The following is a 59,594-nucleotide window of genomic DNA, read 5'->3' as shown; positions in this document are numbered from 1 at the left end:
GCGGGGCATGAAAGGGAGCAGGGCTGCCCTTCCCCATGGCCCCGTTCCCAGATCTTTGATTTGTTCACCCCTGTGTGAACAGTCTCCCTGTATGGGCACAGGCTGCGGGGAAAGCTCAGAGCACCCCACAGTTCTGCTGTCCTGACCCTACTGCCCCCCACCTCCATCACCTGAGCCCCCACTGCTGTTCTCCGGGAACCAAAGCCATTTTCTGGTGGCACAMATTGAAAATCTRAAGCTGGCCCGTGGCAGAAGGGCACAGCCCTGGTTTAGGTGCCTCCTCCTCACCCCAATCCCAAAATCCAGGCAGTGCCTTGCATCTTTACAGAAGCCTGCACCAGGACACCAGGCCAGCTCCTCTCTGGGGTGCTGGGYACAGCAGACTCAGCAGTGTGATTTCCTCCCCTCACACGGTGGCATCTGTTTTTAAAGCTCACACCACAGAGAGCCTCTCAGTGGCAGAGATGGGCACGGAGCCCATTCCCCTMCTGCTCTGCCCTTCACACCCAGCCGGGGCAGTCTTGTCTCAGCCTCCAGAGCACCAAACACTAAAATCCACTCCATTCCACAAGACTCTCCCATTTCCTTCACTCCAGCCCTACTGAGGAATGGAGAGGCTGAAGTGTGATTTGGGAATATGCCAAGCTTTAGTGTCTCCAGCCAGGCCAAGCTGACTTCCCAGCAGGCTCAGGGTATGGTCACTGACACCGAGAACCCAAAACACAGCTAAAGTGCCAGAAAAAAAAACCCCTATAGGTCACCCAGAGCTTCACCTGGAGCAGAACAAGGGCTCAGAGTATGTGAGCTTTGTGAGGAGGAAAAAGCCACTTGAAGGTGGGACTGGCATCAGTGTGGAGGTGTTAATTTTGTYCTCATGGGCACAGGTTGGACACTCCAGTATTCCATCTACAAAGGTGGAGGTTTGCTCTWACAGACACTCAGGGATTGCTTCATCCTCATGACCACAGCAGTCACCTCTACAGCATGTTCCCTCTGAACTTTTACCTTGGAAGAGGCAGAAAAATCATCCAAAGACATCCTTATTTTCCCTATTTTTGTATGTCATGTTTAATTTAAAAAAAAAAAAAGGGGGGGGGGGGGGGGGGGAGGGGCGGTGACAGCCATCCCAATTTGTTTCTGAGTTGGGATCTTTACCCCTGCAGGATTTCAGTCTGATGTTGTCTCCAAGGTGGAGCACAAGCAACGCCAAAAATGCACCTTGTGCATGGCTTCTCTACATCCAGCACTACAGACAAGCAATATTCAAGCATTGCTTCAAATACTTTAGTTTAAAAATGATGACAGTAAAAAAGGACAAAAAWTTAGGTCTTTTATTCTTAGAGAAAGCACAGTATTGTGATATTCAAAGAGTGATTATACAGAAATATTGACAAGGCAATTTATAGTTGACAGCACTACATCAACAACACACTGCCCCCTCTTTTTACTTTTTTAAACCCCAAAACTGAGATATTTCTACCAGCATTCTGATCAGTGCCACACAAGTTACCTGAGTTTATGTTTTTTTTACTTTATTCTACACTGTCACAAAATCAGAGCCTGGATTACACAGTGATTATGAACAGAAATTATATATCAAAAGCAGAGGTAATAACATTTGTATTATAAAGTTTTTAGTTTGTTTTTCTCCCTCCTTATCACCAGAGACATGAAAAGCCTTCTAAATAAAGAAAAAGGTTACCTCCTCCACCAATCTGGTAGGAACACACAGGTTGAAAACTCAAGATTAACACACCAAAAATATTAACAGTGACAGACAGACATTGCACCTTATTTTCCCTCCTCCCTTATCTGCTGGGTTTCAGAGGCAGCATCACAGAAYACATTCTGCTCAGGCTGGCATAAGCCAGGATGACAAACACAGCCTGACAAATAGGGAGCAGCACACGGCTCGGGGTATTATCCAAAGGTCACCTTAGTGCTGATGCAGGSAAAATGAGTTGGGAGTCCCAGCAGTTCCTCTGGGGTGAGGGATCTGCACAGGGTTCGGGTTCCTCCACCAGCAGCCTTCCATGGCAGCTCCTGGCTGGCTGCAGAGCCCAGTGTGCACAGGGGGACCCCATGGAGCCTGAGTTGGGGCTCTTTCACCAGCCAGGGATCATCCCTGCGCTTCTACCCACACCCAGCTCGGTTCAAAACAGAGCTTGACCGACTTTAGCAGGGCAGGGAAGTCTCACAGCACCAATATCAAAGCTTCTCTGCAGCTTTGCCACCCTGGCACAGGGTGCCCAGAGAAGCTGTGGCTGCCCCTGGATCCCTGGCAGTGCCCAAGGCCAGGCTGGACGGGGCTGGGAGCAGCCTGGGACAGTGGAAGGTGTCCCTGCCATGGCAGGGGTGGGATGGTTTTTAAGGTCCATTCCAAACAGAACTACTCCATGATTTTATGATAAATGCCCTAAACAGGGACGTTTCTGTGGTAATTGCACAGACACAGGGATGGTGGCCAGGACAAATCCCACTGTCACACTACAGACAGGTTCCCACCTTGCAGCAGCCTCCTCGAGCCCTTCTCTGCAGCACTGACAGAACAAACACAGGTTTTCCTTTCAGAAATATCCTCCCCTGCACTGCCAGCATCAAACAYAGCACAGAAAACCTTCTCTGACCCAAATGTCAGGCAGCTGTGTAATTCTCAYCTTTGTTAAATAATGTAATTGTCCCGGAAAGCRTTCTCCAGCCAGCYCCAGAGCCAGCCCCAGCACACAAGCTGTCCTCCAAAGGGAAGGGAAGCACAGTGGGTATGCCAGGGCAGCAGGCAGCGGCAGTAAATAACCCTGAGCCTGCTTTGTTCCTTCATAAAATAAATGATTCATAGCCCAGGATAGTCAGGCTGCTTGAAAWGCTCAGGCTTGCTGAAAACTTTTGATCAGTTTGATTCATTAACCTTTAAAACTGCCTCTAAGAGAGGCTGRGAATCTGAGTAAGAAGCATCATTTTAAGCATTTTGATTTTATCCAGYGATTCTAACTTTTGACAAACTGAGCTAAGACTGAGACACTCTGCTCCTCTTTAGAGGCACTCAGCATCAGTCAGGTGTCAAGGAAGAAATAACAAGGAAAAATAAAGTTGTAGACAAACAACCCCATGTTCATCTTAAAATTCAAAACCAGTCGGGGCTGGRGGGRGAACATGGCCCTTCTTTGTGATTCTTAAGCACTTGGCCGACTCGCAGGTGGCTTCCCAACTGTCTCTTTATTTCTTTTGCTTTTAATGCTAATAAAAAAGGAACCCAAACAGGGCACTCAATTCCCCACACAATGCCCTGGGGGAGGGCAGGGGGTGTCACTTACATCTCCCAAAAGTCTGACTCAGACAAATTACTTCTAGTTCACTTCCCTACTACACGCCTGCATTGTTCCAACACCTTGGCAGCAGAAGGGGCTCATCCCCGGCTATCTGGTCCCAGGAACAGCCAGTGGGGTTGATGTCATTAAGGAACTGTCCCAATTACTTCCCTGGGGAAAGCAGTGACTTGCAGCTTGTGCTGGCCCAGCACAGCAGGAAAACCAACGGTCAGGCAGCTCCCAAAGGCTGCGCTCCCGGGAGGAGCTGCGGCTTCCAGGGATGGCAGCTGCCTCCTGCAGCTCGGGTGCAGATGGAAGGAACAGTTTGCTTAGAAAGTGGGAGATTCCCAAGAGAAAAAGGGGGTTTTGAACCGAGGACAAGTCATGTCACTGCTGKCAGGCTGATTCYGGGCATTGGGATTTGTTTTCTAGAGAGSACARGATATTCTACAGCARTGAGAAGATCAGCAAAGGCCACTTGTCCTTCTYGTGGTGCTTCACCAGCAGTCACAGCAGCCACAGACACACACTCCCTACYTGATGTCAATATATTTATATTTTATAAAWATATTAAGCTTTTAAAAACAAACCCCAAAGCCATACTCATAGGGAAAACAATGCCTCTTGAAAAAGACTGCAACAAGTTTCAGTGGGGTGCTGCTTGCTCTAAAATGAGCCAAAAGACTGATCAGAACATTTTGGCCTGGAGACAAGTGCCAACTCCACTTGACAGATGTTAATTTTAAAAAATTCTCAGCAGAGGAAAATTATTCCACCTCTACGGGCATCACAAGCCTCTCTCAGAGAAAGAAATACCAGCTACAAATTAAACAGATCAAAACCTTCTCAAAGACACCCAGCTCACAGAACCAGCCTACAGCATCTTCTACTGCAATAATTACACATGGTCAAGGATTTGGGAGTTTAATAGTTTTAGGGAGAAATTCCCAAGCCACAGCTGTCAGCTTGTGGAAGGGTTTTCTGAAATCCCATCAAAGCTTKTAGGAATTCAGCAATATTAGCAGAATACCAATGCCCTTATTTGGAACAATATTGAGGCTTCTGACAGAAAAATTGYGATGCTTTAAACACCCAGCAGTGGTGGAAATAAAGATGTTTATAAAGAATCTCACCTGTAGCTACAGCAATTTTTCTATAYTGAATCTTTATGCTTATCTACACAGAGAAAAATATTTAACCAAAACAAACAAACCCAATTCCTAATTTTGCAGCTTTCCTGSGGTCTGATTAAATACTGGGGGATGTTCCAATCCAAATGCTCAGTCCAGACTGTAATAGCAGGTGAAATTAGAAATTAAAGGGATCATAGACAGTTATTATGACAAAGAAGTASCCTGGTTTTGGGCACCATGTACATCATGGATTTGMAYGACAYGAGTTCAAAGAAAAGTGGAAAAATAAAGAGCAARGTGGAAAAATCAAAAGCAAAGCATTCTGAATATGTGCGACAGTCATAAAGGAGTTTAGGAGGACAAGGAAAAATTACTTTTAAGAAGAAATTGAGAACTTTTTTCTACTCAGAAGCACACAGAAGTTAAATGTACTGTTTCAGGTGTACATTTAATATAGCATTGAATAGGAGAAATAGCCATAGCCTGGAGGRTAGAGTTCAAAAGATGATGCAGACAGCATCAGCAGGATTATGCAATGACATGGGCAGGTCAGGAAAAAGCAGGTGGATACAGGGAAAGTGAACAAAACAGTCCCAACTGAGCCAAAAAGGAACAGGGAATTCAGTGATTCTCTTGGAAATGTCATCACATCAAACCAGTGTCAGGAATTAGTGTTATGTGGCAGTGTGAGTGCCTCGCATTATTGAGTGTGAATTTATTAATTTATTAATTTAATAATTTATTAATGRAAGTAGTTTTTGTGCTTTCTCAGCTATCTAGTCAGTCTCCTGCCACAGCCCAGGGCATGCTGCCCTATCCTGGGGCTCAGCAGTGTGTTTTGGACAGGAAGATGATTAATAAATTAATTAATGGCCTCAGCCTGGCTCAGCAATGAGCCTGCACAAACTACAAAATCAGATTCAAAACTGGTTACAGCCAACACGTGCCACTGCTGTGCAGGGCAGATTGTGGACCTCAGGCAAACCCTTTTCATGCTGCACCAAAATAAAAAGTGCTCGTTAAACGTTGCTCCCTTGGACACACAAAGTCCTCAGGACAAAATCTGAGGCCTGGCTGTAGAGGAGCCCAAGTTGTGTAACTGTTTTTGGTATTTAGTTCAAGCTTTTAAGAGCTTTACAAATAAGTTTAAAATAATTACAGGATATTCACTGATGCACTTTGCAGAGGCACAGATTCGGCCCAAGTGCATGAAAGAAACCAAGCACAAATAATCTTTCCAAGCCTGATTTACAGGCTGGCACAAGACAACCTTAACTGTTTCATTCTCACATATTTTGTTCTCCCTGAGGGAAAACTCCAGAGGAACTCTCTCAAGGAGCACACAACTGTCCTTGTAATAGCTTATACAGGACTTCCAGCAAAACAAGAAATGATGGTTGTGCTTTCAGAGCTCAGCAGATCCCCCACTCCCTTCACCCCTGCATCACACCACAGTGAGCACAGCAGCACAGAAAAAACTGCTTGTAAACATTCAGATCAGCTCTAGAACACGTTTTCGTACTCTCCATTTAGTGTCAGGCTGTCATTTTATAAAAAATATTAAGTTTTTAAAAACAAACCCCAAAGCCATACTMGTAGGGAAAATAAGGCCTCTTCAAAAAGACTGCAACAAGTTTCAGTGGGGCATCTGCTTGCTCTAAAAGGAGCCAAAAGACTGATCAGAACATTTTGGCCTGCAGATAAGAGCCAACTCTGCTTGATAGATGTWAATTTWAAAAAATCACAAGGTCAAGAGCAACAGAATAGCCTTTTCCCTCAGCTGCTGGGAGGTCCCATCCCATTCCGAGGCGTTAGACAAGAAGCACCTACTTGCTGTCTGTCCTTTTGTTGTAAATGAGGAAATCAGACAGGTCGTGCCACACCTCGCTGTCCTCGTACAGGTAGGTCATGGAGGACTGCAGGGAGGGCTGCAGGGTCTCCTTGTGGTACTCAAAGAGCCACAGCACTGTCCCCCACACCAGGGCAGCCACGAGAGGGAAGGGATCCTGCTTGGGCTGGGGGATGTAGCCCTTGTCCACTGCCAGCCGAGCCAGGCCAAACAGGATCCGGGACAGCAGGTACATGATGATCTGAGGGGAAAAAWYCMRRRRRSMRGGGGTGAACACTGAGCACAGCCAGYTCTGSGATTCCAAACTCACACCCCAGACCAGAGGAGTGGGAACAACCCACCCACTTCAAAGCAAACAGGCTGCAATTTCCCCCATCAGCAGTCTGCAAAACCACCGTGTTTGTGTCTTGCCCACGTCCTGCCAGTCCTGCTGCTCTGATTTAGCAATCAGCGAGCTGCACTTCGTGCAACACATCTGGGCAGTTGCACAATTCCTGTCTTTTCTCAGTTCATGCCACCTCAGAGGGTGCTGATGAAACAGCCCCAGAGCAGTTCTGCCAAGCAGGTGTGAGCTCAGGAGTCTGGACACAGCCTRRCWCCAAGGCCTGGCTTAAGTCAAGCACTTTGGATTAATCTGCACCTCTGTGTTCTACTCAATAGTTTGTGACTATGTGTGAACAACCAACTTTAAATCAAACAGTCCCTGAACAGCTTTTGTCAGTTTAACTGGTTTAGTTGTCACTTTAACCGGTTTAGTTGTCAGTTTAACCAGTTTAATCAGTTTAGTTGCCACTTAAACAAGCTTGTCACTTTAACCAGCTTAGTCATCACTTTAACCAGTTTAGTCATTACTTTAACCAGTTTGTCACTTTAATCAATTTAGTTGTCACTTTAACCAGCTTAGTCGCCACTTTAACTAGTTTAATCATCACTTGAAACAGTTTAGTCACCACTTTAACCAGTTTGCCACTTTAACCAGTTTAGTTGTTACTTTAACTAGCTTAGTCACCACTTTAACCAGTTTAGTTGCCACTTTAACCAGTTTGTCACTTTAACCAGTTTAGCCGCCACTTTAACCAGTTTAGTCATCACTTTAACCAGTTTGTGTTCTATGCTCACGACACTCAAGGTGAAGGGTTTAACCCTTTGGTGGCCAGACCAGGAGCCCACAGGCAGTGACCACAGCTCAGGTGAGGGGTGGGATGACCCCACAGTTTGGGATCACTTGGCTCCCTTCCCAGGGATTCAATGGAGGCAAACCTGAGCCTCCAGCACTCCAGCTGCCCACACTGCTCAGGGARACACACAGGCACCTCTGCAATTTTAGTGCAGAGCATCAAAACAGCAATTTGTGGACAGAATCTAATAAAAGATCAATGCTGTGYGGTCAAAACCACCAGAAACAGGCTCCACCAGCCTCTTCCTGSCACACCTGTTGTTCTTCTGGCCAAAGAAACTTCCAGCAAGGGCCTTTACCTGGCTGTTGATGGGATTGTTGTCACCGAACACCAGCCAGCCCCCAATGCAGGCTGCAAGGAAAGAATGGAATGGGATTTTTTTCCCCTGCAGCTGGGACTGCGCTGCCAGGAGCCCCTTGTAGGTGAACACGAAATAGGCCAAGTTCCGGGAATGAGCGTACGTAGCCTGGGCAATGGATTTCAGTTTGTCCCTTAAACTGAAGGAAAGAAACACACAGTTAGGAGAGGGAAAAGGCTGGAACCCTGCAYTCATTCAGCCTGGTCACTACACTGACCCCCACTGATGTCCTGTGCATCCCAGGAATGTCTGGGGAGGGAGGAGAAATCCCCTCACCTGTGGCTCACCCCTGAGAGCACAGCCCTACTCAGACCATGGACTGTGCCTCTGACTAATTCTATGCCTATTAAAACAGCCCTTTTAAGTGGGTTTTTTGTGTTCTTTTTTTGCTAAATGCAAACCTCAGGCATTCAGGGAATGGCACAACATGCTCTGCTACAGCCTGGGTTTCCGTATTTCAACACAGAACAGGATGTTGCTGGTTCTCATCAACCATTCCATGAGTGATTAACCCTCTCAAATATACCCAGTGTGTGCCTCACTATCATCAGAACAAGGCTCAACCACGGTTCACATATCCTTCTGCTTTTTAAACCCTCTGGAAACATGAAACATGGACAGCTGGAATGAAAACGTTCTAAGCAGAAACACAGAAATGCARAATTAGGGCTCATACCTTCCACTCTTGAACAGGAAAGTCATCACCAGGGCGTGTGGGGCACGGATTTTGGCTCCATAACTGCAGAAGTGGACAGGTAAGTCATAGATTTTGTTTTATACTATGAAATTACTGTATTCCTATTCTGACAGCCGAAAAACGAGGCGTAGACAAGTATCTGTTACTTTTAAACCAGCCCAGCACTMCAGCAAACGGGGAGGAGCCCAGCCAGAGGGAGAAGAGCACACACACCACAGMGAGCCAGGCCCGAAGGGGACCCCAAACCCAGTTCAAACCACCCCAACTGCAGGTGAGGCAGGCGGAATCGCCTCACCCGCACACCCGCCACAGCATCCCCGGCCTCCCCACCGACCGGGGGACCGAGACCCCGCCGCCCCGGGCCCGACACTCACACGGCACCATTGCGGAAGCCCTTGAGGACGGCGAGCGCGGCGTGGTAGCGGCGCTGCTGCAGGAACAGGTTGACGGCRCGGAGAAGAGCTCGAAGGCGCTCAGCACCGCCCGCCATGGCCCCGCCGGCCACGGCACCCTGCCGCACGCTGCTTCCGGGGGCGGCGCCCCGCCCGCCGCGCCCATAGGCTACCGCTCCTGTCAATCAGAACTCTCGACCAATAGGCAGTAACACGTGTACCTCTCATTGGTGCGGAGTGCTTACCATTCAGCCAATGGGAATCGAGCGAGGCGTCCCACCCCTCCCGCTCCGTGAGGGCGGCGGGCGCCGCTGCGAGCCCGGCCCGGGCAGCCCSGTCATGGGCCGGGGGCTGTGGCCGCACCGAGAGCCCGAGCGGGGCAGGGGCGGCCGCCGGGCGGTCCCTGCCCGGTCCCCGCGGGCTGTCACAGTGCCGCTCCGCCGTGCCCTGAGTTGAACACGACCCGCCCCCGGGGCCTCCCCCGCCCTTCCCGCGCTGTGGGTCCGTAGCGGGCGGCGAGCGCCCCCTGGTGGCGCCGCTGCCGCCGCCGCTCCAAGATGGCGCAGGCGATCTTCGAGGCGCTGGAAGGTAACGGGGCCAGACCGGGGCCGCGCCGGGACCGCCCGGGCCGCGGCGACAGCCGGGGTGCGCGACTCCYGCTCCTCCGAGCTTCCCCTGCCCRGCGCCGGCGCCGCGCGGGACGCGGRGCCATGGCGGGGCTGCCCGTGAGGCCCGGCCCGGTGCGGCGTGGGGCGCTCCCGGTAGCCCCGGGCTGTCTCCCGCGCTGYTCCTCCGCTCCCCGCACCGCGGACGCAGCTGCGGTTCCGCCGGCAGCTCCCGCCGCAGCCGGGGYTCGCCACGCCGTCCCTGGCTCCCTGCGGCACCACTGTCACCTCCGGTCCCCCGGCCCCGGGTCACCTCCTGCCTGCGCGCCGCGGCATCCCCGTTCCGCCCATCGCAGTGCGCTGTGCCCCGGGTAGCCCTCGTTAGCCACGGGCCCTGTGCTCGGTGCCTCGCATCCCAAYTCTGCCCCAAGGCACCTCATCCTGTCCGTGTGCCCTGCACGTTGGGGCACTTCCATCATCCCCACCTCTGTGCCCAGGAAACAGGGTCACCCRTCCCCAGGGCACCCCTTCGCTCCTGTATCTCCCCTATCCCAGCACTTTGGGATGCCCTCTGCATGCTGGGCTCCCTGTCTTTCCACACCCCAGGCTTACACTGCTGTGCCATGCTCTGTGCCAGCCCCAGCGATAGTGCCCGGGTGGCTGCTGGCCCCTGCATGTGTATTTTGAGGGCACAGCCCGGGCACTGCCCATTGTGTGGGTGAGCGGGTTTCGCTTAAATTTATCTCAGTTTAGAGCTGGGACACTGTTACCGCCAGGTGCCATCTGAGAGAGACCCTTGGCACATCAAGCTATGGGACTGGGCTCAGGGTCAACCTGAATAGAGAAACTATTTTACAGACATTGATTTCTCAAATTGGATTACATATATATTTGTGTTTACGTGGGGGGATGCCACTGCCTGGAAGTCCTGGCGTCAGGATTGTCACCTGTACTTTCAGACATCACCTGTCTCACAGCAGCAGAGAGAGGAGCAGAGAATAATATTGTTCTCTACTTGGTGCATCTGCCAGCACCCTGTGTAGAATCAGGTCCCTATTTCCTCACTGCAATCAGCTCCTCATTGTGGGRGTTCCTTGCAGCATTCRGGACAGCAAAGCTTTTTAGCAAATTAAAAAAGTGTGGKTTTTTTTTWAGCCCACAGCAGTTGGCAGCTTTTAGTGTCTGARCTTGTTTGTTTTGTCTTGTTGATTGGATTRCAAGTYGATGGTGACCGGGCATTCTTGGAGCAGCCTGGTCTCTGGGTGCTGCAGGGCACTGGTGCATCTTCACCTGTCACTAGAGCACCTGGTGCTGGTGTCAGACAGAAAAACTTTATCACGAGGGCAAATTAGCACCTGGGTGACATGGACAGTCTTGTTTCATTTCAATCTGAGAGAAATTTGAAAGGGAAAAAAAACCAAAAAACCAAACGCCACAGATCAGTAGTCCTGTGCTTTTATCCCAGCTTCCCCAAACCACCTTGGTTTTGTCAGGCTCTGGGCACCTCAGCTCCTGCTGCTGCTRGGAGGGAGTGAGCTGGGTTTTTAAATGACTGAAGAGCATCCTGCAGACTGGTGCTGGCTGTAGGCAGGGCAGGGTTGATCCAGAGCTTTCTCCTGGAGTCTGTGGATGGTTGTGAGTGGCAGCCGTGTAACCAAGTAACTGCCAGCCTGTCTTTACAGGTTGCTAACCATGACCTCGGGGGTTTTCCTCTGGAAAGTGTGGTGTTGGGCAGTTACTCAGTGAAGTGCAGGGACTCTGAATTGCCATATAAACATTTCTGTTATCCTTGGCCATTTTTCTCTGTCAGGAGGCTGAGTGCAACACTGACAATGTTGCTGCATCATTCAGGTCTAGGCCTCTCCTCAAGCTTCTTCCTCCTAGTGGGATCAAGGCAATTGTTTGTCTTTTTTCTTGGAAGATCTGAGGGTGTGCCAGAAGGAAACCCAGTTGTCCAGTGCCAAGCACATCAGGAGTGGCACTGTTTGTGCAATCTTAATTATCCCCATGCTATATTTCACCTGTATTTTTGATCCCTTTTTCCTTTTAGGTTTTTGTTGGTTTTTTTTTTGCTAGAGAAGGGCTGTTCCATTTCACTCTSTGCTTTGGCTGTGCCATCAGAAGCCTGCAGTGCTACCTTTGCAGTTGACCAGAGGYGATTTATGCAGGAGGAGGTGTATTTTAGAGCAGGGTTTTGGCTGGAGTGAGGAAATCCTCCCGGGAGTGTTTCCAGCAGGGTTCTGCTGATGGAGCTGACCTGCAGGGCTGGCTCCAGCTCTCCCTGCAAGCCAAGGCTTGCAGAACTGGACCTGCAGCTTTGCTGTGCCTCTGTGATCTGTGGGAAGGGCTTCCAATAGGCATGGTGGGAATTTTATGGTAGTGTGTGATGTAGTGGGATCAGCTACCCGTGCAGGATGGTGCTCTGCTCTCTCCAGGGACACAGCAGGGTTTGCAACCTCTTGTTATTGAAAGGATGGAAAACATGTTCACAGAGTGTTAATAAGATGTGCCCCACACTGGCATACAACCCTGCCATTSTGTTTGCTTCATTCATGGGTTCCTTGTCATAAAAGAGTGGTAGGAAGGAGTGGTGCATAAAAATCACCCCTTTTCACTTGTTTTGTTCCAAATCAGATTGCCCTATGTGTCTGTATATTCAATTTGTAAAAAGAAAGAGTTTGTCATGCTTAATCCACAGTCACATGCTGCTGGCCAAGTTGTCTCCCTAGATGAGCAATCTCAATCTCCTGCATTTATCTGGCATATTATAAAACATTTTAGCTGTAGTGAAAAATGTTTGTGCCAAAGCAAGTAAGCTGATTCTGACAACAAATCTGACTGGGTGTGTGTGCCCTGTGTCTGATAAGATGTGGGAATGATGGCCCTGAAAACAGGGAGGCATTTGTGACACTGCTGCTGGGAGAGCTGCTGCACACAAGGATTCTGTCTGCCTCGAGCTCAGTGTCTGTGCTGCATCCCCAGGCAGATCCACTCAAGCTGCTGCCCTGTGACATCCCCACATTCCCTGTGACATTCTCAGCTCTTGTCATTCCCACTGTTATAAGCATCCTTCCTCTCTGCACAAAAGCCCTCTTTGGGCTTTTCTTGCCCTTCTCTTCTTGCACCAAAGGAGTTGTGGACACAGGTGGGAACGTTGCTGTTGTGTGGTAGTTGATGCTGTGAGTACAGGGTGAGAAACAGAGTGGCTCTGGGAGGAGAGAGCAGCAGCTGGAGAGTGGCTTCCCTCCAAGACATGAGAGTCCACTCCATTTGGCTGTRTTCAGTTTACCATCCGTGCTTGTGTCTCCTTCCAGGAATGGATAATCAGACAGTGCTGGCTGTGCAGTCCTTACTGGATGGGCAAGGAGGGGTGACGGATCCGTCTGCTCCAAATGTCAACTCCTCTGCTGCCATCCAGCCCATGGGTGAGTCCTGGTGGTACTGGGAGAGAGGAGAGGGGCGGGAGGGCTGCACATCTGCCATGGAGAGTGCACAGCTGGCTGAACAGTTGGGTGTGTAGGGTGCTGCTATGAGTGTTGTGAGCCCTCAGGAGGAAGGGACAAGTGCCCAAGTGAGCAGTGGTGTTTTTGGAGATGGCCATGATAGCAGACTTGACCATGTGCTTCCAATAAAGGCACAAAGGGAGGGAGAAGCCACTGTCCCCGTCACTGGTGCTTGTTACTGTTCTCATTTTTTATCTAATATCCTCTCCTTATCCTTGGGAGATGCACAAGTGCTMCAGTCCTGGAGCATCTCTGTGTGAATGAAAATGGGAACAGGTCATTTATGTGCACATGGACCCTCACAGTGCTGGACTAGAACTTGCTGGGTGGACATGGAGTTATCCCTTAAGGAGTTGCAGTTTGTGTCCCTCAAAATGGTCACCTTCAGGCTGTGACTCAGACAGGAGGAACAGCCTTGTGAGTCTGGATGGAGTGCAGATGGTGTGTGGTTTGCTAACGCTGCAGATTTCAGCTGGGACGTGTAACTGGGTTGTCTTCTTTCTGCTTCTGACATGGAGCAGAAGTGCCAAAACCCAGCAGTGTGGTGGAGGGGTGGCTTTAGGACAACCTGACTGTGACTCAGTGCCCTGATCCAAGTTRCTCCTCTTCCTTTGTGCGATCTGAGTAATAAAATCTGCCTCAGCCAGCTTAACAGCGATGCTTTGGAAGGAGCTGCTTTGATTAAAAGCAGAGGGTGCTACAGGAGCATGGTTGTGTTGGTTGTTCTGTCTTTGGGATGAGAAGATAGACGGTGGGATTAACGTGTCCCAGGGAGACAGTGGGGTTTGTATGGGAGCAGGGCTGAGATGGGTTCAATCACATCACTTGTCTTTGGGGAGAGCTTGGGCTTGGGGAGGAGGGATAGCTTGGTCCTTGCAGCTCATTTTTCATAATGATGATGTCCTCGAAGTGCTGAAATCCCAAAGGTGCCTGTTACCCTACACTGTGATTGCTGGGTGGAGCCCTGGGGAATGCAGCAGTAGGCCTGAAGCTCTGCYCCTCTTCATTGCAGATGATGAAGATGTGTTCCTGTGTGGGAAGTGTAAGAAGCAGTTCAACTCCCTGCCTGCCTTCATGACCCACAAGAGAGAGCARTGCCAGGGCAGTGCCCCGTCCCTCTCCTCGGTGTCTCTGGCCACCAACAGCGTGTACACCCCGTCCATCACCTCGGTGCAGCAGGCTCCCAGTGCTGGCCGCCAGGTACGTGCTGCAGGCACAGGCTGTGCTGCTCTGCTGCTGGGATCTGGGGCTGTGGGAGCACTGGGATGAGGCTTTTAGATCCAGTGTGCCTCATGATTGAGCTCTTCTCTAGGAGGCTCAGTTGGTGTCCSTTTGTTGGTTTTTCACCTCATAGTTAAAGTGGAGCTCTCTGCAGTGAGGTTTCGTCCATCAGGAGTGCCTGACAGCATTTTTTCATGACAGGACAGGACAGGAGGGTTTCATGTTGTGTCTGTGCTGAAGCCAGACCTTGGCTCCACTGAAGACCCCAGTGTCACAGCCTGGCCACGTGCMTGGGTGTACTCTCACAAGTGTTTGTGGGGCTGTGGCTCTTGCTGTCCCCTGGGCCATGGTCTGGTTCATGGGCAGAGGAGGAGCAGCTTCACCCCTGCATCCCTCGTCTCTCTTTGCTGCAAATAAGCCTACATAATGTGATGTGATGAATATCTTCCTGGGGAAATATCCTCTCTGGAGTAACTCTCCATCCCTAGAGAATTCTCCAGAGTGAGTCCCTGCTGCATGGCATGGAATGTGCCTGCAGTTGTGGTTTCCAAAGTACTTTCAAATCACCTGCTTTTTTCATGTTAACGTAGTCCCAGTGGATGGTGCTTCTTCCCAGAGCTGCAAACGCAGGTTGTTTCCAGCCAAAAAATTCAACAGCCTCCCTCCCATGCTATAACATGAGTCTAGTCTGAAGAGATGAGCCTGATATCCACCATTGGTAGCCAGAGCAGCCCTCCTCAGTTCTCYACCTGCTCTCACTGGGGCAAGCACTTGGGAAAGGCCTGAACTTGTCCATGACCAGTTTGTCTTGCAGATCTTGTTTAATAACCCCTGCTCTGTACTGTGGCCAATGGCCACTCTCTGAGGCACCGTGATAATTTTTTCTGCCTTTCTGAAGAACGTTTCTGGAGCTAGAATCTCCCATGGACTCAGCAGGAAGCCGCAGATAATTACTGTGGCTCACTGCTGACCAGAGGCTGTGAAAGCAGAGACCCTGAGGTTCAAGAAAAAGGAGTGTCATTGCTTTTTGAGTATTGTTTTGTCCTGTTGCWGGTTAACAGTATATATTTCCTTTCTTTCAGCAAATCTCCACATAYATCACAGTTCCCCCATCACCTTTGATTCAGACCCTGGTGCAGGGGAACATCTTGGTCAGTGATGAGGTRCTGATGTCAGCCATGTCTGCTTTCACCTCCCTGGACCAGCCCATGCCAGCAGTGCAGCCCCCAGTGCAGGTAAGTGCACGAGTGGATCCAGGAAGTCATAGCTAAAGCTCATCCTATTCCAGCCCCACAGCCATGGGAGGGACACCTTCCACTAAATCAGGTTGCTCCAAGCCCCATCCAGATCCCTCTGGATGCCCCATTTCTTCCCTCCAGTGTATTGACTGTACCACACAGCTTGGTGTATTCGCAAACTTGCTTGTTGTTGGATGCTCAGATTGTTGTGATGGGGTCTCTCCAGCTTTTTTTTTGAGTCTCCATATAATGATTCGTTTCCATGGATTCCTCTCCTCCTGGGAGGGTTGTTTGGGCTCTCCCCAGGTTGGCTGGGCTGCATACATTGCCCATGCTCCAAATTTATTCCTTGTAATCAGAAGGATTAAAAGCTTTAAAAACAAAGCAGTAAGAGCAGTGGGGCTTGAGGGTTTGGGTTTTGGAGGAGGCAGTGTGCACCTGTAGGTTGTGCCAAGCCTCTAGCATYGTCTGGTCCAACCTGCCAGTTGGATGTGCTGTGTTGTGCCAAGACATCATTGCAGTTCCTGCAGGCAGATTGGGATTGGGAATGTGARTGAGGGAGCAGCCCCTCCTGCTCCTGTTTGCTGCATTTCCAACATGCTGTGTGTCTCCTGTCTGGTTGCAGAGCAGCATGARTATGCACGCTGGGGCTGGTTACCTGTCCCAGCCCCCTCCACCACCACCACCTCCACCACCRCCCCCTCCTCAGCCCCCGCCTGCCCCCCCGAGCCTGGGGGCTCCSGGCCAGCCCGGCACCGGCAGTGGGGTGGTGGAAGTGTACAGTGCCCCTGCTCCCATGGCAGCAGCCAGCACCGTGGAGATCCAGACCCTGGGCATGCAGCCCTATCCACCCATGGAGGTAAGGCTGGCTCTGGGCATGTGTGCTCAGAGAGTCACAGAATGGGTTGGGTTGGAARGGACCTTAAAGCTCATCCAGTTCCAACCACCTGCTGTGGGAAGGGACACCTTCCACTAGACCAGGTTGCTCTAAGCCCTGTCCAACCTGGCCTTCAGGAAAATGGAATTATAATGTGGGAAGATGGGTTAGGTTATTTAGCAACAATTATTTCCTCTGAGAGAAGGTACCGAACAGAATGAAATCAGTAAGATGATGGGGATTCTGAGAACAGAATAAGCTGCTAAGAGGGACACAGGACTTGGCTGGCACAGGCATTGGAGACTTGAGTGTTTGTTTTGGTCAAGGGACGCTGTAGGTGCTGGGAGTGAGAGGGAGTTGAGATGAGGGTTTCACCTACAGAAACACAGAGCACCATACTGCATGCCTCAGGCTTATGGGGAGAGAAAAATTCAGTTTAAATCTCAATGGCTTGACAAGGTGACATTTGTAAAGAGAGGTGCAGGCAGGTGGATTTGCTGGTGGATCAGCTGTTTGCAGTCTTCGTATTTGCACTCCCCTTCACAATAGAAGCTGTTGGGCGTGACTGAGGTTTGTCATCCTTACCTGTGTAGCTGGCATTCGATCTGGAAGTTCCAGTGGTCAGAAATGGATGGGGATGGTGGATAAGTAGCGATCTGGGTTAATTTATCAGGGTGGGCAGCAGAAATACCTTCAAACTATCACCCAGACTGATCATTCTGTCTCTAAGTGTTGTTTCCTAATCTTGATGCTGACATGGACAGCCATGCTTTGGCACCTGGAGTTTCTTATGTGTGCCTTCCCTTCTGCAGTCCTGCCAGGACAGGCAGCAGGACAGAGTCAGCAGTGATCCTTCTGGTAACCTGCTCCAGAGGGATAAGAAACCTTTCCTGGCATAAAACATAGATGAAGGACAAGACAGCTCCATCACCGTGTTTCTTTGTTGTCCTGTTCCTGTTCTAATAACTGCTGGATGCTTTTTGATGTTCAGCAGGAKTTTTACACTGCGCAAGGTGTTAATTTTGGTTAGAGACACAGTGTTGGACTGGTGAACCAGAAATTTGATCCAGRTTGGCAGAAGGCAGAAAACTCAACCCAACTGCAGCCTGGTGTGGCTGGCAGTGGAAGTTAGGGTACAGTATAATTCTTTGTAACAAACCTGTTCCACTGATACATTGCCCTCTCACAGGTACCGAGCCAGTGTGTGGAAAGCCCCGTGTACCCCTCTCCCCCTGTGTACAGCCCTGGGAAGCAGGGGTTCAAGGCCAAGAGCACYAGTGCTCCCACCCCCATGAGCAGTGCAGGAGGAGGCTCTGTGGTTGGCTTTGATTCCCCTGCTGCTGCCAAAACTCGCCGCTGCAAGAACGAGAGTGGGCTGCAGGAAGGTGAGTCTCTCCCAGCCCCTGCCCCGTGGGTCACTGTGCTTGTCCCAGCTGGGCTACCAAGCCACAGACTCCCCAGGTCCTGAGGGGTGGCATTGGCTCTTTAAATTTGCAGGGGGAACACAATGAATGCCCTGCGTGAAACTGATGGGTGACCTGATGAGTTCACAGCACAGACTGAGCTTAGGCCTTTCCTTTTGCTCATGCTCTGTCTTTGCCCAATGCCCAAAGCACCTTTAAGGCTGGTGCTCTGTAGCTGGAAAGGTCCCTGGAAGGCAGTGGTTGATGGCTGAGGGGGAAGCCCTGCCCCACCAGACTACACCCTCAGGTTTTGCAGAGGTGGCTCAGGCTGTGTTAAATGAATGTTTGTGCCCATAACCACTGTCCAGACTGATCTTACCCTTTCATAAGCCCTTTAGTCTTGGTCCTGATCAGTCATGTCTTGGGGTAAGAGTCCTATGACACAGTGGGGACAGGGCTGTGCCACATGATCTTATCTTGTGTGTGCTCTTGCTTTCAGGCAAACCCAAGTCCCCCAAGCTGAAATGCACATACTGTGACAAGGCCTTTACCAAGAACTTCGACCTGCAGCAGCACATCAGGAGGTAACAGTGTACTATCCTGGTTACAGCAGAGTGGCTGGGCTGGAGTGGGCACAGCTGTGCTGAGGGAGTCTGCACAGTCCAGTTTGTCATCTAGAATCTGCAATGGGAGGGATCCTTCATCCTTTCCACCCCATGACACCAATCCCCCATGATTGGGTGAAGGCTGTATCATGGATGTAATCTTCAAGCTGATGATGTGCTGGGACTGGAGGGTCATTTTCTTTGCTGATGAGAACCAAACCTCTTGTCACCTGTTCACCGGAGCAGCAGCATTCCCGGTGCTTGCCTCTGCCCTTCCCTTTCCTCTCCCTCCCTAGCAAGCTGCAGCCTTCCTGTTTGCTGGTGTTGGCAAAGTGTAAACCAAGCTCWGTGTCTGTACAGGGAGCTGTAATCACAGAGCTTTTTCCTGGCTGGAGGAAGCTGAAATCTTCAGAGTTTTTCCCCCTAGTGGAGTCAGCTGGACTCAGAACAGATGGGAAGGAGCAAGTGGTGATGTTTGCACCCCTTCCCAGCCTGGACTCTTCATTCTTTGTCCTGAAGCAGAAGRACAGGGTAGAAATATCTTTCTGCTGTGGACAGAGGAGAGCAAATTCAGGCAGATCAGGGGGCTAGAAGAGATGTGTGYGGGGGAGGGAAGGGGTGGCAAGGAAGGAAATGCTTGTACCCCTGAGAAAGTGATGAGCTCTGCCAGGTCTGTGCAGAGAGCCTGACAGTGAGTGCCCTGATGTTGCTGCAGAGCTGTKTTCCTCTCCTGCTTCTTCCTTTGATCCCCTGTCATTCCCAGACAGTAGGTGTTTAGGTTGTGGCCTCTCACAGGTCTCTGGCAATCCACCTCCTGTGGTGCACCAAGCTCTCAAAGCCTTGTTTGGTGGCCCCATGTGTGATCTGGCAAACCGAGTGTGCAGCACTGTCCTTTGACAGCCACCCCTCCATGGGCCCTGCCTGGGGGCGGTCTCCTCTCTCACCAGCTGCTGACTTGGTGCCTTCTTCAGTCACACAGGTGAGAAGCCCTTCCAGTGCATCGTGTGTGGCCGAGCCTTTGCCCAGAAGTCCAATGTGAAGAAGCACATGCAGACCCATAAAGTGTGGCCTCCMGGGCTGGGCTGCACAATCTCCCGCAACTCCATCACTGTGCAGGTCATGGCTTTGAACCCCAGCCAGCCTGAGGATGAGGAGAACACAGGTTTGGTGCCTGGGGATGGTGTGGGCATGGGGCAGAGCAGTGGTGTGGGGAGGTTGCAGATTTCTGCACCTCACACAGGGAGGGAGGGGAGCAGTGTGTGCTGTTTGCATTTCTTGGTGGGGTTTAGCAGCTCACACTAAGCAAGTTGCTGGAAGCTGCATCCTTTCATACTCTGAGCCATGGTGGGGTCAGGTGCTGGTGGGGACAGTGGCTCCAAACTCTGTGCCAGTGTGCATGTGCATGTAAAGGACAAGTTATCTTCCCCTTGTCTGCTTTGGCAGTGCATGAGCCACACCTGACAGCTGTGGCCTAGRGCACAGACAGCTGCTGGTTTAGCTGTCACTGGCACTCTCTCTGKATTTGCACTCTGCAGGTCATGCCTGGGCTGAATCAGGCCACAATAGCCATCTGAAAATACTTGAGGCAGAGAAAAGCTCCTGCTGGTGTCTGGATCCCCTTCCTGCTGGTGGCCCTAGTCCTGATAGGGGAGGGAATGCAGTGACACTGTCATGTCTAGCACAAGGGACAATTGGAGCTGCTCTCTGCAGGCAGCATGGACTGTGAGCTACTGGCTGGATCTTGCCTCTTGTCTCCTGCCAGTGGTGGGAGTAAATCAGGCTCTGGTTCAGTGCTGGAGACCTGTTCTCTGACTGTTCCACAGAGCACAGTTACATTCCTGGAGAAAGAGAATGGGCTGGGAGGGGAAGATGGAGTAGGCAGAGCCCTTAATAATCTGTCAGCAAGTTTCAAATGACCCTGTTAGTGAGATTCATCTGATCTAAAGAGTCTGTCTGTGAAAGGGATGAAGAGCCTGGCCTGTGTGTCCTGGCAGTGTGGTGCTTGCAGGGCAGTCTCATGGCAGGCTGTGACTCTCCCTCTCTCCAGGTTTGCCCCAGCCCTCCAGGAACGCGGTGCCCCCGCCCCAGGARCTGAGCCCCTTGGAGGAGAGCGAGGCGGGCAAGCTGGAAGCCAAGCAGGTTGTCCTGATCGACAGCTCTTACCAGTGCCAGTTCTGCCCCAGCAAGTTCAACACCTACTTCCAGCTCAAATCACACATGACACAGCACAAGAACGAGCAGGTAGGGACACAGGGTACCCTGTGTGGGTGGCAATATTGGGATTGGTTTGATACAATGCACCMGTTACCAGGGTCTGTCCTGAGCCTTTGGTCTGTGAAGCTGCCAGTTCTTCCCATGCAGCTCAGCACTCAGGGTTGTAGCTGTGTGGTCTGAGTGGCTTTGAAAAGCTCCCCTCTCCACCCTGCTGAGTGAGAATTCAACCAAGCAGATTTGGGTGGCTGGAGAAGAAGGAAAGAAGTGAAGTGTGTCCAGTTTTGGGCCCCTCACTTCCTGAAAGACATGGAGGTGCTGCAGTGTGTCCACAGAAGAGCAGTGGAGCTGGTGAAGGGTCTGGAGAGTGAGGCATAGGAGGAGTGGCTCAGGGGGCTCAGCCTGGAGAAAAGGAGGCTCAGGGGGGACTTTCTGGCTCTGCACAACAGAGTGGGGGATCAGATTTTGCTCCCAGGGAACAGGGGACAGGACAAGAGGAAACAGCCTCAGGCTGCACCTGGGGAGGTTCAGGTTGGATGTCAGGAAGAATTTCTTCACTCAGAGGGCTGTCAGGCATTGGAAGTGGAGCAGTCATCCTCCCTGGAAGTGTTCAATCAATGATTGCACATGGCCACTTAGTGCTGTGGTTTAGCTGACAAGGTGATGTTTGGTCAAGGATTGGAGTCAATGACCTTGGAGGTCTTTTCCAACCTTTATGATTCTGTGAAATCCAAAGTTTTCAGTGTAGGTGGCAGCTCTCAAGTCACAGGGCAATCACTTCTGGGGTGTTGTGGTCCCAATCACTCAAGTAGTTTCAGGCCCTCACATCAACACCCCTTTGTCCCACCTTGCTTTCTCAGGGCTGTGCCCTGACAGTCTGCATTTCTCTCCAGAAAGGAAGGCAATTCTGCCTGTTGGCAGAGGATTTTCCCTGATTGTTCCCATGGTGAGCCTCTCCACTTGCTCTCCCTTCTCCCAGGTGTACAAATGCGTGGTGAAGGCCTGYGCCCAGACCTTCCAGAAGCTGGAGTCCTTCCTGGAGCACATCAAGAGCCACCAGGAGGAGCTGAGTTACCGCTGCCACCTCTGCAGCAAGGACTTCCCCTCGCTGTACGAGCTGGGCGTGCACCAGTACTCRCACAGCCTGCTGCCCCAGCACAGCCCCAAGAAGGACATGGCCGTGTACAAGTACAGTACAATCGCTGCTCACAAGGCTTGTAGGAGTGAGTGGGTGCAGAGCATGGTTGGTGGGACCTTAGAGGGGACAGGGGGCCCTGTGCCCAGTGGCCGTGGTGCTTTTGGACTACGTGGGGGTGATCCTCCACTGGACAGCAAAGGCCAAACACTTCAAATGCAGGGAGTCTTTTGGAATGACAGGAAAAGCTGGGATTGGTTATGTGGGAGGATGCCATCACTGCAATTCCTCTTATCAGCACTCAAGAGTGAGGTGGGCGTGGCTGAGCCTGCCCTGGGCTGGGTCAGAGAGTCAGGGAAGCCTTTCCCAGCCTGTCTTCTGTGATCCTTCACCTGCAGCAAAGAGAATGTGGGTTGTAGAAGCTGTGCCCAGAAAAAAAAAATCTATCTCTTTGCTGCAGAGGGGTCTGTTCCTTGGAAARCTTTTCTACCAATGTGGAAGGAAAGTGTGAGGAGTTCCACAAAGAGTTCCATGGAGCTTTTGAAATGCCTGCAGAGGTGTTCAGGAGGAGTAGGAAGTCCAAGAGATACTGGAGTCACTTGGGAGCTTCATGGAATAAATATCTGCTAATTCTTGCCCTGACCATGGTTTCTAGTCATCCTTGCACTACAGAACTTTGTTCTAAAGCTTGGTTTGAGATCAGAGCCCTGCTAGTGCTGGAGGAGGTTTTAGTTTGACCTAAGGAGAAAGGGTTTCACAGCAGGTACATGTGAGTGCCCCTGTCCTCGCTGCYGGTGGGTCCTGTCCCCAGTGCCTGCTGCCAGTTGGCTTTGGCAGAGCTCTGGCAGAAACACTGCCAGGATGTGTGACCCCTGCCATGCTGTGTCCCCACTGTCAGCTCCTTATGGCAGCTGCTGTCTTTGAGCAGTGAASATGGAGGGAGGTGTCTGAAGGAAGGTGAAGCCCTTACCTAAGGCTTGTCTCCACATGGAAGCAGTGTGGAATATGTGCTCAGGTGTGGGTGCTCCCATGGCAGCCTGTGGGAAGAGCACTAGAATTTCAAGGCTTCTCCACCCAATTTTCCAGCATTTCCCTCTCTGAAGGATGCCAAGTGTGAGTGTGAGCTGGCATGTGGGTTGCTGAGGTTCTAAAGCACCYGCGTGGTTACTTTCTGTACCAACCCTGTCATAGATGCCCCTGAAAGGTGGCTGGGCTGGGCAGGTCTGCYCACAGTGTGGGGTTTGCTGCAGGAKCCTYRYTCAMAGGCTCTGTCCTTTCTCTGCACATCCAGGTGTGTGAAGTGTGTCAATAAATACTCCACCCCRGAAGCCCTGGAGCACCATCTGCAGACAGCAACGCACAACTTCCCCTGCCCTCACTGCCAGAAGGTGAGTRCTGACCCCTGCCTGAGCCCAGCCTGGACACCTGACAGGGCTCTGAGGGGGACACAAACCCTCAGCTCCATGAATAGGAGCCTTTGGTAACAGATTCTGAGGAAGCAGAAAGTGAAGTTAAATTCTATGGGGAGGGTAGGAACTCCTGGGGATCCTTGCCCTTCTGATCCTACTCTGGCTTTGGTTGAAGACTGGGCATCCATGTGAGAGGCTGGTCCTCTGCACTGTGGTGTTACACATTGACAGCAAGGTTTCAGATTGTGTTTCTTAAGAAAGTTTGGCCTTTTTTTTTTGTTTTTGTTTTGAGGTGTTGTTTGGCTTGTTTTTAAAGCTTTGTCTGTACTTTATACAGTCTTGAAGGTTTTCTCAGTGCATCCTTCCTGGAAAAGCAGTGACTGAGTTTTTTGCTCATGTTACCCAGAGAAGCTGGAGAAGCTGCAGCTGCCCCATCCCTGGAAATGCTCCAGGCCAGGYTGGATGGGGCTKGGAGCAGCCTGGGACAGTGGAAGGTGTCCCTGCCATGGCAGGGGTGTTGGGACTGGATGRTCTTTAAGGTCCCTTCCAACCCAAMCCATTCYGTGATTCTTACAATTCCCATCCAGGCTACATCTCCCATGATGTCCCGTGTGTGATGCAGGCCCTGAGCTGTGTTTCTGTGTRTTCCAGGTGTTCCCCTGTGAGCGGTACCTGCGCCGCCACATCCCCACACATGGCGGGGGCAGCAAGTTCAAGTGCCAGATCTGCAAGAAGTTCTTCCGGCGGGAGCACTACCTCAAGCTGCACGCCCACATCCACTCGGGTAYGGCTGCCCTGGCTGCCACTGACGGGCACCTCTGTGCCAAGTCCCTGCCAACCCTGGGCCCCTGGCAGTAGGAGTAACAGAGTTGGCTCTGGGGCATTTGTTGTAACGTGGTTTCAGATTGATGGGTTTGGTTCTGCCATATTCCTGGTATTGCACTGGTTAGAAATAGGACACACAGGTGGCTTCCCTACTTCCTGTGGTGGCAGAACTAAGGAATTTGGCCCTGGAGAGCAGGAGCAGTGTGCAGCATGKGTTGTACTCATCCATTTATTGTTTTACAGAGGAGATGCTGAGGGATCTGGCATTGTTTAGTGTAGAGAAAAGGAGAGACCTCATCACTCTCTACARCTCCCTGACAAGAGGGTGCTGCCAGGTGGGGGTTGGTCTCTTCTCCCAGGTAACCAGAGAGAGGATGAGAGGACACAGYCTTAAGCTGTGCCAGGAGAGGTTTAGGCAGGACATTAGGAAGAAGTTCACAAAAATGTAATGATTGGGCCCTGGAATGGCTGCCCAGGGAAGTGATGGAGTCACCATCCCTGGAAGTGTTTGAGAAAAGACTGGATGTGGCACTCAGTGCCATGATCTTGTTGACAAGGTGGTGTTGGGTTATGGGTCAAGATCTTAAAGGTCTTTTCCAACCTAAGTAGTTAATTCTGTGTGATTCTCTGTGAATCTTCCATTGAGCAGGGAAGTTTGGGGACATTGATAGTGTGGCAGCTGGCCTGTGCCCTGTCCATGGCTGGAGCAGCCTGTGTGGCTGGACTGTCCCTGACCCCYGGTCTCTCCTCCCCAGGTGAGAAGCCCTTCAAGTGCTCGGTGTGTGACGCGGCGTTCAATCGCAAGGACAAGCTCAAGCGCCACATGCTCATCCAYGAGCCCTTCAAGAAATACAAATGTCCCTTCTCGTATGTAGTGTGTCTGAACTGGGTCAGGATGGGGGGTGGGATGGGGGGATTATCTCCTGCGGGTATCCATGGGGGCATTGTGGCACCTACCAAGCCATGCTGTTGGGGAGGTTGGAATGCTGTGTGCACTCCCAAGAGTCACAGTTCTGTCACTGACTTCCTGTTGGGCCACATAATTTCATTGGCTCATCAGCCCTGTAAAATAACTCCTGCAGTCATGGGAGGCTTTGGGGAGCACCTGGGGAGCACCAGGAAAGACAAGGAGCATTATTTGACCACAGAGGTCTCCTGGAGCTTGGGCTCTCCCTCACTACCATGTCTCCAAAGGCACTTGGAAACACAGGACAACACAGGACTTGGCAACATGTACAAGCCAGAGGAACCAAGTTTAGGAAGGTGCATCCCCAAATCTGTGGCACAGCCCTGGACCTTCTGAGATAGCCAAGACTGACTGGCTTCTCCCTGCTCCAGCCACTTTGTACCTCCTTTCAAAATATTTCTGTCTCCAGCTGGAATCTTAAACTTGCTGCTTTTAGGAGCATTTCTAGTGGGACACAGACCATGTGTAATATAGAAGCCACATGTTTGTTTATTCCTTGCCCTTCCCCAGAAAGGCTGAAATAGTGGAACTCTTGCTGAGGCTTCACTGAGAGAACCAGCTGGGTGCTGCTAAGGAGAAGGGTCATGGATGTCTTTATGTCCTGGGATCTTTTATACATTKATCCTCAGCTGATTGCCACATCTCACCAGCATTTGTTGTTCTTCCAGAAGCCACACGGGCTGCAATAAAGAGTTCAACAGGCCTGACAAGCTGAAGGCTCACATTCTGTCCCATTCAGGTGAGTGGTTGGGCATGGAGTGTGACTATGATTCCCTGTGGTGCTGCAGGAGCATGTGACAGAAGGACTAAGAAATAAGAATCATTTACTAGCTTTGGATTTTTTCTCTCTGTTTCACTGCAGGATTATGTGAGTGTCTGTTCAGGATTATGTCTAAGCYTTGGGCTGCTTTCTAAGACAATAATCTGTCGGCAGGGCCTGCTGGTGAAACTTGGAATCTGAGCTGGATTATTTGGTCTGTTTGCTATCAAGTGAATATCCAGAGTGCTCTGCCCATAGCCACTCCTGCCCAGTCCCATCTCACAGGCAAAAGGGGATTTCATGGGATTTGATTCCTTTCTTCCTGTGTTCCAAAAAATGATGCTTCCAGTCCTAATAAAGACAAATAATTTATTCCCATGCTTTATTCCCATGCCCTAGGGAACAATCAGACTTTTATCTCTTGGGGTAAAACTGGAAGTCTTTCYTTGTGCCCAAAGCCCTGCAGAGTGGGATCAGATGGGATGGGCTGATAGTGCAGTTGGTCCAGACTGTTCATTTCTGTATTTTGGAGGGAAAAAAAAGTGAAAATTTCTTTATTTACTAAATACATTGAAAAAATAATAAGATTATTTTGCATTTTCATTGCAAATACCTGAGATGATTTTTCTGGTGATATTTTAATGCTCTTACTTGAGGTAAGAATATTTATTTACAGTCTGCACCTTTCTGTGGAGGGGCAGTGGATGGACAGGCACTGATCTTTTCTCCCTGTGACCAGTGACAGGATCTGAGGGAATGGCTGGAGCCGTGTCAGGCCAGGCTCAGGCTGGAGATCAGGAAAGGTTCTGGTGTCCCCAGAGGGTGCTGGCACTGCCCAGGCTCCCCAGGGAATGGTCCCGGCCCCGAGGCTGCCAGAGCTCCAGGAGCGTTTGGACAGCGCTGCCAGGGATGCTCAGGGTGGGGCTGTTGGGGGGTCTGGGCAGGGCCAGGGGTGGGATTGGATGATCCTCATGGATCCTTTCCAACCCAGGACATTGTATGATTCTGTAAGGGGCTGACACAATGGTTGAACACAGATGTTTCAGCTGTAGCCACCCACCCTTCTCCGTGTGGGTTTCCTCCCTTTTATCAGGGAGCACCTCCTTGGAGGAGAAAGTGAAGCTGTCCTGCTCTCCAGGTGGGAGGGCTGGGTCTCTAACCAAGCTCTCTCTGCAGGGATGAAGATCCACAAGTGCCAGTACTGTAAYAAGTCCTTCAGCCGCCGCGCCCACATGGTGGAGCACCAGCGCTCACACACCGGCAACTACAAATACCGCTGCCCCACGTGCAGCAAGGGCTTCACACGCCACAAGTACATGAGGGACCACAAGTGCCGCCTGGGCTCGCCCAAGGACAAGGAGCTGCAGCTCAGGAAGGCCCAGAAGAAGCGGGTGGCCCGGGGCCGCAAGGCCGGGCTGGGCCTGCCKGGSGSGCTGGGGCTGCCGGAGCTCAAGGAYRGCACYGCCGCGGAGAGYCCCCCCGAGGGGGKYCCCAACAAAGAGCCCTTCCAGGAGTCGGACGCCGTCCTGTCCATCGTGGTCGGCGGGGCTGGAGCTGCAGACTCGGAGCTGGTCCCCGGGCAGCCCAACAGCATGGCGTCCAACCTGGCCCTGGCTGAGCTGCAGACAGCCTCGGACGGGCCYTGCACCATGCTGGCTGTCCCTGTGTACATCCAGACCTCGGAGTGACAATGCCCGGAGCCACTGTGTGGCTGGGGRCTGCTGCTGTCCCACTCGGTGCTCAAATCTATCCCCGTGGAAAAGACCAAAGCTCTTCAGGAGCAGAAGATGGATAGATGGATATGGGAGAGAATGGCTTCCATCTCCACTGGTTCTTCCCATCCTTGGGCAGAGGACTGCGTGGAAGCCACCGATGGCTACAAGGCACTAAAGAGAGTGGCTCCATTATTTCTTGTCCCTCTGCACCACGAGTCAGCTTAGGGCAAGAAAGACAAAGATCCCTGAATCAGGGTAAGAAGAAGGACCGTGCAAACTTGCAACAGAGCTGCTGAAATCAGGTGGCTTTGCAAATCACAGCCTGTCCCATCTGTGGTTTTTCTGGCCTAAAAGCTGTATTGCCCAGTATTTGGGTGGCCCTTCTGAGAGCAAACATCCTTCCTAGTGGAAGCAAGTTCATCCTGAGATCCTTTGGGAACACTGTTCAGAAAYACCCTGATAGACTTCTGTCTGGTATCTTCTCTCTGTCTCTCTCAGTAGAAAGATCACCGTGTCTGTACTACACGTGTTATAAACACCCTGGACCTCATGTGTGGAGTCAGTGTATGGGAACGTGTGTGTGTCTGTGTGTTAGTTGGCTCTTCTCTCCACAGAGTTTGTTCACGCTTTTTCCCCAGATCCAGGAATTTCTGAGTGCTTTAGACATCAGTGAGTCGATCCCTGTGAACAGTTAAATGTGACCCCTGTGTTGAGTGAAGGCACTAAGGCCTGAGTGAGGTGTCCTGTCCAGGGTTGCACAGGAACCCTGTGATGCATCCAGGAGCCAGTGTTCCAGCATTGGCTRTGGGCCACGTGCTGCAGGCAAGCTCTGTCAGCTGCTTCCCAGCCTCCACCTTCCCTCAGCTCAGTTACTGTCAGTAGTTTCAGTGGGGAGTTGGTGTGGTTGAGCAGAAAGGAAGTCCAGTGTGACTGGGACATTTGTTGTCCTCTTGGCTCCTCTGATTTCCCAAGCAGGAGCACCAAATCCAGCACGGGAGCACCAAACCCAGGCACTGAAAATTGCCTTTGTGCAGTGTTGGTGAGGGAGGGACAGGGGCAGGTCTGGAGCCCAGGTAGGTCAGGGAGCAGGTAGGGGTGCTTCCTTCCTGTACTGCTGCAGCCTCTTGTTTCCACTGCCACGGGATGCACTGGTTTTTGGGGAAGGGTCTGCACCCAGACGTGCACATCCCTGCTGCCTCCAGGTCCTCCTGCCATGTGTGTCCCCCTGCTCTGCCCTCCCATGCTTTCTCTCTGCTCCAAGTGTAGGGCAAGCCAAGCTKATCTTTCCCTGGTTAATTTGTGTGATGAGCCACTAAGGAGTCTGTGGATGCAAAGTGCTGCACTTCCAGCCTGTTTTTCCAGWAGTGGTGCAGGGTTCAGTCACTCCTGCGTACGGAAGTCCTGGCTCTGTCTGGGACTCTGGCTGTTCTGGCCGCTGGACCAGCATTACTGGTCTGACTGGTCTGATCCAGCCCATTGTTTGACCTCAAGGTGGGTTTTTTTGGTCTCCTTCCTTAAATCTTAAATCTTAAAAACAGCAGCTTGCAGAGGCCAGTACCCTGTGTGCCCAGACTGCAATGTGTAATGATGGGTTACCCTGTCTCTCCTGGGACACAGTCACACAGTTCCAGTCAGGGTGGGTCCTGCCACCAGTTCACTTTCTCACTCACTTCCTAACTTCCCTTCTGCTCATTTCACTCTTTTGGGGGATGTTTCTGCACCTCCAGGTCTTGGTGGGTGTGAGGAAATAGAGCTCAAGGCTTCCAGGGGAGGCTGGGAGAAGGGGTTGTTGAGGGTTCAAATGAGCTTCAGGAGAGCACTTGCCCGTGCCTCATAGGAGGGGATGGAGAAGCTGGAGCCAGGCTCCAGAGGTGCACAGGGGTGGGAAGGGTGGTGCCAGGGACACGCTGCAAGGTGGCAACTTCCACTGCTTRAAGGAGCTTACAAGAAGGCTGGAGAGGGACTTTTCACAAGGGCCTGGARTGACAGTACAAGGGGGAATGGCCTCAAGCTGATGGAAGATTCAAATGTGATATTAGGAAGGAATACTCTCCTATGAGGATGGGGCGGCCCTGGCACAGGGTGCCCAGAGAAGCTGTGGCTGCCCCTGGATCCCTGGCAGTGYYCAAGGCCAGGCTGGATGGGGCTKGGAGCAGCSTGGGACAGTGGAAGGTGTCCCTGCCATGGCAGTGGGATGAAATGAGATGACTTTTGGGGTCCCTTCCAACCCAAACCAYTCTCTGATTCCATAATTCTRACTCAGTGTAAGGAAGGAGGCTACAGGGAGGTCCTGAGACATCAGTAGCAGTTTGGACAGCATCCTGGATGTGTTTGGGATGAGCTGGCTGGACTGAGGACATCCAGGTTGTCCTTCCTCCTTGGGTGATTCTGTGCTTCTGTGAAAGCTCCTGTCTGCTTTGAAGGGCAGAGTTTATTTACCTACAATGTTTGTTTAACAGTGCTGTCCCAGGAGGGGAACAGTATCAGGAAATAGTTGGCTAAATATACTTTTCCTATTTCCTTCTCCTCTGTGCCGTACTAGGTTGTCATTATGTGGTCTCTACAGTCAGGGCTATTTTGGGGTGATGACTGTGRGTGCAGCTCCTTCAGCTCTTCAGCAGCACTGTCTGGAGACCTGGCCTGCCCTTCCCAAATCCTGCTCTTCCCCAGCTCAATGGGATGTTGGAACCCAGCTTCCACTGGCTACACTGGGTGTAATTCAGGGAGTGGGAGCAGAGCCACACAACACCTTTTATGTGACTGTTGAGGGATAAAAGGCTGAGGAGTTCCCTTAGCATAACTGAGAGGCAGGAGGGTTCAGAAATGGCTTGAGAAGTGTTTGCATATGGGGTGGTGAACCAAAACAAGTTTTTGAGCAAATCTTGAGCAAAATGATTGTCCTCTTAGAGTGATCATATTCCCTGCCCCTGCTCTTGTCCAGCTGCTTCAGCTCCTACTGGCTTCCATTTCCTGCAGGCAAGTTTTCTGCCTGTTTTCTGCCCAAATTCTCTCTACTTCTGTTTCCCTGGCAGAGCCCTGCCCACTGGCTGGGGTGGATTGAAGGTTCTCAGGGCACTGATTTTCCCCAGGACTGGTTCCATCCTGTGTGCTGGGCACAGCTGCTTTCTTTACAAACCCAGCYCCAGAAGCATCTTGGCATTTTGTGGAAGTTTCCTGGAGAACCCCCAGAGCCAGAACCATGCCTTGGATCAGAGCAAAGGTCTGACAGCACACTCTTTTGTGAGAGCAAGAAAAGGGCAGGTAAAAGCTCTCCCTGCCCCTGCCCTCCTCAGCCTCCTGTGCTGTTAGCTGGGAACTTTCCTGCCCTGGCAGTGTTTCCATCAGGCTCAGTGGATTTTTTCTGTGTATTTGCCTTTCCCACCTACCTGCAATGTTAGGGAGGTGGAASAAGGCAGAAGTCATTACAGCTCTGTTGCTGAACTCCCACGTGCTATGTGGGTTGTTTTTTGTGTTTCCCAGAGCACTGCTTTTCCCTCTTACTCAGGGCACAAAAAAGCATTTGTTTGGGTCGTTTTTCCTCTTCAATGAGGTGTGTAATATCTCAGCCCTGCTCCAAAGCAGTGATGAATTTTCTTGGGTGATTTCCAGTGACAAACATTATTTTTGTCTGAGTCTGTTAYTGTTTTCACAACCCCACTGTGACTGGAGATAGGGGTTTATCACTTTTACAGGTGATTGAGGCCAAGCACAAAGAAACAGAAGTCGAAAGTACTCAGGAAAGGTTGGCACCAGACTCAGGTACTCAAAATTGGATTTCTTCATGGGATTTTGTACGTAGGTACTGTGAAATTATGGATTGCAGGATGGAGTTATGTCCATGCTGCCCCCACAGCTCAGAGCATGTGACTCAAGAGTCCAGGAAATGAGCTCACAGCGACTCACCACAAATTAAATAACCATGGCTTTTAAACTTGTTTTTGTACAGTTGGCACRTTAGAAAGGGAAGGTTGAAAGAATAAATTTTCCCCCACGTTATCTCTCAGAGAAGGTTTGAGGGGTACATAAAGGGGGATGGGGGCTGGAGGAGGAGGGGGCTGTCTGGGATTCACACCCAGTTCCCTCCTGGCATGGGCAGCTCTGCTCCTGGACAGGCTCCCGTGGTCAYTTCTTGGGTCACTCGAGTGTGTCCAGAGATGGGGATTGAGCTGGGGAARGGTCWGGAGCCCCAGGAGRGGCTGAGGGAGCTGGGAAAGGGGCTCAGCCTGGAGCAAAGGGGGATCAGGGGGGACCTTGTGGCTCTGCACAACTCCCTGACAGGAGGGGACAGCCGGGGGGGTCGGGCTCTGCTCCAGGGAACAGGGACAGGAGGAGAGAAAACAACTTCAAGTTGAGCCAGGGGCGGCTGGGGTCGGATATAAAGACTTTATTCACGGAAAAGGTGTTCAGGCATTAAAAGGGGCTGCCCAGGGCGGTGGTGCGGTCCCCATCTCTGGAGGTGTCCAGGAAAGGACCGGATTTGGAACTCAGTGCTCTGGGCTGGGTGCCACCGTGGGGATCGGTCACGGGTTAACCCCTCAAGGACCTTGGCGGTGTTTTCCAAATTTAACGATCCYGTGACTCTTCACCCGCGGCCCCTGGGCCGGCACCTCTCGAGCCCTCGCCCGACCCCTGCTCGCTTTGGCCATGGTGTCAGCCCCCCTTCCTCATCTCCCGGGGTGTGTGGGAGTACAGGGAAGCTCCTGGGGGAAGGGAGAGGCGCTCCCGCTCCAGCCGGCCCCTCCCGTCCCTCTCCCCCGTCCATGGCCCCAGCCCCTCCTTCCCGTCCGCACCCGCCCCGTGACGTCAAACCGCTCCGTGACGTCAGCAGWCCCCGTGACGTCAGCGCGCCCTAGCGCCACTGCCGGGTTCCGCTCGGGAGACACCGCCTTCCCGGCGTGCCCCGCGCCTCGCTGCGGCCGCGCCTCCATCTCCCAGCAGGCACCGCGCGCAGAGCCCGCCGGCGGGAGCGGCGCGGCGGCGCAAGGCACGCCGGGAGTTGTAGGCGACGCGGGGGCGGCGGGGCGAGGCGGGCGGGCGGAGTCAGGTGGCGGCGGCAGCGGCGGCCTCGGGCCTCGGGTCGGTGTGTGCGGGGAGCGGAGCGAGGGGAGCGGGCACCGCAGCTGCACGGCCTCGGCCTGGCCCCGCGCAGCCATGTCGGGGCTCCTGGGGAAGCTGTTCGGGACGGGCGCCGGCGGGAAGGGCGGCGGGAAGGGCCCGTCCCCGCAGGAGGCGATCCAGCGGCTCCGCGACACGGAGGAGATGCTCAGCAAGAAGCAGGAGTTCTTAGAGAAGAAGATCGAGCAGGAGCTGGCGGCTGCCCGCAAGCACGGCACCAAAAACAAGCGCGGTGAGCGGGGAGGGGGGGCCGGGCCGGGCAACAGGTCGGGAGGGCCCCTGAACAGCGCAGACACGGCTGTGCTGCTCTATTTTACACCKGGTGCCTTTATTTTATACCGTAATGCTTTTATTTTGTACCTATTGCCATTATTTGTCCCTCAGCGCCCTCCGCGGGCCGTCCCRCCCTTCCCGGCGGGATTCACGCCCCAGCGGTGTTTCCTCGCTGTGGGAGGGAAGGACCGACCCCTCCCCTCCCCTCATGGGGAAAGCCCCGTGTGGGTGTCGCCTCACTGCCTCGTGATYCCCATATCGCGATAGTGCTCGGCTCCTCCGTGGCGTTCCCTTCCCGTGCCCTGCCCGCCGCATTTGGGGAGAGATCAGGAAAATATCCCAGCGCCCGGAGCAGCTGGAAAGCAGCGCAGCGCCGTGCAGTCAGGCCTCAGTTTGCCCTGGTGGTGGTTTTTAATTCCAATCGACAAAAAACTCTACCCAAACCCTCCTTAATGTARGGGTTTGGTTAAATCTACCTTTATCTTTGTCGGCTCTTACCAAAAGTTCTGAGCGTGTTGGGGAGAGCGGGAGTTACAGCTTGGACGTGTTTGTTGTTTGTTGTCCATGGGATGAAAAGATGAAAAACTTACAAGGAAAAAATTTGCTATCATTAAAAAGGTTTCTTGAAAACAGGCAAGATAATATTGCTTCTTCTGGGAAGAGCCTGGCTTATGCTTGTGCTTTGTTTTGTGTTCTCATGGAAGCGTTCATTCTTCTGAAAACAGTGCTTGTTCTGGGGTTTATCCCCACTTTTCCATTCTCTCCAAGACGCACACTCCTAAAGCTTATAAATGGGAATTGGTGTTTCCCGGGCAGAGCTTGGCCTCCTTGGGCTAGCCTGGCTGTGTTTTCCAGGCAGTGCTTGATGTGTCTGTATATCAGGTTACGTATTCCAGTGCTCTGAAAACAAACTTCTAGCTTGTTTTACCATGGTCGTTAAAAGTTTTTGGGAAAGCACATCCTGATTGCAGTGTGGATGTTGCCTCCTCTGAGCTGGAGCAGGAGTGGCTGTGCCTGTGGCACAGGGAGCTGCAAACACCTGTCTAGCAAGGGTTAATTGGCAGTAATTACCCTTAGGAGTTTCATGTCACTACTTCAGTCAGCACTTCAAACCTCCTTCCAGGCTCCAGAACTTCCTTGTGTGTGGTGACGTGGATGGAGCCGGCACACAACGCTCACGGATGTGTCAGAGGGTCTCAGCAGAGCCTGACTTCAGGCTTAACCAAGTCAGTTCTAAATCGAATTTATTGCAACAGTTCTAATCAGTGAGTTGCTGTGGTTTTTGGCCTAGTTTGGTAATGAGCTGAAAAGGAGAGCTAAAATATGTCCTTTTTTTTCAGTTTCTTCATCTTCTGTTTCACACTCTTGAACTCGTAAAATTCTGTTCAGGGGTTTGTCTCGCTCCACTGTAATGCCATCTCTCTCTCTTTCCTTCCCTCTGTGCTGCCCTTCAGAACTTCGGGTAGGGGAGGGATTAAATTTCCTTGGAGGTGGAGGAAGAAGAAAAACCTGCCCATTCACCAGCGGGATTCTGGGTCAGACTAATTGAGGGCTTGCAGCAGCACAGGATCCTGAGGAGTAATTAAGGAGCTGTGAAAGGGAGAAGGGCAAGGATGGGTTTCTGGTGGAAAATGAAACCACTTTWTTTCCATTTCTAGAACTAAAGGCCGACTGTTCTTATTGGGCTGTGAGTTAAAGCAGCTGATTGTCTGTGGCTTGCTGGGAAGTGAATTCCCCTCAGGACACACTCAGTTTTTCTGAGTTCAGGTTGTCAGTCATCAGCTGAGCTCCTACAAATTKCATTTTTTATATCCAGTTATTGGATTTTTTCCCTCTCTGACTTCAGGCTGTTTTATAATCCAAAATCTGTGTGATTTTAATGCATAGTCACTTAAATCCATATTGTAAATGAAAATAAAAATACRTTGGTTTTATATGTGGAAGTCTGTCATTTTAATGGAAATACTTTGATACAGTGGGAATGCTTTCAAGTAAAAGTGAACAAAAGATAATTAGCTAGAGATTATTTTGTATAAACGTTAGATTTTAAATAATAAAATTTGAAGGATCTTAAGGCTTAGTTCTTCAAGATTTTATGACTTCTCTCTGGAATCCCTGCTGTTCCTCGAGGATCTCCTGTGGATGGTGCACATTTGTGATCTCAGCTGGGCAGTCCTGATGGTACTGGAAGCTGGAAAGTCAAAAGATGATCCAGTGGKGCAGGGAGCTTACCTGGTGGCCTAAAGCCACCTTGGGAAAAGCTGGAATGGCGTTTTTGTTGTCCCAGAGGAAAGATGGGTGTCTGGCACACTCGAGGTRACAAAAGGAAACATTCTCTGCTCCCCAGCACACTGGGTGATTGTTCAGGTGCCAAGTGAACTGCTTTCAAAAGGTTCATTCGCAGCATTTCTGCAGTCTAAGGAAAGCTTAAGTCTAAGAAACTTACAGGCTGCTGGTTCCTGTGCCTGCCTCAAGCACATGCGGGGTTTTGGTAGTTTATGAACCTTATTTTTCGTGTGTATTTTTTCGTAAGCTGCATTTAGGGTATCCAGASTGTGTAACCAAACAACTCACAAAATTCTGAAGTTACAATGAGGAACTTTGTAGTATAAATTTCTTCAGTCTGTTGTTTCTTGGCATGGGAGGCTTTCAACTTGTATCAAAAGTTCTGGGTGTGCTGGGGAGATCAGTAGTGATGGCTTTAATGTGCTTGCCATGTTTTGTCCATGGGATGAAAAGCTATCAAGATTAATCATCAGTAGAAGGGTTGTCTGAAAACATGCAAGTTACTCTTCCCTTTTCCGGGAGGAACTTGGGTTATGCTTTGTTGTGTGTTCTCATGGAAATGTTCATTCTTTTGAAAACAGAGTGCTCTGAGGTTTGTACCCAGCCCTCTGAGAGGCTCTCCCACACTTTTGCTCTGCCTCACAAGAAGTGGGTTTACTCCTCTCTGTGAATTTATAGRAGCAGCAGCAGTACTGACTGGTTTGAACGCTAATCAGCCAGTACTGCATTTTACATCTGCCCTGATAATAAACTTTGCTCTGACAAAAGCAGAGTGCAGCTGTGAGCCTGATGGTCTGGGAGCCCTGTGCTGCTGCTGCTGCATCCTTTTATTCCGCTCCAGTTTGTCCATGGCGTTSGTTCATCTGGGATGTTTTCTCAGTGCTCAAACCTTGTGATACAAACTAAGCTGCTCCATYTATTCCAGGGGTTCTGGAGCTGTGGGCTTCAGTGCTCGGTTTCTGTGGAGTTTAAGCTGATCTTAATCACAACTACTCTGGTGTTTCTGCTTTTCTGTGGCTGTGCCTGCTCACGCAAATCTGAGTTGCCGGACAAATAGCACAGCACACAGAGGAACAAGGGGTTAATTCCTCAGGCTCTGACTACATTGGCTATAACAATTCCAGAGCCTGTTTCTCCTGGAAACCCGAAGCTCAAGTTATGTCTCAGTGTGAAGATTACAGCAGGGGGAGAAACTCAGTGCTGTTGTAGAGTGCTAGTGTTGAAAGCACTCACTTGAGTTCAGATGCAGGGTGAGTGGATGCAGTGATGTGCCTGCCTGCCACTAATCTTACTTTTTGTTAATTAACCCTTGGGCCAYAAACAGTGGAATGGATGAAAAGCCAATACTGTGCCAGAATATATCCAGGCTTTAGCAGGAGACATTTAATAGATTTTTCTGCTTTCTGTTAGTGAATAGTGTTTCTTTTCTGATGCCAGCATTTCTGTTTTCACCATGCTTAAATATAGTGATGGGGGTTTTTTTTCCAGCACTGAGTACACAAAATAGATGCAAACCCACTGCTACATTCCTGCTGTATAATTCAGGCTTTTCCTGGAAAGAGAACATTCCTATTCCCCACCCATCACCAAAACCAAACAAACCATGAAGTTGGGCATAGGCTGAAGTCCTGACTTTATGCCTACCKGGGGCTCTCAGTGGTGCCTCTGGTGATGGTGTGTGATGGAAATTACATCCCTTTACCTTTGTTAAGCTGTCCCAGCAGTCTGTKGATCTGATTTCCCTGCAGCTGGAGGGTTCTGGTGTCAGAACTGCCCCCTTTGAGTGAACCTGCCGGGAATGTGCAGCTGGGACTGAGTGAGTGAGGCTGCACCAAGAGCGGCTCTGCCGCTGTCTGTTCCTCTGTGCTGCTGCGGGCATTTATGTGGGCCGGGCATGAGTTTGGGATCATGCTGCTGAACCAGACAAAACCCAACTCTTAAAAGAAAAGTTGTTTTCCAAACTTAACCACACAACTGCTGGAGCTGGCAAGAGARGGAGGCAGGAATGTGACTGGAAGGAGGAGGGAGGGCAGTTGTGCCTYTCCTGGCAGCAGTCCCTGCTCAGAGGCACTGACTGATAACATCGGAGGGTGAGGTGGGATTTGCCAGCAAGGGACACRCAGATCATTAATTAAATCGTGGCAGCAATGCCTGCAGGATGGTCGGGATGGGTTTGTTTAGAACTGCGGCTGAGTGGTTCAAAGTGTGGCAATATCTGGCAGGGAGGGAAGGGAAAGCTGCAGCCTCAGCTCTGGGCATGGGCACAGACTCAGAGGACCTGTGACTGTGTTCAAGGCTTCAGATGTTGTGAGTGTGGTTTAACTGTCYTGCTTGGCAAGAGAAGTGATTCTGCTCCCAGAATCCAGTAACGTGACCCTGGGTTTGTTTCTGTGAATTGTAAGACACTGATGAAGGGGAAGCAGGAGTCCTGCAGCATTTCCAGCCCACCTTTTGTCCCTCAGCCTGCCTTCTCTGTGTTTCAAGTCACAGTCTAATGCAAAATTGATATTTGAGTTCCAGGATCGTATCCACAACCCAGGGCTTCAGTGCAGGTTATTGATGACAGTGCAGACCCGAGTCCTTYATCCTCCCCTGAGGTTAATGAGATGGGCATTCACCACCTGGCTTGGGAAAAGTGATAACTGCTCTCTTTAATTGGATCTTTAAAAACAGGAGGAAACTCCTTTGCAATTCTACCCTACCAGTGTTTAGCAGAGGCTTTTGGAGATAAGACTCTCTGGTATAAAACAGTTCGGGAGCACTGGGGGGATTCACAAACACCTTTTTAAAAACTCCTCCAAAAAGTGGCATAAACAAACCGCAAAACCCTGTGATTCTGCTACATATGTTTTGGTAACGGTATTTGATGCAATACATCCTTCCTCTGTTCCTCTTCTCTGTCAGGAGAGAAACCTGGCATGTTTGCAACCACTGACTTTGTGTTTATCACTTTTTCTCTCAAAGTATATTAATGTTGGATTGTAGAACTTCATTAAACTCCAGGCCTAATTATTGAATTCTGCTTCAGGGCTCCTAGGCAAGTTCAAAAACCATAATTTGCAGGTGATGCAGGTTGTCAATTTAGTTTAACCCTCTTTTACTCAGACTTGTGCTGAGTTGGGAAGCGTTCATSTGGACTGGGATGTTTTTGGTTTTGKAGTTKYATCATTCAGGTCTCTCTGTCGMTCCCTTCTTGYTCCCAAAAAAMCAAAATTGYATTGCCCTKACTGTTTTTTGGGGCAGTGCATGATGCTTGTTCCAGAGGCTTTGCGTGGGCTGTGGTGTGAGCAGCAGGATGTGACCCAACTTTTGCAGCCAGCAAAGTGTGGGCGTGAGTGGGGTTGAAAGTAAAATCTTGTCATTTATTCACTCCATTAAAAAATGGATGATTGTTGCAGAACTAAAAGCTGGAGCAGCTCTCATGCTTGACTTTCCATCAAGTTTGCAGCCAGCTGTCCAGCAAACTGGAACTGCTGGCACAAAGTGCCTGAAACAAGCAGGATGCACTTGGAGAATCCTAAAGAGGCCAGGCATCAGTGTTGACAGACTTTTGCCTTCCCCTCAGCCAGCCCAAGGCTGCAAATCAGAGCTGGTGAGAAGGAGGTTGGTTCTGCTSTGGACTGTCGCTGTGAGTCTTGCAGCAGAAGCAGGGATACACTTCCTGAAGAAAGGGCTGGAGCCCCTCTGCTCTGGAGCTTGGCTTGGAATGTTCACCTGGAGAAGTAAGGGCTCTGAGGAGATCTTAGAGCCCCTTCCAGTGCCTAAAGGGGCTCCAGGAGAGCTGGAGAGAGACTGGGGACAAGGGATGGAGGGTCAGGACAAGGGGGAATGGCTTCCCACTGCCACCAGAGGGTGGGGATAGATGAGATATTGGGAAGAAATTCCTCCCTGTGAGGGTGGGGAGGCCCTGGCACAGGGTGCCCAGAGAAGCTGYGGCTGCCCCTGGATCCCTGGCAGTGCCCAAGGCCAGGCTGGACGGGGCTTGGAGCAGCCTGGGACAGTGGAAGGTGTCTCTGCCATGGCAGGAGCTGGGGCTGCTTGATCTTTAATACTCCTAAACCCAAACCACACCCTGATTCCATGCAAACCTTCCTTGTGGCCAGTACCAAGGGCTCTGAAGTGGCCACAATGACCCAGCACTGGTGGGACACAGAGGAGAAGTTTCCCCTGGGTGAAGCTCAGTGCCAGGCTGTGCCAAAGGCAGCAACAGTGCTGTCCATGATGTTCTTACTGTTGGGAACCCAGTTGGAAAAGCTCTGCTCTGGTTTCCTCCAGGTTCATTGCTGAGATGAAGCCAATAACCAGGAGCTAACAGAGTTACAGGATAATTACATGGGCAGCTGTTGTCCTGCAGCTCTGGACTGATGGAACTTTGGAGTTTTCCAGATAATCTGTATCCCCATCTCTCTTGCATTTACTGGACTCAATAATCTCAAAGGTCTTTTCCAACCTAGTTTATTCTGTGATACTGGGATGTGCATGGTGATCCATGTGTGCAGCAAACCAGGATTGTTTCATTCCTGTGGTGGGGTGTGTTGCCAAACACCCATGTTGTGTGATGACTTGGCAGGATTTTATTCAGATTTAGGGACTCTCTTCACTCCAGGTGAGTGCACAGAGGCTGCTCAGATGTAGTGGGACTGAAAAGAGAAATTRCAGAGTGACAGGAACATCAGTGGTTTTTGGAAACTTGGAGGTGATTTTTTTAGGCTATCAAATACAAGAATTTGCTACGAAGCAAACTCCATAGTGGGCTCAATGGCAACTGTGCACAGTCACCRTCTCCAGGGAAAGTGATGCTTTTTTAAAATGCCTTGGCAGCATCTCTGTGATGGGCGCTGCATGTGTCCTGTCCTGGAAGAACAGTGAGAGGCAGAAAGGCCTTTTTGTGAGTGCTTCTGTGGCAGCTCCAACAGCAGGAGCAGTGTTCATTGCTGAACCTGGCTCTGGAGCTCATCCCTGCCTCAGAGCATGGCATTGCCATTAAAAACTGCACTTCAGCCTCCACGGAAGTCCTGTAGTGTTGCCCACTGGAGTATCTGGAGGTTGAGTCAAGAAGTACAAACTTCTAAAAAATAAATACAGTTTGTCTTATTTGCTTTATAACTTCTGGCTTTCTAAAGGTTTGTGTTCTCAGCTTTTCCCCCTTAGTCATCAGTGTTGGAATCTCGGCATTCATGAAAAAAGTAATTTTTCACATCCCAAAATATCTCATCTGGGGAAGTTAGGCTGTTAAGAGAAATGCTAAATATTATGACAGSATCAGCGAAATTCTTAGACTTGGCAACGCTCTAATAATAATGGTCCAAGGCTGGAAAGTGCCTGATGGATTCTCAGGCAGCCTTTTAATTCCCCAGGAAGAAAAGGTCTTGCAATGTGCCACTTCAGGGTAGGATCTTCTGAGCTTTGTGAATTAATTACAAAAATATTGTTCAGTTTAGGGAGCTGGATTGTTTGTTTGTTTTTCCTATGAGAAAACTTCATTTTGAGATATTTAAGAGCACTTCTGTTTCTGCAAAGCTGAACCTCTACCTGACGTATTTYTGGCAGGGATTCAAAGGAAGATTTGGAGTTTTCACTGTAATTCTCTTCAATAAGGTACCTTCAGCAACCACAAAATAAAGAAGAAAACCCACAAAGAGTATTTGCAGGCTGAGAATCCCAGGGACACCTTGGGGAACATACATTTCTTGTCYGAGAAGTTTAAACTTTGGTTGAATATTGAATAATTATCTCAATTCACATCAGAATTTTATGTGTCTATCAAAGAAGGTGTAGATTCCTAACAGCAAAATTAGTGACAGTTTAAAGAGTGAGGGAGGATTATTTACTCAGGCAGCCTTAGAATCTGATTTCATKTGGAAGGAAGAAATGTGTTTTGGGTAGATCAGCATTGGAGATGTCTTGCAATCCTCTGCCACCATCCAAAGACATGCAGGACCCCAGGGAGTGAGACACTGAAAAYTGGGAAACACAGGGCAAGCTTTGCTTCCAGAGGGTGGATCAGATTGCAAGGAATCGCTTGAAGCTTCAGGCCTGGGTGTTTTTGGCTGAGCCAGCATTTCTTAGACTCAGTCCAGCTCCTGGGTGGAACAGAGCTGTCTCTGTAACTGGGATTTCTCTTTCCTGGTTTTCTCATTTGGAACTTCAAAGCTCACTGTAGTTGAATTTTTTTTTTTTTTTTGACAAAACTATCTCAGAGTTGCCTGGAGATTATTTTACAGAGGATTATTGACCAGAGGATTGTTGTCTTGACATTCAAGGGACAGAGGAATGACCGTCCAAGGCTGAAGAAACCCCCTGTGAGCTGTGGATGTGGGACACCATCTGCAATCCATGGTGCAGAGGCTGAGCTGATGCTCTGAGCAGAGCTAGTGATGGAGGAGGTGGTGGTTCCTCTTGTGTTTGGGTGGTGCTGTATCACAGCCCTGATAGCTGCTCTACAGATGCTTTTTTCTTTATCTCATTTTCCCCCCTCCTTTGTGTATTTGTAGATTTTTAGAGCAGGAGTGTTTATTGTTTTGTTTCATCTCTTGCACAATAGACTAAATGTTCTGGCACTGCTTTGCTCAAGAGGAAATTGTAATCTTGTATTTTAAAAGATTAGGCAGAAACCTTGTTGTATTCTCTGTCTGGGTTTGGGTGCTTTATTGAAGTAGTTTTAATCAGTCACACTCTCTGAGCTGGGAATAGCTGCCTTCCTTTGAGGGTAGGGTTTGATATAAAAATATTTTATATAAAAATAAATAATAAAAATATTTGTTTATTAGAGTTTAATAAGCAGGTGTAGAAAGACAAGGGGAGGACCAAGCCTGAACTCTGCCCATGATTCCCTGCTAAAATGMACATTTCCTAAAAGAAAGGCACAGGAGGCTGCTGCAGGCACTGGAGACAGGGAGAATCATCAGGGAGAAATGTGATCATGACTTCAAATGTTCAGCCTAAAGTGACTTTTAGAGCTGAATATGTCCTTGAGAGAGCAGGACTCCCAGGAGGTGATCCTCATGGGAAAGGAACTCCTGCTGCTCTGCACAGGGTTGATATTGGAATTGATGAGGATTTATTTATAACCGTGCCTTGGTACCTCTGTGTCCCAACCTCTTGGACATCACAGTGCTTAAAATCACACCTGGCTTCTTGGACCTCTGACATTTTGTGTTCTGAGACTCACCTGGCCTGGGATGAGCATTCCTTGGCATGGCCTGGRTGCCCTGTGTTGAACCAACACAGGCAGTCCTGGTTTAACAGTTCCTGGAGCTGTCAAAGCTCTGCAGAGAGATTCTTATTCAAGGCAGAACTCAGTGGTGTGAACAAAGTTTGGTCAGTCTATAGTGGGTTTATATCTACCTTTTAATCTCTCATAGCAGTGGGGGATAATTTATGAATCGCTTTAAATTCACTTTTTAGGATTTTTTTTTCAGATATTTTAGGCAGTTTGCTGGCTCTCAGTAGTGAGAGATGAGCAGTTGCTGCCTGAGATAAAGCTCCTCACGGCAGCCAAGGCAGGCAATTACTCCTTCTACCTCCCAGTGCCCCTTGTTTATCCTGTTCCAAGGACAGTGAGGATGTTGTTCCTGATTAAATTCACTGCTGAGSCGAGTGCCAGGAAGATGGAATGGTATTTTCAGAAGCAGCAAAAATAATGACCCTCCTTTCTGTGGAGCAAATTAGAGATGGTTGCACGGGGTAATGTGCAAAATGCTCTTCCMCTGTTAAGTTGATTATCTCAATCCTAATTTAGTTCCTGGGCTTGCTGCTCCAGGGGCGTCCCAGTTTGGGAAGCTCCTCTGCAGCTCTGGCACTCTTTATTATTTTGGCAGAGATTTGGTGCACATCATATGCTGTGGAACTTTTCCCTTGGCATATTCATATTGCTGATGTCCTTGTGCAGTGACAGCTCTGCTGCTGCCATTTCTGCCTGACAGAATGCAAGRATTAAATGGGAGGTTATTTTTCCCCTCAATTGGAGTAATCAGAGCTATTAACTCCAGTGTCTTCCTCTGGAGGAGAAGCCTCTCTATTTCAGTTTGATTTTGGGGAGGATTTTGCAGAGCAGGAGACACCTGCAGTGTGTCAGGACAAATTCTCTGGGCTCACCAATACTTGGGCCTTGGTRCAGATATATTTAGGTGAATTTGTGAGTTCAGTGAAACTCTTGAGTTCTGTTCCYRGCTCTTTGTTCCTCTCAAGCTGAGATATGTTTTTGCCAGSYAAAACTTGAAGTTCCAGTTATGTAGGGAACGAAGTCTTGTTCTTCCTGGCTTTTATCTGCTGATCTACACTTTCCTGCTAATGAGATTTAAAAGCTTTAATTCCAGAGAATTGCTGTGTGCATAAATATCCCAAGAATATTGCCTGTCCTACCMGTGTGTAAGGAATATTTATTTGCARGAGGGCTGTTGACTTTTAGCAAAACTGCTGACATTCATAGTCAATTTTTCCTCTCTGAATGCAGTACCATGTAGTAAAATTGTATTTTTATTATCCTGCAAGCTGCTTATCACAATGAACATTTGTCTCATTTGACTAACAAACTGCTCTAAATGTTGCAAAGAAAATCATTAGACTCACAGCAGCTCATTTACTAATAATACTTTGCCTATACACAGGTTAAAATCATTTAAAATACGTCAAATTCTTACAGATAGCATTTCTGGAGGACAAAGTGAAATTATCTGGGTGAGCAGTCATGTTTTTCTGACTGATTTGCTGACAGAGGAGAAGAGTCTGGCTGAATGACTCTGCTCTTTTCATTTTTGGGTGTTCATTAGGCAGGAAAAGTGACTGAAAACAGTGACACAAGTTCCTGCTTCTCAGTTTTGCTGGAGGGCTGGGTCCTGTCRTGGTGACATCCCCGTTAAATCCTGGGATTCCTGGGAATCACCATGGTCAGATAGTAGGTGTAGAACTTTGGCTGGAATTTCTAGCATTGGGGATTACCACAGAAATTCAAATAAATGGAGAATTAAAATAGAATTTTACAGTTCGGTCTGAGAACTGGAAATAAACCCAACCCACTGACAACCAATTACAAACCATCCCCCCAAAAACCCCAAAGTGAAACAAAAAGCAGAGGAAGGAAAAGCTTTTTACGTTAAAGAGTATGAAAAATATTCTTTGAATGTAGTTTTAGGCATGTTTTACATTCAGGAAATTGAAGCAACCAGCCTAGATCTCACTGGACTCAGCTGCAGTTTTATTCCTCCCTGGAATCCGGTGTTTCCTTTGTGAGAATGTCTCTGTAAAAAGGAACTGCAGAGATCACAGTCTGATGCTCATTAACACAGAAAAGAATTTTACATTCCTTTGCCAATAGAAAAGAGGTAATAAACTACTGATAGCCATTTTAACTGGTCAGAGCTCTGTGGGGAAATCTTTATGAAGAAAAATTGGCTCCAGCMCCTGTCACAGCTGATAATAAAGACAATTAATATATCAAAATGTCATATGGAGAAGGTCATTTTGAGCCTACTCTTGTCTCTTGATGGATGGCAGAGTCACCTAGGTAGTTCAAAATCTATTACCTTTAATATAATAATAATAATAACAACTACAATATAGTAATAATAATAAAATATATCTRTAACTGCCTTTTCCCCAGTCATATGTATTCTCTGAAAGCTTTATTACAATTCCAATGAAGTGCAGCTAAGGTTTGTTATCTGCTGTTTGTTTTTATAGAGGATCTTTCCAAGTGCTTGCAATTCCTATTGCACATTGCACTTACAAAGTTAAAACACCCCCTGTGCCTGTTAAGGACAAGGTGTGGGTTGTAAATGTTGTCTAAAACACTCTTTATTGGCAGCTTCTTATCTTGTGTAAGTGTAACTGCCCATGGAATGATCTAATWTTTTGCTGTCATTGAGGGTTGTATTAAATGTTAAATCCCCTCTTAAAGTAGGCAGTGATGTGAACTGGTACTGTTGTTTTTTTATGTAATAAGGATATTCCAGAGTAAGTTCAGCCACTTGTCCAATAGAACTCTGGGTATCAGGCACTGTGCAGAAACTGTGGGGAGAGGCTGGCCCAGCCATCTGGAAATCTTGAGTGGCTTTTGACACAAGATAAGGAGTTTGTCACAGTCCTGGAAAGCTGAGATCAGCTGTTTCTAGAAAAAATGTGCTGCTGATCTCTGGCAACACATTCCAAGGCATGAGTGAACTCTGGCTGGCCAGGGGAGAAATGCTTTAAATTCTATATACGCTCACTGGTCCTGCTGAAGCAGTTGCACAGCAATTAAAGCTGGGTATAAATGGCMTTGGCTGCCTTTAATTACTGTCTTGGAAGCATTAAAGGTGTAATTAGGGGTGTGGGTGCTGAGGAGAGCCTCTTCCATGGCTGTTTGATTTGATAGCAGCCTTTGAGAAGGGCAGAGAGAGGCCCCTTTCCACTCTGACTTCAGACACCCCCAATTCTTGCATGTGCACCATGCCACAGGACATTTGTACCCCACTGCTCCTGGTTCTTATTTATTTCAAATGCTGGATTTTTTTTTTTTTTTTGAGAATAAGAGCCAATGCAATTCCTTTCAGATTAAATTTTTATTGCTTTGACTTTAATAAAAACTTAATGAAAATGTGTTACTGTGGCAGTTCTTTAGATTTCAGTTCCTGACCTTTGGCCTTAGGAAGGAGAGGAAAAAATCGGCATTTTCCTTGGTCTGAAGGGGTGGGAAATGCTTCCAGAAAATACTGCAAGTCCATTTGAAGTTTAAGGGCAGTGCAGTTCTGGTGTAGTGTGGGTGGGAATGGGAGGGACAGGGTTACCCAACACTCCTGATAAGAACTCCTGATTTTTTACAAAGATTCTTGCAATGTTTGGCGTGTGAGCAGCTTGTTTTAAACATGAGCATGAATTGTAGACAAACTGTAATTGTTCTCTGAGAAAGCTGTAGTGGAGAGCTGTACATAAATTGTAGTACTTTACTGGGTTTGTATAATGTTATATAATGCTGTAAAATCTCTGCTTTTGCCAGTAATTCTCCATGAGGCACAAAATTCTCAATAAAGAACATCCCCTTGTTGTCAGGCATTCCCCCAGCATCTGTCACTATATAAACACAGCTATTAACAGTTTTTATCTTTCTGAGTAARAAAACTTCATATATCCTTAATTAAACCATTAAACCAGAATTATCCCGCGTGAATATGCCAGTAATGTGTTGCTCATCACTTTATCATGTGGAATAAAGCTGGAATGTTTGGGATATTTGTGCTGTGCCTCATTCTGCAGAGTAAACATTGTCCTTTGAAAAGYCCCTGTTCCCACTCCTAACAGACAAGTGGATGTTGGCCTGGCCCCAAAACTGGGGAGATTTAGTGGCCACTGGAGTAAAAGTCAGTGTACAGACTTGTTTGGGGTCCTGGATTTCTGTTGGAACAGCTGAGATGGTTTTGATGGCATCTCCTAAATAATCCTGAGCTACTTGGTGTGCTGGGCCTTCCCATTAAAAAGTGCTTTTTTTATTCTCTACCACATTAGTTAATTTGAAATTACCCAAATCCAGCATATTTATAACCAGTTGCAGAGCTGAAGCTCTGTTTAGGATTTTCAGATTGCAGGACTTTATATTGCAGGACTGTCAGCATCTTAGGATGGCATCTGCCAAAACACTTGGGGTGCCTGTGGGCTTGATCAGCTTTTGGGATAGCAGATGCTTTGTGTGTGCTGCAGAAACATACCCATCACATCACCCCGTTATCAGCCCTCTAGAAAGGCAGATAAGGAGAGCTGTCTTGTGTCAGGATTTCTTTTCTTTGTTTTCTGCTCTCCTCAAAAAATTCTGCTTGGAAATAACGTTTCTTAGAGATGGAAGATTGAAAGCCTTAATTTGCTGCCATTCTCTGTGTGTGTTACTGAGCTGTTGGGAGGGCCAAGACTGGTTTTTAGCAGAGCTGGTCCCGTGTCACATGAAGTGATTTCTGCTGGGAGACTCCCGGGGATCAGAGCACTGAAGAAAKGAAGAGTGTGTGTGGCTGAGTGCAGTGCTGGAGCAGCAGTTTGGGGTCAGGRTGAGCTTTGAAAGTACACAGGGTATTTATGACCAGGACCATCATGGAGAGGCCAAGTCAGCTCAGAGCAGGAGGGGAAGCAGGAATGCCASGAAGGGAAGCTTTRCTYGTGTCTTGCTCCAAGTGACACRTGGTGGTTGTTGCTCCAAGCCCYGTCCAGCCTGGCCTYRGACACTTCAGGGATGTGGCACCAACACGTCTTGTCCAGCTGCATGGAAGCGTAGCTCGTGTTCCCTGTCAGTGTTTGAGGAATGGCCATGGCCAGGATTTCTCTCCAGGTRTCTCTGGGCTGTTGTCACCTGCTGGGTGCTCCCCTGTGTGGGTGGAGCAGGTTGGACCAGTCCTCCCACACAGATCCCCGTGCTGGGAGCTGTCCTGGGTGGGCTCCTCCTGCAGAGCCCACCTTGTACAAGTGCTCACAAGCAGCAAATTGCTCAAACCACCTTCCCCGAGGGCTTCTCTCACCTCAGGCTGTTTGCTGTGTGCACAGCACCTTCTAGGAGGAGTAACACAAACATTGCTAGAATGTGCATTTCACAGCGTTAAGTGCAGAGCTCAGGGGACATTTCTTGTTCTATTTGAATGAGCTGCTTCTCAGCTGGCACCTGTAACACCACAATAACCTCAAGTGGCAGGAGCTGCCCCTTAATACCACAATAACCTCGTGGCAGGAGCTGCCCCTGTAACACCACAATAACTTCATGTGCCAGGAGCTGCCCCTGTAACTCCACAATAAGCTCATCTGTCAGGCGCTGCACAAGCAGTGCTGCCTTCCTGTGATGGGCTGAGGGGGGAGCAAGGCTGGTTTTGGGTGGGAGAGCTTGGATATCAAAGCCCTCTGTTTGTTATAGCATGGTCTGTGTCTGTGCTGTGTTAGGAGTGACTTCTGGGCTGGCATCCTGGTGTGACAGGCAAGGCACAGGAGGCAGCAGCCACCTCTGAACATCTTGGTTGAAGGAGGGAAATACAAGGGTTGGGCAGCTTCCTTTATCTAGGAAGAAGAATGGACAAAAACACWGGAACATGCTAAATATTTCTCTGTGCTGAGTGGCACTGGGTACAAAATGTGAACTGCTTTTTGGGGGATAAATCTCATCAATCCTACTCTTCCTTTGCTGTGCAGCTGCCCTGCAGGCCCTGAAGCGCAAGAAGAGGTACGAGAAGCAGCTGGCACAGATAGATGGCACGTTATCAACAATTGAATTCCAGAGGGAAGCCCTGGAGAATGCCAACACCAACACTGAAGTGCTTAAGAACATGGGTTTTGCTGCTAAGGCTATGAAAGCTGCTCATGACAACATGTGAGTTATTCCTTCCTGCATCTTTCCATGGGATCTGTAGGTTGGTGTTTCTTAGATCTGCTGAATGCCAACTGTTCCATAACAAAGATAGAGCTGGAGTAGCAAAACTTTCTTTAGAAAGGCTGTAACTTAAACTAAAATGGAACAAAATGCACAAATATCAATGCTTCTTTAGTTCAGTGCTGTTTTATTTTCTGCACTTACCCAAAAGCTGGGTAACACCAGGGTAGTCTAAAGAAAATGGGAGCCTGCAGCAGTTACAGATCTATCTCGTAGCAGCAAAAATTTTAAGCCTCAAGGGGAGGCTTAAAACTTCTTTCTGTGCWGTTGAGTTGGTGTATGTAGCAATAATTAAAGGTAAAACTGCATTATGGGAATGTTGTGCTTGCTCCAAAAGCAAATATTGTGGATGTAATAATGCAAAATCGGGGAAGAGAGCAAATTATTATTAATACCAGTGGTGCAGAACAAAACCTCTCCTTGGTGTCTGTGTAACTGCTGGGAGCTAAGCTTGCAGGGAAAAGTTAAAAATACATCTCTAATTGTGTTGAGAGCACGGGGGTAAAATCCAGATTTGCATGCAAAGTGTATTTTGGGAAAGGGCCTTGGAAATGTCACTGTGGTGTGAAATTTCTGCAGAACCCAAGAAATGCAGTTTTTTAAATGTTGATGTAAATGTTGATTCCCTTTTTTTCCAGGGACATTGATAAAGTAGATGAATTAATGCAGGACATTGCAGAACAGCAAGAGCTGGCAGATGAGATCTCTACAGCCATCTCCAAGCCAGTAGGATTTGGGGAGGAATTTGATGAGGTATGGCTTTCCATTTGCTTCTGTTTMTATCAGTGAGCCATGGAATCCTTTGGGTTGGGCAGCCTTGGGATCATGGAGTCCAACCACTGACTGAGCACTGCCAGCCCCAGCACTAACCCTGAGCACCACATCTGCACAGATTTTAAATCCCTCCAGGAATTGTGACTTTTAGGAGGTCTTCCTCTGGAGATCTGCACCTTGTGTGTGCCTGGGTGTGGTTCTGGGCTGTGAAAGCTCTCCTGGGAATTGTTGGTGGCTGTGGCCTGGACTTTATGCTGGGAATGGTCTGGGCAGCCTGACCTGAAAATATTTGGACTTGGATTTCTCCTTCCCTTCTCTGCTTTCCCCACCCTCCAAGAGATCCAAGTACAGAAATCAGTCAATAATCAAATTCCTCATCGCCTCACTTTGCTCCGATCCTGTGCTTTTATGCTATTTCCTTAAATAATATGATCWGTTAAATGTACTTGTTAATAAATACAACTTAAAGTTCCTTCTTTTTTCTCCTTAAAAACCTAGGATGAACTCATGGCAGAACTAGAGGAACTAGAACAAGAAGAACTAGACAAAAACTTGCTGGAAATCAGTGGTCCGGAGACAGTACCACTACCAAATGTGCCCTCAATATCAATACCCTCCAAGCCAGGTATGGATCAGCCTTTCCCTGAAGCATCCTGGATTGTTAAAAGTGTGCTTATTTATCTGCCAGCTCCTTGRATTTGGGAGATCTGGCTGCAGGAATTGCTTCCTGAATCCCAAATCACCCCTAGAGCCATTTCTCTGTGGGGGGAATGTGCCTTTCACAGAAGCACAGAAATCACTCCCTGGCACAGAAGCAGTTGTTTTCAGTTCCAGCTCATCCASGTTATCTGGGGCCTGGATGATGCTCAGGGTTCAGCAGAGGTGTGGGAAAAGGAAGCCTTTTTCCAGGTGCTGCTGGCCAGCAAGGAAATAACCTTGACAAACACCCCAGGGCTGTAAAAGGGAGTGGGCAGTAAATKAACTCATAAAATCATTAAAGTTGGAAAAGACCTCCAGGGTCATCCAGTCCATCCATTAGTCTGGTTTGGATTCCCCCATGGATCCACACTCCCTTGCTGCAGCTTTGGATTTTWATTTGATCCCTGCTTTTCTGGTTTGGGGAGGATCTACCCTTGGGGTCCCCTCTTTGGGATACTGGGGCCTCCTCTGCAGTTTGCACCCAATCCAGGCACTCCCAAAGTGATCCCAGTCCTGGAGTGGGCATATCCAGGGAATTTTAGCTGGTGGGAAGACTTTACATGGAGGAAGAAATGTTTGTATTTATYCAGACGGTTCAAAGCTGCTGTTAAATCTGACCTGATGCCTCTGGTATGAACTGAAGTGATTCCTCATGGAATTCTGCTGAGCTGGGACACCTCTGACAGCATTCATGGGATCTGAAGTATTACCAGCCTATTTTGCTGAATCTGCCTGAAAATGATGAATAAGTTGTAGACTTTGCAGCTCTATTCCATGTCCTTACTAAGGGGAAAAAAGTAAAAATAACCAGAGGATGAAAATAATCCCAGCTGGTCAGTGTATCTGTGATCATCCTGCTGCCTTTCCAGGCTTGGATGGATGTGGGAAGCACTGCCAGACACCAAAGTTCTGCTTTGTGCCCCTGCTCCTCTTGTGTTGCACTGTTTTTATTCTGACATCATTAATTCTGGGGTTTCCTAGCTGTGCTTTGCCAGGCAGAACTGCTGACCGGGGTTGGTGAGAGGGGAGGGAGTTCTCTCAGAATATCTGAGACTTTATCAGATTCAGGAGAAACAGATTAAATAAAACTCTGCATTACCTTTTTATTGCCTGGCTGGTTTAATGAGGTTTTTTTTCTCTAAATAGTTTTAAAACACAGTGTCTTGGACCCAAATACACTCTTTGCATTTTTTTGACTGCACACAAGTAGGAGGTGTTGTAATTGTGAGCATATTTAAGTTTCCATAAAACTTAAGGAAACCTCCTAAAATAATAAAAATTGTGTACAATTTTGGTAGTAAAAACTATAAGCATCAAGCTCAGTGTTTCATAGGACTTATGTTAAGCTGCTTTTGGATGGAAGTGAGAATTCCATTCATTCCAATTATGTGTTTAAGTGGCACTTTTTGCTTCCATAAAGYTGCCTGAAAGGCTGGCACTTGGGAAAAATTGGGATTCTGGGATGGTATTGGGTGAGGATTTTGTGTGGATTTATTTTTTTAACCTAAGTTGTTTTTCATTTAGGATTGACTTAACACAGGGATTAAAAGTTTACCTGTGATTTCCATGGGTCAGAATTCCAAAGGGAATACTTTGGTTCATGTGTAATTATGTTTTTGGCAATAATAATAATAATAATAATTTGTCTTTTGAGGTAAAGCTGACTCTGTTACCTCCTTTTTATTCRTGAAAGGGAAAATGACCATGAGCTTTCCTGCTTTTCCAGTTCTCTGGAGCTGTCTGGATTTTGGAATTAATTTTGKTGGTGGTGGTGTCAGAAGAAATTCAGGCAGAAGCTGTTTTTGTTTAATGGAGGCTGGAGTAGCTTAATATAGAAACCCAAATCCCAGACCTGGACAAATGAGAGGTCTGGAGCTTRGAGCTGCCCTCAGCTCTCCTGACGTAAACATTTCATTTGGAATGGCACAAACCACTTGGACCAGGAATTGTTTCACTCTTTTTTTTTTTTTGCATTTTCCAAAATTGTCATGGCTTTTTGTGGGTTCAGACCTTTTTTGCTGAGTTAATGGAAACTGGACTYGTCATGTTGTGACAAAGAGCAGCATTTTCTACCCTGGAACAACCAGGAATGAGGAGAAGGTGGCTGCTCCCTCCCATCCACATCCACCCAGCTGCCAGGGAGTGCAGGAGGAGGGGAATAGGATGTTTTGAGGGCTGAGTGATGGAATAAGGGATTTATTTATTTTTGATGGGGAAGAGATTAAGCCTGGAGACATCAGATGAGTTTCTGTAAGAAGCTGCATCCTCCAAAAGGATCTTGGAGGCTTGGAAATTTTGAAAAAAACACCACACCTTAACTTTCATGCTCACTGCATTCTTCCTGTGTGAGCTGTTGTCCTTTTCCTCTCCAAGTGGGAATATCAGGAAGTTTAGCCCTCGCTGGCTCTTTCAGCAAAGCACCTTGTACTTCAGTTCAAAAAGATTTTGTGTACTTTTTGTCCACAGCTGGCCTTAAGTGCTTCATTTATTGGTTTGTCAGTGGCACAGAGGCTGCTGGGTTCTGTCAAGATTCCCACTCACTTGTTCTCTTCTGTGATTTTGCAGCCAAGAAGAAAGAGGAAGAAGAGGATGATGACATGAAAGAGCTGGAAGCTTGGGCAGGAACCATGTAACCACAGCAGCACCTGGCTGGAAAAAAGACTTTGGTTACCTGTCCTGGGTGCAAATGTGTTTTGTTGAGGAGGAAGCATAAGCAAAATGTCTTTATCTTTAATTTTAACCCAGAGCAGTGGGAACTGCATTGCTGTTTTCTGCATAGCATGGTCTGCCCAGAGGAGAGAAGGGGGAGCAGGGGGAATTGCCTGCTGTCGATACGGTTGAATTTCTGTAGAAAAGGTATTTGCAAAATCAAACACTCAGCTTTTGGACTGTGCTCCTGCCACTGCTGGATCTTCATCTTCMATTTGGGCCATATATTGAATTGAAATAAGCTGAAAAAACACTCTGTAATTTTAAGTCCGTTTAAGTGTGTCTAGGAGTCTTGTAAGGCATTTAAAAACCAGGAAAAGTCGTAAGCCCCCGTCGGCTTCTTTATTGTGTTTTAGGTGCAAGAATGCTTTAGGTTTTTAGTTCTTTGCCAGTTCTATTTATATCCCTCGACTGCTGTGTGGCCAGCCCTGTGTCTGTCACCGCAACGACGTAGTCACTGTGCCCATTTTAATTGGTGAGAATGATTTGCAGTTGATCCACACTCTCTCGGAAGTAGGGGAGGTCTCAAAGTTCAGTTGTACATTTTTCTACATAGCACTACAATGTTTATTGCTTTTTTGTGATAATTGATAACCCATTCAGATACATGCACACAATTATTTTAATTAAGAAACTACTATGGATTGCACTGTATTAAATATCTCGATTAATTTTCACCCATGGCTGCTGTGGTCAGTTTTGTGTCCTGTGCTTTAGGTGTACTTTGGCCTCTTTTGGCATGAGGGACATCCACTCTAAAGCCAGCTGAACTTTGGTGGAGTTCTGCTCCCAGGGAATAAGGGRCAGGACAAGAAGAAAGAACCTCAAGCTGCACCAGGGGAGGTTCAGGTTGGACATCTGGAGGAATTTATTCACAGAAAGAGCTGTTAAACAGTGGAATGGGCTCTGCAGGGAGGAGTCCCTATCCCTGGAGATACTCAAGGGATAACTGGACATGGCACTGAGTGCTCTGGGCTGGTGACAAGATGGGGATCAGTCACAGATTGTACTCGGTGATCTTGTAGGTCTTTTTCAACCTCAGGGATCCTGGAATTGATTTTGTTCTGTGTAAAAATCCCCCCGCTAAGGAGAARTCAGAGCTGAATTAAGTTCAAAGCATCAGGTTTAAGAACAGAGCTGGGGCCCTTGGCTTCATGTTTTTCATCATGGCAATGATCTCTGCTGTGCCCTGTGCTAACAGATGTTAAAGCAGCTCTGTTCCATTGTAGGAGTTACAGGGGAGCACCTCAAATGCAGTGAAGTGTCCCAACAGGAGCATTCAGCTGGAGCTGGGAGGGAAAACCCCRTCCCATCAGCACGGTTGGTGCTGTTCAGCTCAGGAGCTGGGACTGGCAGTGCAGCTGTTTGTGGGATAGCTTGGCTTTCCTGTTCAYTGGCTTTACCTGAGCACAGAGCCTGCTCTGCACAGCAGGAGTGCAGCACAGAGGGGGTGTGGTTCGTCCTTGGTACTTTGAGCCAGATGGTGATGGCAACCTCAGCCCTTAGAACCTCTTCATTCTTGAGTCTTTTAATAAATGATGGGCTGGTTTCATAATCCTACCATTTATTAATATGTCTGAGGACTGATCACCTTCCTACTTTGGGTATCACTGAATTCCTTGCCTGTTACCAGTGAACAGCTGAAATGTTTACAGTAAATATTTTGCTGCCTTGCTCAGACTGGTTCTGAGGGCAGAATTTCCCTGTTCAGAGCACCACAGRGCAGTGGAGAAGGAGGCAGCTGCCCCTTCCAGCAGTTTCTGTAGCTGCCTCTCAGTGCCCAGAGTTTCGCTTCCCTGGGAAAGCCAGTCCAGTTCCTGCTGGAAACTCCTCTCTGTTAACTTGCCCTCAGTTTGGAGGTGGGTCAGTGATGTCTTAGGGAGCTGTTAAAGGAGCCAAGCACCAAGGATCCGGGTTTATGGATAATCCTTGTTTTTTAAATCTGAGGAAGGTGGAAAGTGTTGTCACTGTTGTATGTTTATGAGAGTGATTCATTCAAATCAGGGTGAAAAATTGTGGCTGCCCCTGGATCCCTGGCAGTGCCCAAGGCCAGGCTGGACGGGGCTGGGAGCAGCCTGGGACAGTGGAAGGTGTCCCTGCCATGACAGGGGTGGCACTGGGGTGCCCCCAGTGTGTTCCACCCTGCTGGGTTGTTATGGCACTGTGGCTCCAGCCCTACAGATGCCAATCCCAGTGGCACTCTCTGATCCCTTTGCAGATGTGTTTCAATCTCATTGCTCTTGTTAAAAGCACTCAGCTCACTGAAGGCCCCAAATGCAGTGTGTTTATGGAATTAGCCTGGAAGGGTGAGTTTGTTCTCCCTCAAGAGGTGTAACACCACTAATTGATAGAACAGGGGAATTCCTTTATTAGGGCCCTGCTGAGAAGACCCTCCGGTTGACATTTGTATGCAAAGCCCAATGCTCCCTCTCTCTCCTGCTCATTTTTATCATTATTTTAGTTCCTGGGACAAAATTGTGCTGCTCATCTGGAAAGCTCTCACCCTGCTAAACCCCACTCATGTTTGGCTGCTCTGCCCTGTGGCAAAGWAAAGAGCTCTCAATTTTCAAACATCGAGTTCCATTAAATCGCAGTGATGCTTTGCAGATCTTGTGGCTCTCTGCAGCCCAGCCCCATCCCTTCCTCCCTCCTCCCCTCCCTCCCTCCTCCCCTCTCCTGGCTCCAGGCCTTCAGCTCTGCTGGACATCTCCTGAGCTGCTCAGCTGGCACTGTTTGAGGCCACGTTTTAGGGCATTATTAGAGGTTTCCGTTTCCTTGTCTGTGTTGTGGGAACCTGGTGACCTTCTGTGTGTCACCTCCGAGCTGTGGCTGACAGCTTCCCTCGCTGGCTGTCCCTTGGGAGTGAAGCAGGGATGGATCCAGCTGGCTCTGGGGCCGGCTCATGTCACCCCCTGCTGTCCCTGGGGTTCTCCTACCCTCTGCTGAAGCGTTCACCTGCACTTGTGTCCCTGCCCTTGGTCCCATCCTCCTCTGTGACCAGCTCCACATATGTGATGGGAGGGGGTTTTCAGAGGGGYTTGGTCAGCAGGAAACAGGGACACAACGTGCAGGGCTTGGGCAGATCTTCTCCATCCACAGTCAGTTCTCCAAAACCCTTGCAGCTCCTGGGACTCCCCTGTGGGTATTAAGGAGGTGATGGCTTTGGGATTAGGKAGAACTGAGGCTTCTTGGGTTTTATAGTGTCCTGATTTGGCAGCACTCTGGCTTCAGGATCCAAAATGTCCCAGGCACCAGGGGTGTTACACTGGGCTATCCTGCAGAGACAACCTAAAAGCTTTGCCTGCTGCCCTGGATTGGCTCATTGTCTCTGCTGTGCTTGCAGAATTCTCACATTTGGGTGGGATGGGGCCTTAAAGCYCATCCCATCCCACCCCCTGCCATGGCAGGGACACCTTCCACTGTCCCAGGCTGCTCCCAGCCCCGTCCAGCCTGGCCTTGGRCACTGCCAGGGATCCAGGGGCAGCCACAGCTTCTCTGGGCACCCTGTGCCAGGGCTCCCCACCCTCAGGTGAAGGATTCCTTCTCAATCTGCCCCTCTCCGTGCCGGCTCAGCCGCTGCACTGACACACGACACACTCCCTTTCCAAGCCCCGGAGCACGGGGCCGTCCCTGCAATTTCCCACTGGAACACTTGGAGGCAAAACTGCCTTTGGGGACAGACAGACGTGGGACAGGGCTGCCTCCCTGCTGCGGGGGTGCTGGCACAGCTGGCACAGCTGGTACAGCGGGCACAGCGGCAGCAGCTCTGCCCATCCCCGCTGGCTCTTTCCCCGCGATTCGGGGGCCACTGAGCTCGGCTGCTGGGCACACACCACTCGCCCGGAGTGCGGGYCCGAGCCGGGCTGCTCTGCCAGCCCCCGACCTTCCCCGGGGGGCAGAAGGTGCTGGGGCACGGGTGACGCTGCTGAGGGCACCCTGACAAGGTCACCCACACCCAAAAGCAGCAGTGGTTCGCCAGCATCCCCCTGCTCTGCAAAACCAACTCCCAACAAAACGCTTTCTGTGCCTCTCTCCTGAATCCCATCAAACTTCTGTAAATTACAGACCAGTCTGGCCGTGCTCTGCCGGGGTCAGTGCCGGGCAGCTTTTAATTAAAAACCTTTTCCCCACTTTAATTTTCAGCTCCCTCTTTGCCCAAGGGTGCAGCCCGGCCCCTGAACAGCTCCAGCCCCTGTTCCCAGCCGCTCGGCTGCTTCCCCGGGCACCCCGAGCCTGCACCAAACCTCGAGGAAGATCTTCCTCCCCCGATCCCTCCGGCTGCGGCCGCTGGTGCCACCGGGATTTGGGGATGTCCAAAGGAGCGCCCAGAGGCAGCGCAGCTGCTCTCAGGATATTTTAGGAGAACACAGCAGAGGAAAGGTTTATCCGAGAGCGATTTGCCAGCAGAGGGCAATGCCGGGATGGGTTCGCAGGAGGAAGGCGGRAGATGCTGGGACAGAGCCGTCCCCAAGCGGCCCCAGCCCGGGGAGGTTCCCCTGTCCAGCACGGTCCTGTCCCCGCGGGGAGGGCAGGAGGGGACACTGCGAGCTGCCACCCTCCCGTCACGGGTATCCCAAATGGGGTGTCCTGGGGGATGCTGAGGGTTGGGACTGCTCACACAGATCAAGACTGGGGCTTTTTGCTTGGTGCTGGGTTAAAGATTGCACTCGATGGTCTCAGGGATTTTTTCTGATTTAAGGGATTYTGTGCCCGTGCCAGAGTCCCTGGGGTCAGGCACAGCCTCTCCTGTCTGGGTGTCCTCACTTGTGCCAGGGAGGGCTTGGTCTCAGCTCCACCTGATCAGCAATGCACAGAGATAAAACAAACAAACCACCCTYATTTATTGCAACATGGAGCAGCTCTGCCGGGCACACAAGTTAAAATGCAAAGTTAAAATTAAAAGGGGGAAAAGTTAAAAGGGAAGAAAAATGAAAAGAAAAAGAGCATTTTTAGTTGAATAGCTGGTGGTGACCATCATGGACTGTCACAGCACTTCCCGTCCAATATCTGACATTATTTCTCAGACTCATTCAGTTCAGTTTCACCTCAGTCCTGAGCAAATATTGACACATTTCATATAATCCCATCAGTACAGTCTTGCAGAACTTCCTYTTGTTTGCAGGGAGCTCGGTACCCTCCATATCCCCTGGCCAGGAGCCAAGGGACACGAGCACAAAGTAAATTGGAACAGCAAAAGGACACAGAGCAGARGGGCTGTGTGTGTGTCGTTTTGGGACAGTTTTTGGGGAGCAGGGATGCTCTTCCCATGTGTTTGCCCAGCCCAGGGCTGTCAGGGCAGGGTGGCTGTGGGGACATCCCCTGTGCCAAGGGGCTGTGGGGTCCTGGTCCTGCTGCAAAATCCTCCAGGGCACCTTTCTAGTGTTTGCTCTCAGAGAATGTTAGCACTCATCTTCCCGACCTCTGCTCAATTAATGATCTTTCTCCACATTCCACCCCTCCCGTCCCTGATCCACAATCCCCGGTGGCTTCTCAGCATGGGAACAATGACCCTGCAGCTGAGGCTTCATCTCCAGCTGTTCACTCTCAATTTAAGGTCTCACTTGAAGCCTTCACCTTAAATTCCTTTAAAAGCTTCCTTCAGTCTGCCTGTGGCCTGCTCCCACCTATTGGGGTATCCCTCCCTGTGACAMCCCCTGCTCCCACACCCCACAAACCACTCCAGCTTCTCCCACAGGTGAACTTCACTCCTAGCAAGGCCCAAAAAACCAGGACAAAACAGCACTAAGGGCATGATTTGGAATTTATTCATGGGCACAGGTACAAAAGTTGTGYATTTAACCCCTGAGCAGCCTGGTGGAGATGGGCTGTGTTACTCCATGGATATGGAAACAGGGTAGGGAGCTACTGTGAGATGTTGGGGCTATTTTAGGATGAGACAGCAGGGAGAGAAAAGCCAAAGACTCTCAGAGGACTATGACTGCTGGAAAGGAGCACGGGCACACGTGAGGAACTTGGGTGACCTCAGGACTTGGAGGGGCCCAAAGGACAGATGGGGACAGAGTTCAGCAGGGCCTGTGAGGAGAGAAGAGGGCATGGCTGGAAATGGAGGGAGGGCAATTGAGGTTTGATCTGAGGAAGATGTTTTTTCCCAGTGTGGCTGGTGAGCCATTGGCACATGAGTGGATGCCCCATCCCAGGAACATTCAAGGCCAGGCTGGATGGGGCCCTGGGCAACCTGGACTGGTGGGAGGTCACAGAGGTTGGAACCAGATGATCTTTATGGTCCTTTCCAAGCCAAACCATTCGAGGATTTCATAATTTTATAATGCCCATCCACCACTGTGGAGTGGCTCCAGAGCTTCTGTGACACCACAGCTCCCASAGCATTCCAGATGGAACATCCAGGATCTGGAAATGACCACAATGGACCCTTCACCTGCTTCCAGCAGTCACTTCTCACTTGCTCTCTGACCTCTGTCAGTTCTGAGTCCTGAACACATCCTGCATTTTGGATCTCAGCAGCAAACCCAGAGAGATGTGCACTCCTGCCCCAGTGAAGGTACACTGCCATTCCGGGGAGATGGGCACCCCTGACTGCCCAGGGTGCTGGAATCCTGTGGGGATGGTGGGGGACAGGGACCCCACTGTGAGGTTGCGCTCCTGATGCAGCCTGAGAGAGAAAATGATGAGGAGATGGAGGTGGATGTAGACAGTGAAGAACCGATGGAGATGGATGAGGAAGAGTTGGTGGAAGAGATGGAAGTGGATGTAGATGATGGCATCGAGGACATGGAAGTGGATGAGGAAGATGAAATTGAGGACATGGAGGTGGATGTTGAGGATGAGGAGGAGCCCATGATCCCGGGATGAGTGAGGATGGAGCCCCTGCAGCAGGACAGGCAAGTACTGGCCATGCCCTGCCCACGGGCACAGCGGGTCCCCTGCCGCCAGGCCGGGGCTGGGCTGGGTGGCCCCGCTCAGGGACACGGTGCCCTGGGGAGCCCTGGATTCTGGGGGCA

At 49.6% G+C, this 59,594-nt stretch overlaps 3 protein-coding genes across 3 annotated transcripts; 2 read left to right on the top strand and 1 right to left on the bottom strand.

Annotated features, from left to right (window-relative positions):
* Positions 1-5,150: 5,150 nt before the first annotated feature.
* On the bottom strand, positions 5,151-9,068 carry PXMP4 (peroxisomal membrane protein 4). Its single transcript, XM_057379177.1, has 4 exons — positions 8,895-9,068; positions 8,500-8,562; positions 7,764-7,962; positions 5,151-6,528 (listed from the first exon to the last, which is right to left on the bottom strand). The coding sequence occupies exons 1-4, from the start codon at positions 9,008-9,010 to the stop codon at positions 6,265-6,267; spliced, it is 642 nt and encodes a 213-aa protein (XP_057235160.1). The 5' UTR covers positions 9,011-9,068; the 3' UTR covers positions 5,151-6,264.
* A 152-nt stretch (positions 9,069-9,220) lies between these two features.
* Positions 9,221-27,968, top strand: ZNF341 (zinc finger protein 341). Its single transcript, XM_057379175.1, has 15 exons — positions 9,221-9,500; positions 12,832-12,942; positions 14,033-14,220; positions 15,324-15,476; positions 16,105-16,338; positions 17,546-17,741; positions 18,259-18,343; positions 19,336-19,526; positions 20,412-20,605; positions 21,555-21,763; positions 23,002-23,098; positions 23,771-23,903; positions 24,700-24,811; positions 25,580-25,650; positions 26,848-27,968. The coding sequence occupies exons 1-15, from the start codon at positions 9,470-9,472 to the stop codon at positions 27,357-27,359; spliced, it is 2,517 nt and encodes an 838-aa protein (XP_057235158.1). The 5' UTR covers positions 9,221-9,469; the 3' UTR covers positions 27,360-27,968.
* Positions 27,969-32,423: 4,455 nt separating this feature from the next.
* On the top strand, positions 32,424-53,291 carry CHMP4B (charged multivesicular body protein 4B). Its single transcript, XM_057379170.1, has 5 exons — positions 32,424-32,733; positions 48,195-48,372; positions 49,071-49,185; positions 49,705-49,831; positions 52,471-53,291. Exons 1-5 carry the CDS (start codon positions 32,538-32,540, stop codon positions 52,536-52,538), a joined length of 684 nt encoding a protein of 227 aa, XP_057235153.1. The 5' UTR covers positions 32,424-32,537; the 3' UTR covers positions 52,539-53,291.
* The last annotated feature ends 6,303 nt before the right edge of the window (positions 53,292-59,594 follow it).

Source organism: Malurus melanocephalus, unplaced genomic scaffold (assembly GCF_030028575.1).
Source record: "Malurus melanocephalus ecotype Western Australia unplaced genomic scaffold, MMel_1.1 scaffold_391, whole genome shotgun sequence".
In the NCBI taxonomy this organism is placed as follows: domain Eukaryota; kingdom Metazoa; phylum Chordata; class Aves; order Passeriformes; family Maluridae; genus Malurus; species Malurus melanocephalus.
This window is presented reverse-complemented; position numbering and strand designations above follow the sequence as displayed.

What these genes read in the sequence shown, in the direction of transcription:
- CHMP4B (XM_057379170.1), top strand. Translation starts at nt 32,538, where the DNA reads ATGTCGGGGCTCCTGGGGAAGCTGTTCGGGACGGGCGCCGGCGGGAAG. An exon ending in AAAGCTGCTCATGACAACAT is followed by an intron (nt 48,373 to 49,070) that starts GTGAGTTATTCC and finishes CTTTTTTTCCAG; the next exon opens with GGACATTGATAAAGTAGATG. An exon ending in ATCAATACCCTCCAAGCCAG is followed by an intron (nt 49,832 to 52,470) that starts GTATGGATCAGC and finishes GTGATTTTGCAG; the next exon opens with CCAAGAAGAAAGAGGAAGAA.